The sequence below is a fragment of the Oncorhynchus tshawytscha genome, linkage group LG01, assembly GCF_018296145.1.
Source record: "Oncorhynchus tshawytscha isolate Ot180627B linkage group LG01, Otsh_v2.0, whole genome shotgun sequence".
Taxonomy (NCBI): Eukaryota; Metazoa; Chordata; class Actinopteri; order Salmoniformes; family Salmonidae; genus Oncorhynchus; species Oncorhynchus tshawytscha.
This window is the reverse complement of record NC_056429.1, coordinates 36,745,294-36,799,420: the sequence shown is the minus strand read 5'-3', so window position 1 is coordinate 36,799,420 and position 54,127 is coordinate 36,745,294. Positions and strand designations below refer to the sequence as shown.

General features: G+C 42.8%; 1 protein-coding gene and 1 long non-coding RNA gene across 2 annotated transcripts; one reads left to right on the top strand and one right to left on the bottom strand.

Moving 5' to 3' along the window:
* Positions 1–12,172: 12,172 nt before the first annotated feature.
* Positions 12,173–14,452, top strand: LOC112250098 (forkhead box C1-A). The gene has a single exon (XM_024419963.2). It carries the CDS (start codon positions 12,432–12,434, stop codon positions 13,845–13,847), a length of 1,416 nt encoding a protein of 471 aa, XP_024275731.1. The 5' UTR covers positions 12,173–12,431; the 3' UTR covers positions 13,848–14,452.
* Positions 14,453–21,122: 6,670 nt separating this feature from the next.
* LOC112248202 lies at positions 21,123–50,738 on the bottom strand. The gene is made up of 3 exons (XR_002953204.2): positions 50,589–50,738; positions 24,940–25,000; positions 21,123–22,381 (listed from the first exon to the last, which is right to left on the bottom strand). It is a non-coding gene; the product is annotated as an uncharacterized LOC112248202 (long non-coding RNA).
* Positions 50,739–54,127: the final 3,389 nt, after the last annotated feature.

The window sequence follows — 54,127 nt, the reverse complement described above, 5'->3', positions numbered from 1 at the left end:
ATACATCATTTAGTCATTATTCATAAAATCCCATAACATTTTTTCGTAACCACATTTGAGGACTTTGCATTGTGGTCCTTGTCTTCAAAAATGTTTCCTAGTCTTGCACAAAGCAAAATTTGCATGACAGGGCTGAATTATATATAAAAGGCTTTGAAAAGAAATGCTTGGTATATGCTCAGTGAGCCATTGACATTTCACAGAGAAAAGCTTGTTTTTGTGATAAGTCTTCAAAAAAGAAAAGGAATTTTGAATGAATATGAAAAGTGTACACTAAAATGTAAGAATTATACATGTCATAACTCCAAACCGATATCCATCTTACCTCTATATTGTTTTATGTCCTGCGGATTTGAGAAGAAAGATGTCGAGTTCAATGATAAAGTGAGCCTTTCATGTAGGCAGTAGCCTTAATTCTTGCACACCGCTCTGTAGGCTACTGACCAATATACAGTGGGGCAAAAATATATTTAGTCAGCCACCAATTGTGCAAGTTCTCCCACTTAAAAAGATGAGAGAGGCCTGAAATCATTACAGGCACACTTCAACTATGACAGACAAAATGTGAAAAAAAATCCAGAAAATGACATTGTAGGATTTTTTATGAATTTATTTGCAAATTATGGTGGAAAATAAGTATTTGGTCAATAACAAAAGTTTATCTCAATACTTTGTTATATACCCTTTGTTGGCAATGACAGAGGTCAAACATTTTCTGTAAGTCTTCACAAGGTTTTCACACACTGTTGTTGGTATTTTGGCCCATTCCTCCATGCAGATCTCCTCTACAGTGATGTTTTGGGGCTGTTGCTGGGCAACACGGACTTTCAAATCCCTCCAAAGATGTTCTATGGGGTTGAGATCTGGAGACTGGCTAGGCCACTCCAGGACCTTGAAATGCTTCTTACAAAGCCACTCCTTCGTTGCCCGGGCAGTGTGTTTGGGATCATTGTCATGCTGAAAGACCCAGCCACATTTCATCTTCAATGCCCTTTTTAATCTTTTTAACTTTATTTTATTAGGCAAGTCAGTTAAGAACAAATTCTTATTTTCAATGACGGCCTAGGAACAGTAGGTCAACTGCCTGTTCAAGGGCAGAACGACAGATATGTACCTTGTCAGCTCGGGGATTCGAACTTGCAACCTTTCGGTGCTAGTCCAACGCTCTAACCACTAGGCTACCCTTGCTGATGGAAGGAGGTTTTCACTCAAAATCTCACGATACATGGCCCCATTCATTCGTTCCTTTACACGGATCAGTCGTCCTGGTACCTTTGCAGAAAAACAGCCCCAAAGCATGATGTTTCCACCCCCATGCTTCACAGTAGGTATGGTGTTCTTTGGATGCAACTCAACATTCTTTGTCCTCCAAACACGACGAGTTGAGGTTTTACCAAAAAGTTCTATTTTGGTTTCATCTGATCATCATCCATATGACATTCTCCCAATCTTCTTTCGGATCATCCAAATGCTCTCTAGCAAACTTCAGATGGGCCTGGACATGTACTGGCTTAAGCAGGGGGACACGTCTGGCACTGCAGGATTTGAGTCCCTGGCGGCGTAGTGTGTTACTGATGGTAGGCTTTGTTACTTTGGTCCCAGCTCTCTGCAGGTCATTCACTAGGTCCCCCCGTGTGGTTGTGGGATTTTTGCTCACCGTTCTTGTGATCATTTTGATCATTTTGACCCCACGTGGTGAGATCTTGCGTGGAGCCCCAGATCGAAGGAGATTATCAGTGGTCTTGTATGTCTTCCATTACCTAATAATTGCTCTCACAGTTGATTTCTTCAAACCAAGCTGCTTACCTATTGCAGATTCAGTCTTCCCAGCCTGGTGCAGGTCTACAATTTTGTTGGTGTCCTTTGACAGCTCTTTGGTCTTGGCCATAGTGAAATTTGGAGTGTGACTGTTTGAGGTTGTGGACAGGTGTATTTTAAACTGATAACAAATTCAAACAGGTGCCATTAATGTGGAGGACAGAGGAGCCTCTTAAAGAAGAAGTTACAGGTCTGTGAGAGCCAGAAATCTTGCTTGTTTGTAGGTGACCAAATACTTATTTTCCACCATAATTTGCAAATAAATTCATAAAAAATCCTACAATGTGATTTTCTGGATTTTTGTTTTAGATTCCGTCTCTCACAGTTGAAGTGTACCTATGATAAAAATTACAGACCTCTACGTGCTTTGTAAGTAGGAAAACCTGCAAAATCGGCAGTGTATCAAATACTTGTTCTCCCCACTGTATATACTCTCCAGTATAAGACAGGAGTTCCCTGACATGTTTGAAGAATACACTGGTCCCCCCCACCCTTAGATCTCAAAACTATAATCCATTAAGGTTGACACGTAAAGGACCACCTAAAGAGTAACTATGTGAATAAATTATTTTTTACCAAAATGTCAGATAGAACCTTATAGTCCCAAGGATGAACATGGCAGCGTATATCAGCTCAAAGCCTGGATACAGCCCTTAGCAGGTGTATATTGACCATATATCACAAACCCCCGTATCATAAACCCCATATAAGCCTTATTGTTATTAAACACTGGTTACCAACGTAATTAGAGCAGTAAAAAAATACCACAAATAGGACAAGGCATTTCTTTTTACTGCTCTATTTACGTTGGTAACTAGTTTATAATAACAATAAGGCACCTCTGGGTTTGTGGTACATAGCCAATATACCACGGCTAAGGGCTGTATCCAGGCACTACGCTTTGCATCGTGCATAAGAACAGCTCTTAGCTATGGTACTGTAGCGACCCGCACAGACTAATGTGTGTTATGTGTTATTCTATTAGTTGGTTGTGTTGTACTTACCAGTACCCAGTGTCCCTGGGGTCCGGCATGCCACTCAACCTGCTATCTGCCAATCACGGGAATGCCTGGGATGCCTGGTAAGACCATGTTTAGCCATTGTTCTCTCTCTTACGCCTTGTCTTCACAAGATAATGTCAAGATAACCGTAAATTCATAAACTCAAACCTCTGTCTGTACAATTGTTCCTTTATGATCTAGCTAGGTCATTACATTGGTGTCAGAAGTAAAAACAAAGATAAAAGTTAGCCAACTAGTTAGCTGACAACCGGGGCTAGCTAACGTACGCGAGAACGAGGGTTTAAAATGCTTAGCGGAAGTCCGAAAGTGAAGGTAGGGGTAGGGGACGATTATGGAGGTGCATGTGCATGGACATCGGAGGATCTGGCTGTGGAGATTGCCAGGGCATCGGAGCGCTGAGGCGGCTTGAAGGAGACCGCTAGAATGATGAAAGCTGAAGCGGGCATGGGTGCTTCGTCAACTGTGCTTCGCACGGATTCTGTTGGGCTTACCGAAGGGGTGACTTCGACGCTACGAGACAAGGAATCTGGGGCTCAGGATGTAAACAAACATGGTGGCACCCAGTTCCCGGTTGCGTCGTATCTGTTAAGACCCCAAAGTACTCCAGTAAGGTGGATTGGGAAGCTTTTCATGCTCAGTTTGAACTGTTAGCTGATTTTAGGGGGTGGTCGGATGAAGAAAGAGCACTGCAGTTGGCTTTATGCCTCACGGATGATGCTCTGTCCTGTTTGATATTGATTAGACGTGATTATGGGGATTTAGTGGAAGCACTGAGGAAGCGCTTGGACAGTGTGTACAGTCCTGGCTGCTGCGCTCTGAACTGAGTAATATACGCAGGAAGCCTGGAGTGCCACTACGGGTGTTAGCTAATGACATTGAGAGCCTCTCTCGGCGGGCATATGCTCACATGCCCCCCTCCGTGCAGAGCGAGCTAACACGGGACCAGTTCATACAGGTGCTCTCTCCTACAGAGCTGTGCATAAGACACAGCTGGCTCATCCTGAGTCATTGCAGATAGCCTTGGAGATGGCTTTGGAGAGGGAGCTTGTGTGGGCTGGGGTTTCAGCTAGGGCTTCGGTGGGGGTGCAGGGAGACAAACCCACTGTGCAGGCTGGGGGTCAGAGCAGCCCAGAGTCAGAAAAGCCAGCCTGGGTGACTGACATGGCTGAACTCATTCTTGCTGTGTCGTTACAGGTGGCACGAAACACACGCCCTGGTCTCAGTGTCTGCTAGGGGTGTGGCCAGCCAGACCATCTGCACCGGGATTGCCCCATATCCCCCAGATCTCAGGGAAACGGCTCGAGGTCCGCATAGATGGGGCAGTGCGGACCCCTGGCTCTATTTCCCAACCACTACCATCTTCAGAAGGAGCCCACCAACATGGACAGGGGAGCAAGACTCCACATCCCCCAGAAGAAGACGAGGGCGAGCGGATGGAGCCTGTTGTTGTGATGGGCCGGACCTGTGTTGGGGACTTTTGTCATGTCCCTGTCACTGTGGAGCGGGTGCCCTGCTCTGGCCTGGTGGACACTGGGTCCACAGTAACCCTGGTGAGGCCGGATATCATGCCAGGTTGAACTCAGTTTGAGCCCACAACTGTGCAGCTCCGCACAGTCACAGGTGAGCTGGCACCCATGAAAGGGAAGGGAATAATGACTCTGACAGTAGGGGCAGGTCTGTGCGTCCTCCTGTGTGGGTGGTGGCTGAGCAGGACCCTTGTATCCTGGGGTTGGACTTTCTTAGGAGCACAGGCTGCCAAGTTAGACCTAAATAGGGGCACACTGAGCTTCCAGGGAGGGCTCATCTGGTGCAGCATGAGATCGATACAGGTGATGCTCGGCCCATCAAGACGCGTCCCAGCCATATACCGCTGGCACACCAGGAGGCGGCAGTCAAGGCTGTGTTAGAGATGCAGCGGGCAGACTTCATTAATGCCTTCAGACATCCCCTGTGTGGTGCCAGTCATCATGGTTCCTAAGAAGGGGGGCAAGCTAAGTTTCTGTGCGGACTACAGGCGGCTGAATGAGGTAACTAGGAAGGACTCATACCCCATACCATGTATCGATGAGTCGCTGGACCTGGTTAGGGGGTCCTGTGTCTGTGTGTGTGTGTGTGTGTGTGTGTGTGTGTGTGTGTGTGTGTGTGTGTGTGTGTGTGTGTGTGTGTGTGTGTGTGTGTGTGTGTGTGTGTGTGTGTGTGCATGCGCGTGCGTGCGTGTGTAACGTTACAGGGTGCCAAAGTGCTGAGAGAGTTTTACAGGGTGACCTGTGAAGTTTTTATAGAATGCAATACGATAATTAAAACACATGGGGGCAGTGACGACTCACAGGTTGCAGTAAGCCAGTCATCCAGACCTTATGAGATACTGTACTTAACTGGGTCTCTCTTGAAGAGGAGGGCTTCATGTAGTTGTGTGACCGAGCTGAATGAGGTAACCAGGAAGGACTCATATCCCATACCACGTATCGATGAGTCGCTGGACCTGGTTAGGGGGTCCTCCTGGTTATCCTCACTAGATCTCTGCAGTGGCTACTGGCAGGTGCCCCTCTCCCGAGAAGCCAGAGCCAAAACAGCGTTCTCCACTAACATAGGACACTGGCAGTTCAAGGTCCTGTGCTTTGGCCTGTGCAATGGTCCAGCTACTTTTGAGCGTTTGATGGACAGGGTGCTGGATGGCATCCCCCGACAGCAGGGTCTAGTATACCTTGATGACATCCTGCCCCATGGCAGCTCCTTCCAGTCAGCCCTGGGGGCACTATGGAATGTGCTGGAGAGGGTGGCTGCCGCAGGCCTAAAGCTCCCCCCCGAGAAGTGCCACTTCATGAGGAGAGAGGTGTCCTTCTTGGGCCACTGAGTGGGGAAGGAGGGGATCAGCACCATGGAGGACAAGGTGGGGGCTGTCCGAGACTGGCCCACCCACCAAACAGCATCAGCTGAAGAGCTTCCTGGGCCTAGCCTAATACTACAGGAGGTTTGTATGGGGCTTCTCAAGTATTACTGCTCCCCTGAACTGCCTGCTACCGAAGAACAAGGCCTTCACTTGGACAGTGGAGTGTGAGGAGGCCAACACTCAAACGTGCATTGATCGAGGCCCCATTGCTCCCCCCTGACCTCACCTTGCTCTTTATCCTGGACACAGACGCAAGCAATGTGGGCATGGGTGGGGTGCTGGCCCGGGTGGGGCCAGAGGGGGAGAGAGTGGTGTTCTACTTCAGTAAAACATTTGACAAACATGAGTGCTGTTACTGTGTCACCGGGCGGGAGCTCCTTGCTGTTGTGGCTTCCATCAAACACTTCAAGTACTACCTGGGTGGCCTGCGCTTTACTGTAAGGACTGACCACTCTGCTCTCCAGTGGCTCATATCTTTCAGAGCCAGAGGGGCAGGTTGCACGCTGGTTGGAGGAACTTCAGCCGTACGACTTCACAGTGGTGCACAGGGCAGCGGCACGCCACTCCAACGCCAACGCCATGTCCCGTCGGCCCTGTACTGCAGATGGGTGCCCCCACTGTGAGCGGAGAAAGGGACCTGAGAGAGCTGTGTGCACATGAGGTGGTCTGTGCCACAGTGTGTCGGGCGAGCGGGCCTGTCTGCTGTGAGCTGCAGACTGTTAATGTGCCCGAATGGGGGCAGCAGCAGGGACGGGACACAGACCTACAGTGGGTAGAGGCGCAGCTGAGGCCACCGTGGGAAGAGGTTGCAGCGCTCTCACTTGCGACCAAAGGGTTGTGGTCAAAGTTTGAGAGACTGCGGCTGGCTGATGGCATGCTACAGCGGGCATGGAAGGAGTCAGCTACGGGAGAGGAGAGGTGGCAGGTGGTGGTCCCAAAAGCATTGCGGGAGGCTGTGCTCCAGAGCACTCTTGGGTGGGTGGAGACTGGACACTTTGTGTGTGTGTGTGTGTGTGTGTGTGCGTGCGCGCGTGCGTGCGTGTGTGTGTAACGTTACAGGGTGCCAAAGTGCTGAGACAGTTTTACAGGGTGACCTGTGAAGTTTTTATAGAATGCAATACGATAATTAAAACACATGGGGGCAGTGACGACTCACAGGTTGCAGTAAGCCAGTCATCCAGACCTTATGAGATACTGTACTTAACTGGGTCTCTCTTGAAGAGGAGGGCTTCATGTAGTTGTGTGACTGAGGTGAATGTAGTAGTAGTAGTGGTGCCTGGGTAAAATCCCCGGGGAAGCCAAGCCATTAGAAAAACGCCATAGTACAACCTATGTGTTGTGATAATTGCGTTGTTTGCTCTTTAACCTGTGACATATAAACCTAAGGCCGAGACAAGAAAACACAGTGGCAGAATAAATTCCACCACACCTTTGTTTCATCACAAAACCGAATAGCAACATCTGTCCTGTGAAGTCCACTAAAAATATTGCATGTTACAAACAGTTACATGCTGTAGGTCATGTAACTGTTTGTAACATGCAATATGTTTATTATGTCAAGAAAGTAATTTTTTGAGGATGTGTTAGCGGGTAGCTGCGCCTCTACCCACTCTAGCAATTAGTCAAGGATGTGTTAGTTCCTGGAGGATGTGCCACCAGGAATTAACAAGTGTAGCAAATTCGGGAGGCATTTTCTACCAAGATCGAACATACTCGAGCCTGTGTCGAATCCCGACACGGCTGATGAATTTAGCCTCGAATCGTTGTTTTTTATGCTTTCTTTTCCTTACCATTAAAATCTGAGAGTAGAAAAGCATCGACCTTCTGACAATCCTAGTTCCTTTTACCCCGTAAATCTGTCATCATCATCATCATCCATAGGCGGAAATCCCAGGGGGGGCGAGGGGGGACGACCCCCATCCTGGGAAAAATATGATTTGTTCCCCCCCCGCCCCAATATATCACTGTAAACATAACTATGTCATTTCAATAATATTAATAATACGCAATAAGAGCACTTGTGCTTATTATAGACACTTAATAGCGCGTTTTTAAGTTTCAAAAGATTGCGACCCCCCGCCCTTTGCCTCAAAATGGTTTGATCCACTGCCAGTTCTTTAGCTGGCAAGGTAATAGAGGGTTCGTATCTACTGTCCGAAAGGCTCTCAATGCACGTAACTGACGTGAGGTTAATCCAGTCAATCGCGCCATATCAATGTTTTTTTTTTATGTTGGCAGGGTTCACACACTAGCTGAATTTGCAGAGCTAGCGCGCAAACTAAAGCAAACATTGACTATCAAGATAGCTAGTACCTATTCCATTTATGTGGCGTCGTCAAAGATGGAATATTTGCTATCGTCAGTTTATTCCAAGAGCAGCATGCCGCTGTAGTGCTTCAAAGTCCCTTTGATAAGGTTAGCGATAAACTGAACAGAACTACACCCTCTTCTACCATTGTCTAAAATATATTTAATGGTCTTGTTGCAAAAGCTAAATTGTCGCCAGGGAACTTTATTTTATTTCACCTTTATTTAACCAGGTACACACTGGACTGATAAGGAACAGTGTTATAACTATTATTATTAGTAGTATTATAATGATTTAAACATTTGAACAAGTTGGGACAACCCTTCAGTTAAATATTGTACCTATCAATTATCCAGTAGTAGTAATTATGGTTCTTCAATATACATTTAACATATTACAATGTACGCTATGTGACACAGCACTACTTTTGGTGTCCCCCTCAGGAATTGCTCTTGAGAAAATTTCATGTAATTGTCCCCTCCAAAGTTGATATCAGATTTTCGCGCCTGTCATCATCCATAACTTTTTTATTATGAAAACCCGTCTCTTTTTGTCAAACCGTTCACCCTCTTCAGGATTCGAATTTATAGAAGGGTAGCGTACATGTGTTAAGCCTAGACACGACAGTAGCTAAATCTTGTTTATCTCAAATAAGAGAAATGGCCTAACCTATACATGTAATATTAAGTTCACATCGAAAACGTAATGTTAACCATGTAAACTACAGCACCCCTGGCCTTGATCGACCATCACTGACATGCAAGCCAATGGCATTCCATGTCTGTAGGGGGCGCTGCATACCCACGAACCACTGGTCCCTGTAGCAGGTGGCTGAGCTAGCGGCTTGTGTTGAACAGTTTCCTCCAAGTCGTATTGCTCTGTCTATGGTCTTATGACTCCCTCAGTATTTATGAAAGAATCCCGACGAGGTCAAAAGCCTAGACTGCGTCGCGTTGGTATTTTTTTTCTTCATATTTCTCTCTTACACTGTTTGCCCTCTTTGGCTATTCTAGACCAGCATACCACGTCTATTTATTTGAGCTTTTACTGTTTCGTTCTGGGAACACCTCCCCCGTTTAGTCCTAAAATGTGAGAAGGGAACAGGCTCGTAAAATGTGATATATCACTACAATTATAATGCCGAGACCAGAGCAGTCAGTGAGTGGAAAGTTCCATTGATTTTTAAGTTCCAAAAAACTGTCCATAGACTTCAAGATTTGAAAAACGATCAGTTCTACGCCAATGGCTAATCTGAATTTAAATCTTTCTTATCATAAAACATTAACACATTTAGCACATTAGCTTACTTTTACATAAAAATATGGATGTGGTGTATGCTTTCTCGGCCACATTCTATTTCTGATATGTGGATCCCCAAACTAATATAACGGAGAAAATACTGTCGACGCCATCGAAATATTACAATTTACACCAATACACAATCGTCTGAATTGTAAGTAAAGGAAATTATTGATAATATCTTGCCAAATTGTTTAAGGGAATTCAAAATAAGTCACCTTGATTCTACACAGAAAATACAATGTTTTGCAGCCATAACTTTATTTTTTATTGAATCTAATATTAAATGCGCCATACAGTTTTTGAATACTAAACTAATTCAAATAAAGGCCATGCAAATAATGCATAGCCCCCCAAACATTGCTATTAATAACAACATGTTAACCTTCGAATATAATTTTTATTCTAAATGAATACAGAACTATTCATTTATTTGAATGATTGCGTTGCTGCTCAGATGTAATTTGACCCTAGCTTTGTATGTTATAGGAAACAATAATGTACTGTAAGGCTATCTATTTCTTGCCGAGGCCTATTATTTATGACATATCGAACCAAATATCAATTAATTGAGAAATGAACATTGATTTACCAAGTTTATATAATTCAGCAAGTAATTTATTTTAATCAACAGTTATAATATTAGACCTAATATCACGGTATTTTTCTCGGGAACACTGTGGCAGTGTGTTTATTAACTAGGCGGGCAGTCCCATTAAAAGTAAAGTAAAGTCAGTGAATTAGGTAAACACTCTGTAAGCCCCAAACCTAGGATGTCTCTCTCTCTCTCTCTCTCTCTCTCTCTCTCTCTCTCTCTCTCTCTCTCTCTCTCTCTCTCTCTCTCAATTCAATTCAAATGGCTTTATTGACATGGGAAACATGTTTACAATGCCAAAGCAAGTGAAACGGATAGTAAACAAAGGTGAAATGAACAATTAGAAATGAACAGTAAACCTTACACTCACAGACGTTTAGAGAAATTTCACCGGGCGTATCTCGCCTCTACTTCCCACCATCAAGATCCAACACTAGAATGACACAGATGTGACAGTTATGTAGATGGTCTATTACAGACAGTTTTGTTTATTTTATTTGGCTAATGATACTAATAGGCCTACTAATAAAAAATATTGAGACGTCTAAAATGCAGTTGCAATAATATCCCCCAAACATGGCCTACACTGAGTAATAGTAACCCAGGCCTACATTAGAACAAAAGTTAATTTGGCTGAGATAGTTATATCAAAATTCACGTACGCCTACAACAATTATTATTTGTTAACAAAATATTGTAATACTCATATAGGCAATAGGTAGTCTAATACCTATTGAACAGTGATGTCGTTGTTAGCACCTTTTGACACTAAATCCGTGCTTGTATTGAAATATTTAGATCATGGCGTATGTTGATGAACTCAGCATCTCGGACCCAAACAGCAGAGGAGAGCACTGATATCATATCAGCATGTTGCTGTCGCTTAAATCTAGTGTGCCTTTTGATATCGGTAGGCTAATATGTGGTTGGCCTGTGGTAAGACCCTATGCATTCTTCATTATAGGCTATAGGAAGAATACAGGCCGAGTTTAAGAATGCTCATCAAAGCCTGTTAAAAGCGTTTGAAGCAGTGACAGTAATAAGGTAATAAAATAGGCATCCATCCCTCCTCCAGGTTAGTCATTTACATCATGTGGAATCTCTGACACCTCTCACTTTGTTGTGCTGTGCCCATCAGAAAAGATTACAGGGCAGTGATTACATGTGATTTTATTTAACCTCTATTTAACTACTAAAAATACCCCGGTCAAACCCGGAATACGCTGGTCCAATTGTGCGCTGCCCTGTGGGACTCCCGATCACGGCCGGTTGTGATACAGCCCGGGATCGAACAAGGTTCTGTAGTGGTGCAGCTAGAACTGAGATGCAGGGCCTAGACCGCTGCACCACTTGGGAGCCTAAAATGCCCCTGGTCTTTTAGCCAACATTTGATTTTGTGCTTTAAATAACATACATTCAAGTTAGTTGTGTAGTTGAATTAGCATTGCTGTTATTGATTATATAATGTTTTATAGATTAATTTCATTTGTAACCCATGAGATTGGCAGGAAAAATTATAGTAAAATTATACTGTCATCCATAAAGAGAAAACTAAATTAAAATTAACTTTCTGGTTTTATATTCAATATAGACTTATAGCAAGGTAATACAAAAAAAATATATAGAAAACGTTTTTAAATGTATAAACAAGTAATTCATTTCAAATTAGGTGAAATGATTGAAGACTTCGTGTAATTGTACATTTTGCCCTACACGCTTTCATTTTACACACTAGGTTACACATTGTAACAAAAATATACGGTATGTGAATATGTATGAAAAACAGATAATATGAATATTAAGCCATATACTTTAAATAGGCCTATGTTAATGGTTCAATATTGCACAAACCGTTGGCAAATTGAGCAATACTATAGCGTTGTCCCTCAAATCATCTTACGTGAGCTGGGAGTTCCCCACACCTCTCTTTGTTTAATTCCTGTGTGTGTGTGTGTGTGTGTGTGTGTGTGTGTGTGTGTGTGTGTGTGTGTGTGTGTGTGTGTGTGTGTGTGTGTGTGTGTGTGTGTGTGTGTGTGTGTGTGTGTGTGTGTGTGTGTGTGTGTGTGTGTGTGTGTGTGTGTGTGTGTGTGTGTGTGTGTCTAACACAGCTTGGAAGGATCTCTGACTGCTGCAACTTTGCTTTTCCTCGTGCACGTTCGAATCGAGCTCCCATCGGATTGGATGTTGGAACGCATTCGGGGAGGAGCAGCCACAGGCCAAAATGTGAACAGAGTAAAACAAGTTTCTCTGTCGTGACGGATGCTTGAGCTGTAGTTTTCTCAATGTTCACCTCAGTAGACTGTGCGCAGCCTTCACTCCAGTCACCCTGGCAAGCCGTGGCGTAGGCTAAACATATTTCCACAAACTCCCTTCGCAACAAACAGAAAATAAAGCAAAGGAGACTGCGAAGGAAACCGGAGCTACCCATCCCCGTCCGGCTGAAACTTTTGGGAGAGTTCTTCATTCTTTCAAACTTTACGGGAAGGCGAGGAGGAGAGAATGCAGGCGCGCTACTCCGTCTCCAGTCCTAACTCCCTTGGCGTCGTGCCTTACATTAGCAGTGACCAGAGCTACTACCGGGCCGCGACCGGTGGAGGATACACCGGTATGTCTGCTCCCATGAGTATGTACTCTCACCCGGCCCAAGACCAGTACCAGGCCAGCATGGCGCGTGCGTACGGACCGTACACCCCGCAGCACCAGCCCAAGGACATGGTCAAACCTCCGTACAGCTACATCGCCCTCATCACCATGGCGATACAGAACTCACCAGACAAGAAGGTGACACTGAATGGGATTTATCAATTTATCATGGAGAGGTTTCCGTTCTACCGAGATAACAAGCAGGGCTGGCAGAACAGCATCCGGCACAACCTGTCCCTCAACGAGTGCTTCGTCAAAGTGGCCCGGGACGATAAGAAGCCGGGTAAAGGCAGCTACTGGACTCTGGATCCGGACTCCTATAACATGTTCGAGAACGGCAGCTTCCTGAGGCGTCGCAGACGGTTCAAGAAGAGTAATGTTCAGAAGGACAAGGATGACAGGCAAGGCAAGGACTCGTCAAGGAGAGGAGCCCCTGACCTGGAGAACGAGCAGCCCGTGCAAGGCTCCCAGCCCGTGCGCATCCAGGATATAAAGACGGAGAACGGGACTTCTACTCCTCCACAGGCCGAGTCCCCAGGCTTACCTGTGCCCAAAACAGAGAGTCCTGGCAGCAGCAGTAGTATGTCCACCGGCAGCCCTCACAGTGTGCCCTCCGCCCGGTCCCTCTCAATGGAGGGCCCCGAGCATCACCACCACATCCAGGCGGCGGCGCAGGGCTTCAGCGTGGACAACATCATGACCTCACTTCGGGGGTCGCCCCAGGGCACCACGGAGCTCACGTCCCCTCTTATCGCATCCTCTAGGACAGGTATAACCCCCTCTCTATCGCTCAACTATTCCCCCAACCAGACGTCTGCTTACAACTCACCAAACTGCAACCAGAACTCCATCTCCACGAACTCTAACGCTACATACCATTGCAACATGCAAGCCATGAGCTTGTACGCCGGAGACCGAGGCGGCCACCTCGCGCCCTCCACCACGGTGGACGAGACACTGTCCGATTACTCCATCACCACGACGACCACATCCCCGCTCGGGCATGGCAACCTGAGCGTGGGACAGGATGGTGGTCACCATGCGCACCAGGGCCGGCTCGCGTCCTGGTACGGGGACCTGGGACATCTGGGCACGAGCTACCCGGCACAGCAACAGAACTTCCACTCGGTGCGAGAGATGTTCGAGTCTCAACGGATCGGTTTGAATAGCTCCCCGGTTAACGGGAATAATAGCTGTCAAATGGCTTTCCCCTCCGGTCAATCCATCTACCGTACTTCCGGAGCTTTCGTTTATGACTGCAGCAAGTTCTAAAAACAACAAAACCATGTTTTTTTTTTAAACGAATAACTTTAATATATATATTTTCATCTTTTTGTACTTAAACCTTCCTCATACCGGTCCATTATTCCTCACAGAATGGACTAAACATATTGAGAGAGATGAGATTTGTTCTGGTGTGTATGTCAGACAGAGGGGTGTGTTACAACACCAAAAAACACGTAAGTTTTTTTCTCTCTCACTTCGGGAACTTTGTTTTTAAAGATTGTTGTTTTAACATCCACCATTTTATAAGCGTGTTATTGATTGTAAATTGCATATAGTAATTTATTATTAGAAAGTAAGGGATTCTAGTTGGATGTTCTGGACTAAGTTCCCAAATTCAGCTGCCTAAAATTGTCCTAGGAATTGTTATTTTATAAAAAAGGAGGGGAACTTGTATACCGACCTATTCTATTAAATGTTTTGTCTTATTTGTTAGAAGTATTCTGAAGGCATTGCATTGTTTGTCTAATAAATTGCCAATCTATTTGATTTAAATCTGACGTGTTTATTAGCTCGCCATAGAGGCCTATATTGTCCTGGCTTTAGAATAAGGGACGCAATGTAAAATAAAAGTTTGGCCTATTATTGCAAAATTAGGTGTCATGTTGCATTTTCTGTTCGTACATAGACGTCATTTGTATATAGGCCTATGGTTCAAATCATGTGTCATTTTAAAAGACTGAGGTATGCCTAAACATAAACAAACTGCAGGGGACGTTTGTCTTCTGTATTTCGAATTAATTATATAAAACAAAAACGAAGGTACAAATCACCTCACACAGTGTGACTACATTTACGGCGGCTATTTAGAGTAATTAAGGCGTTCTGTTTCTTGTCTTGATGTACTGTGATGGCCTTATGGCCCTGCTACAATAATGAGGCCTATTGGGGTACATCAGCACGCAGTTTTGTTCTGCTAGCAAACGTTGCAGTCTGTAGTGAGTTGCATTGGTTTATTTTCTTGAGAAATCCCTGTAAAAACACAAACAGTTTCAACGAGGTGACAATCTTATGAGTCCCAGTATTATTACAACGTAAAGCAATACTACACACACACAAGGCTACAGCCACTAATCCGATTGTTCTGATGTATTACATGTACTGTAATCCGAAAGGATGTAATATAGGCTATATGTTTGTTCCTGGGCTTGTAATGTATTATGCAAGTACCCAGGGTTTGTGATATATCTCCGTGTAATTGTTACTTATTCCTGTGAAAGGATAGGCTATTGTTATGGTAACATAACAAATGTTTCAACATACCTCTCCGTAAGCTATGGGGATGTGCTAGAGGGGGAAAGACGATTGGTGTGTCCAAAACATCCAATCAAAATAATGATGAGCAAAATGCTAGTTTTGTTTCTACATTTAGGACTATCTTGAATGCAGGGTTTGCAATATTTGGGCATTTTTGCTTTGTTATAAAAAGCTAAAATAAGATGTAGGCTACTGGGCCTACTCCTCTGCCTTGGCCTATATTTGTGTAGTCAGCAGAAATTAAATGTTCCACAGAACTACAGCACACAATCTGAGATAGAGAGACAGAGGAGAGGGATAGAGATGAGAGAGAGAGAGAGAGATACATAACTACACAAACAAATGTTGTGTTTGTGCAATTAAGATACCGTAGTAATTTATATTCTAAAATCATAAGGCTATATTGAGGAGGGATGTGGAGTCAATTTGGTGACAACATATGTAAGCTTGGCTTGGCTTTTTTTCCCCCTGAGATGAGATACTCTGTCATCATCTTGACCTCCAGGCCTCCTTTAGTTTAACGGGTCCTTGGTGCATGGTGAGCCAGGAGCCAAACGTTGTAACACGGCTATTGATGGAGGGCTAGGTCGCTGTTTAGGCTACTAGCTCCCCGGTGCCAGGGTATCCGGCTGTTGTTTGGAGTGGCCACGTGTGTTTACGGACGCTCAGTTATACCACGCATACCTGAAATATTATCTTTGCCAGATGTTTGGTTGCTGCAGCAACTTGTTAAAGATTACATAAAACATTGCCAACAACACACACACACACACACACACACACACAGAGAGAGAGAGAGAGAGAGACAGATACTTTGAATTCATTTAAATTAGGAATTAAAAGTATAATTGTTCATCTAGATATTGTTAAAAAAATATGTATGTCGGTTTCAAGAAAATGTATTGATAATGCTATAGGACAAGATCTGGTGAAAATGTGTTATCTTCTTTTGCTTTACTATATCGTTATTATTATTATTATTTCCTTTAATTAAATACACACCAATTTGTACCATTTAAGATGTTTTAAAATAATCACTGCTAAGATATTACTGTAGCTTGACTGTTTGAATTGCAGATACAACAAATTTGCAGTTAATACAAATTCACAACAAAATTGTAGTGGTTTCCTTTAAAAAAAAACGAACATGTTTGTGCAGCAGACCACCAGTCAAGCTACTTCATCGTTCCAATAGAGTAACAATTGGTAGTCACTACAGCTTGGGCAATTTGCTCGTTAATTGAGTGTACAGGGATGTCAGAAAGCATCTGCTTGCTTACTGTGTCAAAGACAATATTCTCCCTCCCTCCCTAATCCGCGGCCTCTAAGCATGTGGCCCTGGGTCTGACTATTACACGGAGTAACTGACTGGGGGCCCTCCCAAATGACACCCTATTCCCTAGTGCCAGGGCGTCAAACGTAGAGCACTATATATGGGAATAGGGTACCATTTGGGACACAGCCTGGGGCTCAGTCAAACATATGAGAATAATGAATTTAGCCTATATGCATTATATCACATACCTCCGCGCTGAGCCAGAACCAGCAGCCAGTCGGCCCCGGGCTCTGTGGATTAAAGAACAGTGGAGGAGAGGAGATAGTTTTACTCTCTGACACCAGCGCTTTGCTGAAGCCCAAATGTAATGCAGGTGTGTCTGTAGGGCAAGTAGGGGAGGCAGGACTGGGTCGGAGATTGACTTCTCTCTGGTTGTCAGTGAAAATGTGTCATTGTTGTGATTGCTTGCATTTGTGAAACTATTGGATCGAGAATGGAGCAAGTGAACAGGCAACACTACACCGCAGCACAAATGCTCCACTCAATCTAGGCTGCTTGACAGCCCAAACCAAAATCTTTCCAGTCCGTCGACCTGTTCCAGGCTGTTAGTCTGTAGTAATAAACACTGCTAATGTTGCTTATTAACCTGGATGGTTTTATCCACATTTTATTATGGCGCATAAACTATTGGTGTATCAGTAGCCTAATAAAAACAACTTCCTTGTAGTCTACTGGTTAGAGGTTGTACCGTTTTTATCACGACAACACAAAAGAAACAACTATACATGTAGATCTATGCATTGGCATAGGCTGTATCACAACAATACACATATAATTAGATTGAAATATAATAGTGGCCGAGCAATATTTCAATAGGCAGATAGTTCAAATGTTGATCGTCTCTCATATATGCCTAGCCATAATCTCGCTAATAAAATTCATCAGATTCTTTCCGAAGTAATAAACGAACTTCAAGTCGGCGCACGAAGATGGATGGCGCTGTCACGAACGGGCCAGGTCAGGAAGGAATAAAATTCAATCAGCGAGCGGAATCATTTTTCATGGGACGGAAAAGGCAGAGCGAGAGGTAGAGGTCAATGGGGAGGATGTCAACAATGCTTCATAAAAAGGCGAAGCGACGTGCTGCCACTATATGAGCACCGGTTGCTTTCTGAAGCTGCCTAATGCCTATAGGCCTACCACTTCTGGCCTAAAACACTCTCCCACGCTGTTTACACAAACCTCAGAATACATAATGGATTATTACTGTTGACAAGACAGAGATGACTAATCGATTAGGTTACTTGGCCACCCTCCTCCACACGCACAACTACATACATGCACAGCACTAGCTAATAGGCTACACTATAGCCTAGGCGTTTACACAAAAATAATGTATTATTTTACAACACTTGAACCTTCTTTAAAGATATGCCTGTCTCCACATAGTTATTTTGTGGAGACAGGCATATCTTTAAAGAAGGTTCAAGTGTTGTAAAATAATACATTCTGTAGGCCTACTATTGATTTGAACTTTATTTAGGTTGACAGATAGTGAGGGGAGTGCTTGCCTTTATGACAAAAATAATGCATGTGATCAGTTTTTCAGATAAAATAAGGCGTTATGCAAATGAACACGTTATTAATATTGAGGTTAAGATTAAGTTATTACACGTTAATTAAATATGGGTTGCTAAATACTCATTTTATGGACACAGATAATATTTAATCAAGGCGTGGAGTTCTGCTGCAATAACGATAACCTGACTTGTTTTAACTCTTGATTTAATACTAGAAAAATAATTTTGTCAAGAAATAAAGGAATTTGGACAGATATGAAATAAAGGAATTGAACTTTCAAGCTATGCATTATGCACTATAGTTATGAAAGAATTAGGTTAAAACAAACAGCCTAGTATAGGAAAAGATTGCTGACCTCGCAGGCAATATTCTAACAATAGCCTTGATTAAAGTAGCCTAAGTATGACCACAACAACACAATTTCCCCATGACTATTAAACTGTATTTGACTATGTGTTAGGTGTTGCACATTCCACAATGAGCTAAACACGTAATTAAAAACGTAATGAGTGAACGTGAGAATGTCTGTTGGAATGTCATGACCATTCGCTCAATGCGCACACAGACTGACATGGGCCGTATGAGCGTCAGGGGCAAGAGTTTATCAAATCAATTTGCCAGGCAACAGCAATATCACACAACACACACACACACACACACACACACACACACACACACACACACACACACACACACACACACACACAGAGAGAGAGGATGTGTAACGCTTTGCTGAGACCCTCCCCTCGCCTTTCAATTAAGTTGTTAAGGCCTACAAACCCAACACTTCTGGCCGCCTTCAAGATAAAGCTGTAGGCTACGCCACTCAATAACACGTCAATGCATGAATATGTCCAAAAAAATAATCTACGGTCATTCAATCTCCGCTCTGTCTAACACGTCTGATACATTAAGACATAATTTACTAAGCACTGTTTAAGGTCGTGGTGGGGATAAATCTAACCACAGGAGTGTCACGTCTGTCTCATGGCCCAGGCCGGTCCTATGCGGGCAGGCCTCGGTGCAAAATCCGGGGGAGCCAAGGAGCTGGGGAGATCAAAACGCTTGAAGGCGCGCCATTTTCCAAACCAATCGGAAAAATCAGAAGTGACGGTGAAGATTGCCACTGCTTCGTGGGGACGTTTAGTGGTTCTAAGACACGATAGGTTCTATTACAATAGTGTAATTGAGCAAGGCTTATACCTATCAACTGTCGTAAACCGATATGCCAAACACCAATTCAAGGATTATGATTATGAGTCAATATGTTGGCAAGAAAAGGAGAACATGAAACAGTAATTATCACTATGTAAACAGCGAACAGTAAACTATGAATTTAGGCTACTCGATACAGTATTGCTATAAACTAGACATATAGGCTATACAAGTGACAAGAGAATGAACAATTAAAGGCTTTTGTACGGGTTCTCAGGTAATCGAGACGATCTCATGCTTCTCTATTCGCTCATCAGTTGGTGACAGTCAGCCTTTAGAAATAGCACACAAATAATCTTAAAGGAAAAAGACAAACAAACAACATTTTAGATTAATGTTCATACCGCATCAGTATTTGGGGCCCTTTCTGATGGTAATCTCAATCTGCTATGTTTTATTAGAGATAAATCCAATTACAGAGTTCCACTTACCAAACAATTTCCCCTTTACTTGTTTATTTATCGAGGCAGTGGAGAATGTCAGAAATGCTAAGCACTAATAGGGTTCAGATGACTTAAGGACGCCATTTCCGCTGGAGTTTTTCTATATTCACGCTCTCTTTTCACTCTCACTTTTGATTTATTTAAAGAGTATATAGCCTATAGCCTACTAGGCTATAGACGTGGTGTATTTTCATTAATTCTCTGTTGCTTTATGAAGAACAGGTGATAGCTGATTTTAAACGGTGACCTATGACACGAAAAACAAAAACACATTGAGAATGCATTCCAAACTGGTAAGGCAATGATTTGTCTCGGGCCTGTATATATTACATTTGGATCATATTTATGAAACCAAACATTTTAATGAGACCTTATATTCAAATTGAGGCAAATATATTAGCAATACAACGCTATACCCTCCATTTCACACATTAGGAATAGCCTAAGGGCAATGAACAGAGAGCGATAAAAACGTTTTTTTTAAAGACCACCATTTCAGGAGATTGTTAGAGTATTTAATTTTATTTTGCTCTACTCTTTTACTGTCGAAATTATTATTTGAGTTTTTCATAACCAAGTTCTTCTGAAAAATATGGTGATGGCACATACTCCTCTCGCGTTCTTTTCTAGTAAGTCCAGCCTGGAACACGGTCGCCTGCCTTCAGTTCCCGTGCGTTCTGAAAGACGAGCCTCGACCGGCACAGTGCTGCTGCAGTTAGTGGTGGCGCGCGGCTGGGCCCGTGCACCTGTGTGGGGCCGGTAGGGCGCGAGGAGGAGACTCGGCACAGTGGAAACTGGTGTGTTTTCGCTCGCAGCCGGGTTCTGCTGGGCTCCAGGGCCAACCTCAAAGCGCCATCTGTTACCAATTACAGGTCCACACAGATGCAGCGCTGTCTCCAATGGTCAAACTGTGTTTAAATGTTCGAGGTGATGTCTTTAAGAAAAAAAAGAGAGAGGCAGGCAGGCAAATCTATACAAATCACTTCGTTCCCTCTTTGCAAACTTACTTTGAAACCTTACATTTTCAATTTAAGAAAAAAATGTCAAAGGGTTCCCGACGTTATATGGAATCGTTTTAAGAAGGTCATAACAAGGATAATTTATCTACTTGATATTAAGACCCCTTGAAGTATCCAAAAAATATATAACATATTTTATTTATGAAAAGTTATGTTGGGTCTTACTGCTATTAACCCAAACAAACGCATTGAATTCACATATTCACTAGATGGAACAACACATAGTCCCAAAAACATATCAAAGTGAAGTTTGTTCTGAAGTGTCTCTCCTATATCTAAGGGATATAAGAAATGTCAGGAAACATATAAATACATGCATATATATATATATATATACATAAATATGTGTATGTGTGTATCTAACCCCATATTTTTGGCATTAAACAGTCTCCATATATACTTTCATTTTTTTTAAACGGGTATGGGACCTTCAGACTGGTCTTGTGAGGCCTGTGGGTTTCCTAGAGCAAAACAACTGACATGCACATGCTCGTGAGAGTCTCATCTTTCAATCTCTTCGTAATAGCTTGAAGGTCAAACCATTCGGAAGCTACAGACGCTTTTGTAAGAAGACCGATTTTTGGAATGTCTCATGGTCTGACAAACACTGCTCCAGCTCTGTCACCTTTCACCGCAAATGCAGAAGTGCAACATAGGCGGATGCAGTAGATTGAGACTCACCCAATGCAATAAAAAAAGATATCTCTGTCTTAAACTGATAGATTTTATTGGGATTTTTTATTATTATGCTAATTAGATTTCCGCAGGGGCGCGGACATCGACTTTAGCGGGATTGATCAAGCGGTTAATTTTCCACATATTCCAGCAGGAGTCAACGACGAAACGACAGAGGTCATTATGTAGAGTAGAAGCAGCCTCTCGGGAGCGCTGTGCTTGGACCGGGCACACAGAACGTCTAGATTGAGACACATTCTGCAGGAGTGGGATCCAGGGCCAGGCCTCGAGGAAGCGCATTTCCTGAGGAATTAATAGGGGCAGTGTGCTCACGGGGCAAACCGAGGAACGCCGAGTGCGAGAAGGGAAATGACAGGAGAAGGGAAATGACAGGGGCTGGGACTCGATCGACCTCTGAGCAACCTGGGCGCGAGACTCTCTCAGACAACATTACTCCAATATTCTGACTCGCCTCAAGCTTGAGGTTTTACCTCTAAAATAACCTTACAAGATTTAACCAAAGACATAACATCTCTCCCCTATTTATCAGGCACACATTTGTACACGTGTCCTCTGGTCGATCCACATATTTGTGGAATAACGTTGAAGAGCGAAATATCATCCAAATCATAAACACTTAGGATAATTACAATTTGAAGGTGAAAGTGCTGAAGCGTTTGGGTATCAACAGTCAAGAAAATATTCACAAAGTATAGGGCCAACTAATATGTCAAATAACAGGTTTTATTGTATTTATATTCTTAAATACATATGTCAAATGATTGCACAAACGTTGAATGAAATCTATAAAATATTTTTGGGTCATTTTACAAATGACAGACGGATAGACTTAATTTGGGACAGAAAAGTGACGAAACAATTATTTCCAGAGGAGTTGTAATATTCCTTCTAACGTACAGTAGCGACTGTAGAGCACTGTGTGGTCTGGAGTGCTCAGCTGATTCCCTAGGTTTGCATTGATTTACAGGACGTGGTTTTATGTGTTTGTAGAATTCTTCATGAGTTGGATGTCAGCATCAACTTTTTCACCAGCTCCTAAAGAGTACAATAGTGGTTTAGTTTAGAAACAAATATTATGTACTCTTAACCTACATAGTCGCCTAAATATGAATTTACAAACACTGACAACCAAACAGTTTATAGATTCTGGGAAAAAAAGGTTGAAATACAAAAGCCCTAAGACAAAAATAAGGGAAATAATGGAGACATAATTTGTATGCATCAAATCTGTTCAGATAACGGCTTTCTCTTTATTTAGTCATGTTGATGTCATTTACTCTGTTGGTAAGTGGGAGATTTGTCCAAATTGGTTGGTTTAATCAGAGTTTAGCTACTTCTTATTGCTCTATTAGGCTCATAACCAGGTATAAAGCATTAGTTTTTCTACTTAAAAGCTGCTTAATTTCCCCAGTTTAAGTTGTGTTTAAAAAAGTGGACTGACAACACAAGAGGCTGGCTGGGAAGAATGTCATCAAAGAAGACCAGCATGCTGTGCATCTCCAGTCCACACACACACACACACACACACACACACACACACACACACACACACACACACACACACACACACACACACACACACACACACACACACACACACACACACACACACACACACACACACACACAATATGGGGGAAGGTTAGTGTTAGGTTAGGACATACAGTGTACAGTTCATACCCCTTGACTTATTCCACATTTTGTTGTGTTACAGCATTTCGCTGATAATTTTTTCTCTCTCACCAAGTATTATTGTAAATTAAATACAGAACAATCTAATTTACATAAGTATTCACACCCCTGAGTCAAAACTTTGTAGAAGCACCTTTGGCAGCAATTACAGCTGTGAGTCTTTCCGGGTAAGTCTCCAAGAGCTTTCCACCTGGATTTGTGCAACATTTGCCCATTTTTCTTAAAAATAAAATTCAAGCTCTGCCAAATTGGTTGTTGATCATTGCTAGACAACCATTTTCAGGTATTGCCAAAGATTTTCAAATAGATTTAAGTCAAAACTGTAACTCGGAATATTCACTATCTTCTTGGTAAACCTCTCCAATTTAAATTAGGGCTTGTGTTTTAAAGGTGAATTCATCTCCCAGTGTCTGATGGAAAGCAGACTGAACCAGACTTCCCTCTAGGATTTTGCCTGTGCTTAGCTCCATTCTGTTTCTTTTTTACTTTGAAACACTCCAGAGTCCTTAATTACTACTAGCATACCCTTAACATGATGCAGCCATCACTATGCTTGAAAATATGGAGAGTGGTACTCTGTAATGTGTTGTATTGGATTTGCCCCAAACATAACACTTTGTATTGAGGACAAAAAGTAAATTACTTTGCCACATTTCTTGCAGGATTACTTTAGTGCCAAAATTGCAAACAGAATGCATTTTTTTGAATATTTGGATTCTGTTCCGGCTTCCTTCTTTTCACTCTGTCAATTAGGTTAGTATTGTGGAGTAACTATAATGTTGTTGAGCCATCATCAGTTTTCTCCTTTCACAGACATTAAAATCTGTAACTGTTTTAATGTCATCATTGGCCTCATAGTGAAATCCTTGAGTGATTTCCTTCCTCTCTGGCAACTGAGTTAGGAAGGACACCTGTATATTTGTAGTGACTGGGGGTATTGAGACACCATACAAAGTGTAAATAATAACTTCACCTTGCTCAAAGGGATATTCAATGTCTACCAACAGGTGCCCTTCTTACAGATAATAATATATGTGGCAAAGAGGTGAGGTTGTAATGTAATGAAAAATTATAACGTTAAACACTATTATTGAACACAGAGTGAGTCCATGCAACATATTAAATTACTTGTTAAGCAAATGTTTACTCCTGAACATATTTAGGATTGCCATAACAAAGTTGTTGAATAATTGACTCAAGACATTTCAGCCTTTCATCTGTATTTCGATTGTTAAAAATAAAATAAAAAAACATAATTCCAGTTTGATATTATGGGGTATTGTGTGTGGACCAGTGACAATTCATTTTAAATTCAGGCTGTAACACAACAACATTTTGAAGCTGTCAAGTGGTGTGAATACTTTCAGAAGGCACTGTAGACAAACACACTATTCAGGATAAACTTCCACACTCCATCCCTCAGGTGGCAGCAACCGGATCTAGGTACTGAGCCAAAGCTAGATAAGCAAATCAAGTGCTGTCAATTAAGATCGTCAGGGTCCCACTGTCCCTAGACCTGAGGTAAGGTTTCTGTCTCTTTCAGCCCATGTCTCTTTCAGCCCATAGGCGCGGCAGGGTAGCCTAGTGGTTAGAGTGTTGGACTAGCAACCGGAAGGTTGCAAGTTCAAACCCCCAAGCTGACAAGGTACAAATCTGTCGTTCTGCCCCTGAACAGGCAGTTAACCCACTGTTCATAGGCCGTCATTGAAAATAAGAATTTGTTCTTAACTGACTTGCCTAGTTGAATAAAGGTCAAATAAAACATATGCATCCAACTCCATCCTCAAATGCTGATTTCTCACATAAATGCACACATTAACTTAGGTTACAGAAACAGTGTTAAAAGTAGGCTGTCTAGTCAGTTCCAAACAGACACACACAGAGTAAAGTGCAACACCCACCTCAAAAGGGATCTTTGCTTTCCAGACTAACTTTGTCATTGCTGTCACCTTACAGGTATTCCTGGGGAGAGAGAGAAAGGAAGGAGAGAGAGAAACAAAAATATCTCAGTCATGTTTCATGGCCAGAGAATGGTGTTTAGAACAGAGTCATTTTACAGTCAGAGTTCAGTAGAGACTTCCTATTATAAAGACTTACGCTCCTCCACTATCTCTCAATATCAAACTCAACTCACTAGGATGTCTGTAGGATGTACACAGATAATCAGATCCTGTGTCTAACACTGATCCTGTGTCTAACAAATTCAGATCCTGCGTCTCACTCTCTCTCACAACACGCACACGCACACACACACACACACACACACACACACACGGCAGTATCCCCTCTCTCGGGGAAAGGGAGGTCACAAAGTCTCACTGGCCATCAATCCCAGACTCCCCCAATTCTCCCCCCTCCCTCTCATCCAGACGGCCCCTATCGGTGCCAGAGCATGATGAATTGTGGGACTTCAGTGGTGTAACCCCCTCCCTCCCTCATCCCCTACTTGCTCCCTCCTCTGTTTCCCTGTTGTGTTTTGCACTAGGTTCACAATCCACTGAGACACTGCCTGAGACCACCAAAGATACAACCTGGAAAAGACACCCTTCTCTCTCTCGTTTTCACTTGTTCTCTCTCTCTCTGTATCCCTTACCCTTTCTGTTTGTCTCCTGACTTTCTTTTCTCACTCATTCTTTTCTTATCTCACTCTCCCTCCTCATTTTAACAGTCTAAACATTTAAATCAAATCAAATCAAATTTGATTGGTCACATACACATGGTTAGCAGATGTTATTGCGAGTGTAGTGAAATACTTGTGCATCTAGTGCCAACAGTGCAGCAATATCAACAAGTAATCTAACAATTCCACAACAACTACCTAATACACACAAGTAACGGGATGGGATAAGAATATGTACATATAAATACATTAATGAGCAATGACCAAGAGGCCTATGCAAGATTAAATAAGTGGTATAAAATACAGTATATACATATGGGATGAGTAATGCAAGATATGTAAACATCATTATTAAAGTGGCATTAATAAAGTGACAAGTGATCCCTTTGTTAGAGTGGCCAATGATTTCAAGTCTGTATGTAGGCAGCAGCCTCTCTGTGTTATTGATGGCTGTTTAGCAGTCTGATGGCCTTGAGATTTAAACTATTTTTCAGTCTCTTGGTCCCAGCTTTGATGCACCTGTACTGACCTCGCCTTCTGGATGGTAGCGACAGTGGCTTGGGTGGTTGTTGTTCTTGATGATCTTTTGGCCTTCCTGTGACATCGGGTGCTGAAGGTGTCATGGAGGGCAGGTACAGTAGTTTGCCCCAGGTGATGCGTTGTGCTGACCGCACCACCCTCTGGAGAGCCCTGCGGTTGTGGACGGTGCAGTTGCCGTACTAGGCAGTAATATAGCCTGACAGGATGCTCTAAATTGTGCATCTGTATAAGTTTGTGAGGGTTTTAGGTGACAAGCCAAATTTCTTCAGCCTCCTGAGGTTGAAGAGGCACTTTTGTGCCTTCTTCACCACACTGTCTGTGTGGGTGGACTATTTCAGTTTGTCCGTGATGTGTATGCTGAGGAACTTAAACTTTTCCACCTCCTCCACTGCTGTCCCGTCGATGTGGACAGGGGGGTGCTCCCTCTGCTGTCTCCTTTGTTTTGTTGACGTTGAGTGAGAGGTTGTTTTCCTGACAACAAACTTCGAGTGCCCTTACCTCCTCCCTGTAAGCTGTCTCATGGTTGTTGGTGATCAAGCCTACTAATGTGTCGTCTGCAAACTTGATGATCGAGTTGGAGGTGTGCATGGCCACCCAGTCATGGGTGAACAGGGAGAACAGTTGAGGGCTGAGCACGCACCCTTGTAGGGCCCCAGTGTTGAGGATCAGTGAAGTTGAGATGTTGTTTCCTTGCCTGTTAGGAAGTCCAGGAACCAATTGCACAGGGCAGGGTTGAGACCCAGGGCCTCAAGCTTGATAATGAGCTTGGAGGGTATTGTGGTGTTGAATGCTGAGCTGTAGTTAATGAACAGCATTCTTACATAGGTATTCCTCTTGTCCAGATGGGATAGGGCAGTGTGCAGTTTAATGGCGATTGCATTGTATGTGGACCTATTGGGGCGATATGCAGATTGCAGTGGATCTAGTGTGACAGGTAAGGTGGAGGGGATATGATCCTTGACTAGTCTCTCAAAGCATGATGACAGAAGTCAGTGCTACCGGGCGATAGTCATTCAGTTCAGTTATCTTTGCCTTCTTGTGTACAGGAACAATGGTGACCATCTTGAAGCACATGGGGACAGCAGACTTGGATAAGGAGAGAGTAAATATGTCTGTAAACACACCAGCCAGCTGGTCTGCGTATGCTCTGAGGACACGGTTTGGGATGCCATCTGGGCCGGCAGCCTTGTGAGGGTTAACACGTTTAAATGTCTTACTCACGTCGAGCATGGAGAAAGAGAGCCCACAGTCCTTGGTAGCGGGCCGCATCGGTGGCACTTATTTATCCTCAAAGCAGGTTAAAGAATGTGTTTAGTTTGTCTGGAAGCAAAGACGTCGGTGTCCGTGACGTGGCTGATTTTATTTTTATAGTCGGTGATTGTCTGTAGACCCTGCCTCATACGTCTTGTGTCTGAGCCATTGAATTGCAACTCCACTTTGTCCTTATACTGAAATTTCGCTTGTTTGATTGCCTTGCCGAGGGAATAACTACACTGTTTGTATTCGGCCATATTCCTGGTAATCTTTCCATGGTTAAATGTGCTAGATCGTGCTTTCAGTTTTGAGCGAATGCCACCATCTATCCATGGTTTCTGGTTAGGGTAGGTTTTAATAGTCACAGTGGGTACAACGTCTCCTATGCACTTCCTTATAAACTCACTTGCCAAATCAGCAAATAAATCTATATTATTCTCTGAGGTTAACCGAAACATGTCCCAGTCCGCGTGATCAAAACAATCTTGAAGCATGGATTCCGATTGGTGTTACCAGCGTTGAATAGTCCTTGTCAGGGGTACATCCTGTTTCAGTTTCTGCCTATAGGAGGGGAGAAGCAAAATGGAGTCGTGGTCAGATTTGCCGGACGGAGGGCGGGGGAGGGCATTGTATGCATCACGGAAGTTAGAGTAGCAGTCATCCAGTGTTTTACCAGCCTGGGTACTACTATAAATATGCTGATAGAATTTAGGTAGCCTTGTTCTCAAATTTGCTTTGTTAAAAATCCCCAGCTGCAATAAATGCAGCCTCAGGGTTTATGGTTTCCAGTTTGCATAGAGTACAGTGGAGTTCCTTGAGGGCTGTCGTGGTATCGGCTTGAGGGGGGATATACACGGCTGTGACAATAACCGACGAGAATTCTCCTGGGAGATAATAAGGTTGTCATTTCATTGTGAGCAATTCTAGGTCAGGTGAAAAGAAGGACTTGATTTCCTGTATGTTGTTACAATTTCACCATGAGTCATTAATCATTCTTCTTCTTCCCTGAGAGATGTTTATTCCTGTTGGCACGACACACAAAGAATCCCGGTGGCTGTACCAACTCCGACAGCATGTCCCCTGAGAGCCATGTTTCCGTGAAACAGAGTATGTTACAATCCCAGATGTCTCTCTGGAAAGCAACTCTTGCTCTATTTCCGTCTACCTTGTTAACTAGAGACTGGACATTAGCGAGTAATATACTCGGAAGTGGTGGGTGTTGTGCGTGCCTTCGAAGTCTGACCAGAAGGCCGCTCTGTCTAAGTCTTCTGCTGCAAAGTTGTTTTGTGTCAGCCTCTGGAATCAGTTTGAATACCCTGGGTGGATCGAACAAAGGATCCGCTTCGGGAAAGTTGTTTTCTTGGTCGTAGTGCTGGTAAGTTGACATCACTCTGATATCGAATAGTTCTTCCCGGCTGAATGTAATGACACTTAACATTTTTTGGGCTAGCAATGTAAGAAATAATACATAAAAAACAAAATACTGCACAGTTTGTTAAGGACTGGAAGCCAGGATACCCTGTCTGTTGGTGCCATCTTGCTTAATTAGTTGTTATCCTAAAAATCTATGTGTATCTTTGAATCGTACACAAGTTTCTTGAACAACCCAGTTAAATTCTCACACTTATTGTTAAGATTTAGATTTACAGTTGATTATGTGGTTACATATTTATAGAAAGAGAGTATGTGTCAGTCCCAATATGCTCATGTCCATGGCTAAATAGAGAAGTGAACTTATAAAGGCAGAGCAGTCTTTTTTTTCTGACAATAAAACGCTTGAAAATGTCTGTTTCTGGGTGATCTTATTACAGAGGAACGCTACATCAGCCTTAGACTAGCCTGGTCCTACTCAGGGACACGCATACTTCAGCCTTTTATAGACCAGGGACCCACATCTCTGAGCTGCTCCACAGCCCTCAATCATCATGTCTAACAGTCTCAAACACACATGCAAATGCACACACTCGTATCACACGTGCACACACAAACTTTGTTGCAGTTGATTCATAAAATGTTTAGTTAGTTATTGAATTTTTTATTTGTATAACCTTTTTCAGTGATATTAGTCTTCACATCAGACATCTGATGAAAGCTATTGTCCTCTTTTAGTAGTCAGTTCACAAAGTCCATTTGCAGTCCTAGAGAGTTACACTACATTAATCACATTCAGTTGGGTTCCAGTGCTATAAACAGCCACATTTATAGACTTATTATTACAGCAATGAACATAATTTATCATTTAAGTATCATAATTATATAACGTTACATAATTATATGAATTATATAAGTTTTTAATGGAGTGACTCTATAATAACATTAATTATGTTCTATTTTAAAAGGAGAACATTTTGAACGTGAAATTAATATCAGCTGTATTTATCACGAATAACGAAGGGTTTCAAGGTGAGTCCACCCCAATTGATTTCAAACTTTAAAAAGCACTTGAAACCTCCTAAAACATTTTATAACCAGCCTGCTATCTGTTATAAAGCACAAACAAACATATGTCTAGAACAAACCTTTATGAATTAAAATAATAGGTGAGATACTACATTCTCAGATGAGACATATTGAAGTGAAATGGCATTATTCAAAATATCCTACAGCCATGTTGAGATCTGGGCAAAATAATGATGAATATAAACATTGTGAAGGGAAGGAGGGATAAATAGGGGAAAAACCTCCTTATATGGAATCCCAGCCACTCCAGGGACTGACTCACTATCATAGAATTAGGAATTAAAATACTTAATAATTTTCTAGGAGCTCTATGCTCACTATAATATCCCATGCAGTGTCATGATGTGGCCAGAGGTGGCGTTGCTGAGGGCTAGTATTAATACTGCATCATCATGCCCTACCTCAGCATGACAACCATGATAATCCACATCTGCCTGAGATTCTGACACATCTGCCTGAGATTCTGTACACTTCTGTTCCTGCATCTCTATGATTGGTCAGTGAGAAGAGAAGTTCATATTTTTGTTAGACCTTTGATACAGTATCTTTACACTGATAATGAGCTTTCAAATCAAACACTGAAGTCCACATTGAGAACACAAACTTTGGATTCAGTGCTCCTGCATTGCTCAGCATCTCTAGACATTTTCTAACTAGCGGAAATCACAGATGAGGGGTCATATGTCTATTACACAATTATAAACACACTTACACGCCTGCAGAAAAACTCTACCTTCTCAGAGATTTAAAACAAGAGCGTTCTGTGCGGCCGAGCCAGCTTACCCCTAACAGACAGAGCATACATGTACCGAATAATAACAAGAACTACTAACAGATGGGGAACAATATAATCTTCATATGGATCCGATTTGGAACAGAACCCAGGTTTGTGGTACATCCTGTTTAAAATAGTGCACATGTCTGGAAATATGCAACAGTGATAATAACAGAAATGCGTTCTAGGTTATGTGCTATGTTTAGACTGCTCTCTGAAGACATAGTGGGATTTGAGTAAATAGTACATTTGTAAGAACTTTAAAATGAATGTGATAAAGGTACAGTTCAGGGCAAATATATTGGCACCTTTGCACTTTTCTTAAGTAATTCCCGTTTTCTTTAAAAAAGTCAATAAAATAAAGAAATACTTGGTCACCACACCTTGTTATTGGATTTCTAACCTTGCAGAACCAATTCGATTTTTGTAAACTTAAATAAATGTCAACTTAAATCTACAATATTCATTTAGAAAATGAAGACAAATGGCATGGACAAAATGATTGGCACCCTTGCTGTCCCTTTCTACTGGACGTTTGACACACTTTTCAGTAGCAAACTGCTCAAATTCTTCTGTTTGAGGTGTGCCCTCCACCAACTTCTGTTTTCATCTCTCGCCATAGATTTGGCATGTTATTCAGATCTGGACTCTTCGCTGCATCACTCCAGAACAGTCTTTTTTTTTTTAACCATTCCTTGTTGTTTTTGATGTGTGTTTTGGGTCATTGCTCAGCTGGAAGACACACCACCTTCAATGGAGACCTAGTCTTTGGACACTGGGTTCAACATTGGACTCCAAAACACCTGATCAAGGCCCCCAGTACCATAGGCAGCAAAGCAACCCCACAACGTAATCAAACCTCCCCACGTTTGATTGTAGAGAGGGTGTTCTTTTCATTGAATGTTTAATTTGGTCGTCAGTAACGACAGCACTGATCTGTATTGCCAAAGAGATCAGATTTAGTTTAATTGATCGAAATAACATTTTCCCAGGATTTATGCTTGTTTAGGTTTGGTTTTTGAGAAGTTTAATCAGGCTTTCTTATGTCTCCTGCAGCAGAGGGATCCTCCTATTTTTTGTTTAACAATAACTAAATGAAGCATTCAAAGAAAACAATCGCACTACGTGCGAAATAACCTCATTGCCACAAACAGTTGCCGAACCATCATCAATATCATTGTCATCACCATGGTCACCATCATCGTCGTCGACACCTTTATCCCACTCCTCCTCCTCTTCACCCTCCTCACCATCATCTTCTCTACTATTAAAGGTGTAAACCACTCTCTGAACGTGATCGCGGTCGATATAGGCCACAGGTGATTAAAGCACTCTGAGTTAGCATGTAAAGCTAAGGCATTCCAGTGTCACTGAAAGGCCTGTTAATAAATCCCTGGCTGATTCACAGCAGTGGCTACACACTCACTATAGTCCCGAGGTGAAGTACACATGGGTTCATGGGCTACATACACTGGGAAGTTGTATTTCTCACATACACACCCAGACCCAGTCTCTCTGAGAGCTGGCAAAAGAGGTCTGGGTTACAGACCCGTTGTAGAGGAACATCAAACATCCTCAGAGAAGACACATACACAGGGGACAGGCTCTGAGGCTTTGATCTGGCTTGGAGAGGTCTGTAACAGTAGCTCTGGTATTTGTATGACTGTGGACATGAGGATGGATACAGAGACATCCAACAGAGAGACAGAGCAGTAGAGAACTCTGTGAGAGTTTGGACTCTGAGAGTCTGGAGTGAGTTTGTGTGTGTATATTTGTGTGTGTGTGTGTGTGTATTTATGTGTGTGTGTGTGTGCATGTGTGTGTGTGTGTGTGAGAGAGAGAGAATATCTGGAACCCACGGTCTCAGCTCCCAAGGTTAGACTCAGATGACCAGACCATAAGTTGAAAGGAAGTGTTTTGTGTGTTTGTTTGAGGATGTATAGTAGTTGGTTGTGTGAGAAAGTTCAGTTGTGAAATAGTTAATTAGCATTTTGGCCCAGGTGTAAGCAAGGGTTTGACGCTGTGAGAAAGAGAGTGAGAGAAAGAGGGAGAGAGAAAGCAAATGAAAGAGAGTTCAGGTATGCAGGTGTGGATAAGTGACAGCTCTTCATTCCTTTCCACTCTACCGATAAGTTACTCATCTTTCACTGTTCACTTCCATTCACCCATCCCTCCCTCCCTGTCGATTGAGTAAACCTATGAGTGTGACATCTTGATTAGCAAAGAAAGAGACCAGTCTCTCTCTCTCTCTCATACTCCCTCCCCCGCCCTGCCCTCCTTCCGTGATGATTGTTCTCCATCAGTGCTCATTAAAATTCCTGGGAAAGCTGTGTGATAAATATTTACGTGGTTGAGGACACACTCCACACACTCTAAACACCCTTGAGGAGCGGCGTGGAGGCTAGCAACAGATAACACTAAGTGCCCCAACGCCGCTGCTAACTATTCTGCCTGCCCCTCAGCTCCAAAGAGAGTTGTAAATGTGAAGTACTTACTGTCAAGATAACCAGCGCAGGAAGCGAGGGCCAGATTGATGGTGCAGCCAGACAACCATGTGTGTGTGTATGTTTATGTGTGCCGTGTATGAGATTTTAAAAAGTTTAGAAATGAAATGGGCTCCTGAGTTGCGCAGCGGTCTAAGACACTGCATCTCAGTGCAAGAGGCATCACTGCAGTACCTGGTTCAAATCCAGGCTGCAGTACATCTGGCTGTGATTTGGAGTCCCATAGCGTGGTGTGCAATTGGCCCAGCGTCGTCCGGGTTTGGCCGTCATTGTAAATATGAGTTTGTTCTTAACTGACTTGCCTAGTTAAATAAAAATAAATGCACGCATGGACACACACTATTTAGACCTGGACTACTGTTCCAAAGGGTCATAGTCTGTTACTGAGAGGGGGGTCACACAGAGAGGAGGATCTCTGCTCTGGTCCTGCATTCTACTAATCATGGGGATGGGAAACAGATCATAATTCCTAGTCAGCAGAATGCTCTGAGAGATGGAGAAAGAGATGAGGAAAGGGGGAAAGAAACACACAGAGAGAGAGAGAGGAGAAATTGAGAGAGAATAAAGGGAGGGTGAGGGAAAAATTTGGGTAGTCTACATGCTGAGAAGTCAGACACAATATCAAATCAAATCCAAGTTTATTGGTCGTGTACACAGATTTGCAGATGTTATCGCAGGTACTGTGAAATGCTTATGTTTCTAGCTCCAATAGTGCTGTAATATCTAGCAATACAACAAAATACACACATTTTATCGGACTCCCGAGTGGTGCAGCAGTCTAAGGCACTGCATCTCAGTGCTAGAGGCATCACTACAGACCCTGGTTCGATTCCAGGCTGTATCACAACCAGCCGTGATTGGGAGTCCCATATGGCAGTGCACAATTGGCCCAGCGTTGGCCGGGGTAGGCTGTCATTGTAAATAAGAATTTGTTCTTAACTGACTTGTCTAGTTAAATGAAGGTTAATAAATAAAATAAAATAAAACATCTGAAATATCAGAATGGAAGTCAAGACAGAACAAAATCTATTGATAAGACAGAGAGTAGTTTTGCCATACATCGAGTTACAGTCAACCATTACTTCCATGGTAATCGACCCAGTCATCTACAGTGGTGTGTTTTCATGAATGCCAAGGGAAGCCAGGCTTCTCCAAATAAGTGACCAATAAAAAAAATTATAAAAACAAAATAATGGATCTCACATCTCTCTGTGTTTCAGAATTTTCCTTCAATTTGCATGAGGCTGAATGTATCTCACAGGAAAAAAACATCAGCGCGAGCAAAAAAGCGCCCCTCTGTCCCTTTGTGTTGGCCGTTTATCTGATGCGGTCTGGTCAAAAAAAGAATGACATTGTTACCTTCATAGAATTGAATGCAACTGAAACCAGCAAGCATTTGGCTTCCATTGATTAAAAAAAGTATAATATAATAGCCAATCAGCGTTGAGCTAAACTGATTAAGCACAACTGTGAATGGTCCTGGTGCACCAAAAAAGTGTCAAAGGAAGCCAGTTTGGATTTGACTTCACTCCAATCATATCACATCGAGAACCGAACATCATTGAAAGAAACAACTTGACTTGTTGCATTTAATTGTGTTGTTGTCCGAGGGTGGCTGGCTAGCTAGCTAAAATCATCCTTTTCCTAAATTTGTCATTGATGGAGATAGGGATTTGGACATGTTGTTTTACTTAATTCTCTGTACTGTCCAATGATTATAAAGGTGATACTGATCCAACCATAAATCCATACATTGTGGACAATGTTCATGTGTCCAGAGGAGTCAAATTTCATTGCTATTGTACGTATTTTTCCCATCTTGAAAGTTAATCTGCTCAAAGTAAAGTTCTTTGTGTTATTTATGAGGAATAATGCGTAAATCCCCTTTTTTTGTTGTTGTAGAATTTGTCCACACAATTAAACTGACATTGAAAAACAGGATCATGCAAGAGAAGAATGATAGTCCTACATGTCTCATTGTAATTTCCTCTGTTTATTATCTCTTTTTTCCCAGAATGTCCATTTAAAATCCCTTTTGGGGGACAGCCTTGTAGAATCAACGATACAGTACAAATAAAAAGGGGATGAACTAATCTGGTTTAAAACTTAAAATAAGACTATAAGATACATTTTCATATAGAAATACATTTGGGAGATGTAGAAGTGGTTTTGTTTACTCAGGAATTGGATCATTGGGCAGGGGAGAGGAGAGTAGAGAGGGAACAATGGATATATGTGGATATTGTGTGTTTGGTATGTTGTGAAAATGTTGTCTCTATTTCCTCCTTTTTTTGTTTTGAATTATTATTAGCACAAGCTCTATTTAAATTACATTTTGTCAGCATTACATATTACAAATGTATTGTCATGTTTTGTATATTTTACTTCATTCTATGGTACTACAGGCAATTTGTTTACTCATCTTTATTTATGGTCAGTTGACAGAATAAATGTTCTAAATTTAACATAGTTTCATGGAATGTGAAGTCTATGGCACAAATAATTAATTACCTAAAGAAACCAAATGTGACATAGATTGTTGCAAGAAATTCAGTTAATGCAACAAGACATGGATACAATTTAAATAGATTGGGATGGAGAAATACACTATATATACAAAAGTATGTGGACACATCCTCAAATTAGTGGATTCAGCTATTTCAGCAACACCCATTGCTGACAGTTGTATAATATCGAGCACACAGCCATGCAATCTCCATAGACAAACATTGGCAGTGGAATGGCCTTATTGATGAGCTCAGTGGCATTCAACATGGCACTGTCATAGGGTGCCACATTTCCAACAAGTCAGTTCATCAAATTTCTGCCCTGCTAGAGCTGCCCCAGTCAACTGTAAGTGCTGCTATTGTGAAATGGAAACATCTAGTAGCGACAATGGCTCATCCAAAGTGGAAGGCCACATTAGCTCACAGAACGGGCCCGATGAGTGCTGAAGCACGTAACGTGTAAAGGTCGTCTGTCCTCGGGTACAACACTGAATACTGAGTTCCAAACTGCCTCTGTAAGCGACTTCAGCACTAGAACTGTACGTCGGGAACGTCATGAACTGGTTTTCCATGGCCGAGCAGGCGCTTATGGTACTTTATTATTAACTGAAACAAATTAACATTCTTTCATTTCTACCAACATTTGTATAAACCCAAAACTTCTGGTACCAAGAAAGACCTGAGTTTTATTTTGATTCCATTAAGTTACTAAAGTTGCACGATGAGTTCCAATTTGATGAACCAATCTCAAAACAGGAAATCCATGATGGCATTTTAGAGCTACCACAATTAAAGGCACTGGGAAGTGATGGATATACCTCAACATTTTATAAGAAGTTTGTAACTATAACATATTTTGGGATCATGGTATTGTGAATGGAACTACTGCTGAGGCAATTATCACACTCATTCCTAAAGGGGGAAAGACCTGTCTCAATGCTCCAACTACAGACCAATCGCTTTACTGTTGATTTTAAGATACTTAAAATATTATTAGCAAACCGACTTAGGAAAGTTACTCATCCATTGATTTCAACTGGCCAAAAAAATGATTCCAAAAATCACCTGGCATCTAGAATGTATGCATTCTTAAATGAAAAAACAAGGGGACTACACCTTCCCTTAAGAGAGAAATGGGGTAAAGATTTGAAGATGAATATACAAGAAATTGAATGGAAAAAATTGTGGAAAAACTGCTTGAAAATGTGCAGAGAGTCTAACACACAAACGGTTCAGAATAATAGATACTGAGCAAAAATATAAACGCAACCTGCAACAATTTATAACGACTTTACTGAGTTATAGTTCGATATAAGGAAATCAGGGAATTGAAATTAATAAATTAGGCCTTAATATATGGATTTCACATGACTGGGCAGAGGCCCAGCCATCGGTGGGCCTGGGAGGACATAGGCCCACCCACTTGGGAACCAGTGGGAACCACCATAGGCCCAGTTCCCACTTGGGAACCAACCATTGTGTAGCCAGGCCCAGCCAATCAGAATGAGTTTTTCCCCACAAAACAGAAAGTTTGGTCTCAGATGATCCTGCAGGTTAAGAAGTCGGATGTGGAGGTTTTGGACAGGCGTGGTTACACGTGGTCTGCGGTTGTGAGGCCGGTTGGACGTACTGACAAATTCTCTAAAACGACATTGGCGGCAACTTACAGTAGAGAAATTAACATTTGATTCTCTGGCAACAGCTTTGGTGGAGATTCCTGAAGTCAGCATGCCAATTGCATGTTCCCTCAACACTTGAGACATCTGTGGCATTGTGTTGTGTGACAAAACTGCACATTTTAGAGTGGCCTTGTATTGTCCCCAGCACAAGGTGCACCTGTTTAATTCTCATGCTGTTTAATCAGCTTCTTGATATGCCACACCTGTCAGGTGGATGGAATATCTTGGCAATGGAGAAATGCTCACTAACAGGGATGTAAACACCTTTTTGCACAACAGTTTAGAGAAATAAGCTTTTGTGCATATGAAACATTTTTAGGATATTTTATATCAGCTCATGAAACATGGTTCCAACATTTTACATGTTGCGTTTATATTTTTGTTCAGTATAATTTATATAACTTACTGGACTCCCTCTAAAATGTACAATCAAAATGTATAACCAATAACAAATGTTGGAGATGTATATCAGATGATGCTGGGCTTGTTCATATGTTGGTCAAGTATCCTAAATTGGAAACATATTGGAAAATAATACTCTCTCTATTTCAATGCAGCCTCTATGTTTCTGGGAATGAACCTCCCAGAAAATACACCAACTGCTTCCATGCCCCGGTCACTAACTCTCATAGCTAAAAGGGTAATTTTAAGGCATTAGAAAGAGGAGCAGTCACTTTTGCAGAATGGCTCAGACTGTCAATGAACACTGTCAAATTAAATAAATGATTGCCCAATGTAAATGGAAAGCTAAAGGAATATGAAAAAAAAATGACCAAGTTTGAAGTTGTCTTGGAGTGAACGAAAACGGTGGAAGATTTTCTTTATAATATGTCATTAATACTAATCATGGGTATTGATACAACATTGTTGATACAAAATCGATATATCAATCAAAAATATGTACATTTATAATAATGTACATAATCAGAAACTGCTGACATTGTAATCATGACTCTAACTTTACCATTTCATAATATGAATTACCTATTTATTTATTGTTCTTGAAATTTCATTGCAGCCCTACCATATAAACAACATTTGTGTTTACATTTTTTGTCAGGATGAAATTGTCATATACAAAGAAAAGGAAAGTATGGAAATGTGAGTCAAAATAGGAGGAGGAGAGGATAGGAGAGAGAACAACCTTGTCATGTGTTTACAGGTGGTGTTTTGTTTGTTGTCGTTTGGTTAGTGTGATATGTTGTATGTGTTGTATAGAAATGATTCATAAAAAGTCATAATACATTTCATACATTGTGCCCGTGTCCTGAGAGGATGGAAGTTCAATATGTAGCTAGATGTAGAAGGCTAACGTTAACACACACACACACACACACACACACACACACACACACACACACACACACACACACACACACACACACACACACACACACACACACACACACACACACACACACACACACACACACACACACACACACACACACACACACACACACACACACACACACACACACACACACTCCTCAGGAGGCTGAAGAAATTCGGCTTGTCACCAAAAGCACTCACAAACTTCTACAGATGCACAATCGAGAGCATCCTGGCGGGCTGTATCACTGCCTGGTACGGCAACTGCTCCGCCCACAACCGTAAGGCTCTCCAGAGGGTAGTGAGGTCTGCACAACGCATCACCGGGGGCAAACTACCTGCCCTCCAGGACACCTACACCACCCGATGTTACAGGAAGGCCATAAAGATCATCAAGGACATCAACCACCTGAGCCACTGCCTGTTCACCCCGCTATCATCCAGAAGGCGAGGTCAGTACAGCTGCATCAAAGCTGGGACCGAGAGACTGAAAAACAGCTTCTATCTCAAGGCCATCAGACTGTTAAACAGCCACCACTAACATTGAGTGGCTGCTGCCAACACACTGACACTGACACTGACTCAACTCCAGCCACTTTAATAATGGGAATTGATGGGAAATGATGTAAATATATCACTAGCCACTTTAAACAATGCTACCTTATATAATGTTACTTACCCTACATTATTCATCTCATATGCATACGTATATACTGTACTCTATATCATCGACTGCATCCTTATGTAATACATGTATCACTAGCCACTTTAACTATGCCACTTTGTTTACATACTCATCTCATATGTATATACTGTACTCGATACCATCTACTGTATCTTGCCTATGCTGCTCTGTACCATCACTCATTCATATATCCTTATGTACATATTCTTTATCCCCTTACACTGTGTATAAGACAGTAGTTTTGGAATTGTTAGTTAGATTACTTGTTGGTTATTACTGCATTGTCGGAACTAGAAGCACAAGCATTTCGCTACACTCGCATTAACATCTGCTAACCATGTGTATGTGACAAATAAAATTTGATTTGATTTGATTTGACACACACACACACACACACACACACACACACACACACACACACACACACACACACACACACACACACACACACACACACACACACACACACACACACACACACACACACACAAAAAAAAAAAAAATCAGAACCATGGAAAGCCACATCATATTTAGCTTACATTGATTGGACTAAATCATTTTTGGTATATTTTAGTTATCAGTGTATTAGACTAAGCATAGGTGATTTGATGATGTTGAAATGGTGTTGGAAGACTGGTGCTGGAAGAGTGGAGGCAGCCCCTCTTTTCTATGCGACTTGCGGTAACTGCGGATCTAAATCAATAGTTGTTTAGTAGTCCGAAAATGTCAGAAACTTGAACTTGCTTGAGTATGCTGTAGGTTATGTAACTGTTTGTTACATGCAACATGTTTTGTGGACTTCACATGACAGATGTTGCTCTCCGGTTTTGTGATAAAACAAAGGTGTGGTTGAATTTATTCTGCCACTGTCTTCTTATTGTCTCGGCCTTTATAGGTCTATATATCATGGTCAAAATGCATATGAACTAACAGGTTATAGAGCAAACAACACAATTATCACAACACATAGTGTAACGGGATTCTTCCTGGGAAGGAGAGGCGGAACAAATGCAATGTGGTTGAAGTTCATGTTTTTTAATAAGAAAACTAAACATGAACATAATACAAAACAATAAACGTGGAAAAACCGAAACAGCCCTATCTGGTGCAACAAACACAAAGACAGGAAACAACCACCCACAAAACGCAACACAAAACAGGCTACCTAAATATGGTTCCCAATCAGAGACAATGACTAACACCTGCCTCTGATTGAGAACCATATCAGGCCAAACATAGAAATAGACAAACTAGACACACAACATTGAATGCCCACTCAGATCACACGCTGACCAAACAAAACATAGAAACATACAATGCAAACTATGGTCAGGGTGTGACACATAGATTGTAATATGGCTTTTTTTTTAAATCTGGCTTGGCTTCCCCAGTGATTTTATTCACGCGCTGCTACTCCTTGTCTAATGGTTAACAAGCTTCTCAGTAATGATCAATTAGCGGATATTGCAACTATTGAATTAGGTGAATTACTATCAGAACCAAAATGAATCAACCAAAGAGTCTCCTGTTTCTATAAAGAATTGTACATCTCTGATTGCAAATCCACACCAAGCCAGGTTGAGTCATTTAAAAAAGATATAAGAACTCCTCTTCTCAACTGAGGAAACCAGCTTGCTGGGAGCCCATATCTCTCTCCATGAACTTAAAAAGGGCATTGGATAACATTAATAAAGGCAAATCACCTGGTTATGTCTATTGGAACCACTGCTACTTGAAATTATTAACAGAGCCGTTTACAAAGGTTCATTTGGAAGGGATGTAAACACAGCACTAATTTTGCTTTTACAAAGGTGATATGATCCTTGACTAGCCTCTCAAAGCACTTCATGATGACAGAAGTGAGTGCTAAGGTGGCGATAGTCATTTAGTTCAGTTACCTTTGCCTTCTTGGGTACAGGGACAATGGCGGCCATCTTGAAGCATGTGGGGACAGCACAATGGGATAGGGAGAGATTGAATATGTCCATAAACACTTCATTTTGCTTGTCGCCCTCTCACTTTGATAAACACAGATATTAAACTAGTTTAAAAAATTGTCGCTCAATCTTGAAACTTACTTATCCAAATTGGTAGATCTGGACCAAAGCGGGTTTTAAAAAAAAACAATTATCCTCACATAACCTCCGTCATCTATTACATACCTTACACTAAAAAAGTATGTGGACACCTGCTCGTCAAACATCTCATTCCAAAATCATTAATATGGAGTTGGTCCACCTTTTGCTGCTAGGAAGAGTGGAGATGTTGGAAGGTAGCTGCGGGGACTTGCTTCCATTCAGTCACAAGAGCATTAATGTGGTTGGGCATGGATATTGGGCGATTACGCCTGGTTGCAGTCGGCATTCCATTTCATCCGAAGGTGTTTGATGGGGTTGAGATCAGGGCTCTGTGCAGACCAGTCAAGTTCGACAAACCATTTCTGTATGGACCTCGCTTTGTGCACGGGGGAACTGTCATGTTGAAATAGGAAAATGCCTTCCCCAAACTGTTGCCACAAAGTTGGAAGCACAGAATCCTCTAGAACGTCATTGTATGCTGTAGCGTTAAGGTTTCCATTCACTGGAACTAAGGGGCCTAGACTGAAAAACAGCCCAGACACTTATTTCTCCTGCACTAAACTTTACAGTTGGCACTATGCATTGGGGCAGGTAGCGCTCTCCTGGCATTCGCCATACCCAGATTAGTCCATCAGACTGCCAGATGAAGAAACGTTATTCATCAGTCCAGAGAACGTGTTTCCACTATGTCAGAGGCCAATGGCGGGGAGCTTTACACAACTCTAGCCGATCCTTGGCATTGTGCATGGTGATCTTAGGCTTGTGTGGCTGCTCGGCCATAGAAACCCATTTCATGGAGCTCCCGACAAACAGTTCTTGTGCTGACGTTGCTGCCAGAGGCAGTTTGGAACTTGGTAATGTTAGTTGCAACCGAGGACAGATGATGTTTATAGGCTACGTAGTTCAGCACGCTGCGGTTCTGTTCTCTGATGTGAGCTTGTGTGGCCTACCACTTCGGGGTTGAGCCATTGTTGCTCCGAAACGTTTCTACTTCACAATAACAACACTTACAGTTGACCAGGGCAGCTCTAGCAGGTCAGAAATGAGACGAACTGACTCAAGATGACGCCGACAGAGAGGGCTGCCTAGCTTCTAGTCCTTAGGAAACCTTGCAGTACTTCGTCTTTTTATGTGTCATTTCTTACATTGTTAGCCCAGAAAATCTTAAGTGTTATTACATACAGCCAGGAAGAACTATTGGATATCAGACTAACGCCAATTTACCAGCACTACGACAAGGAATATAACTTTCCCGAAGCAGATCCTTTGTCCAAACCATTCATGGCATTTGAACTGATTCCAGAGGCTGACCCAAAACAACGTCGCCAGAGAAGAGGTAGACAGAGCGGTCTTCTGGTCAGACTTCAGAGGCGCACACACCACCCACCGATTCCGAGTATATTGCTTGCTGACATCCAGGCTCTAGTTAACAAGGTAGATGAAATTGGGGCAAGGGTTCATTTCCAGAGAGACATCAGGGATTGTAACATACTCTGTTTCACGGAAACATAGCTCTCTCGGGATGTGCTGTCGGAGTTGGTACAGCCACCTAGATTATTTGTTCATTGTAGAGACAGGAATAAACATCTCTGAGAAGAAGAAGGGCGTGGGTGTATGTTTCATTATTAACGACTCATGGTGTAATTGTAACATACAGGAACTCAAGTCCTTCTTTTCACAAGACCTAGAATTGCTCACAATCAAATGCCGACCGTATTATCTCCCAAGGGAATTCTCCTCTGTTATTGTCACAGCCGTGTATATCGCCCCTCAAGCCGATACCACGACGGCCCTCAAGGAACTTCACTGGACTTTATGCAAACTGGAAACCATATAACCTGAGGCTGCATTTATTGCAACTGGGGATTTTAACAAAGCAAATTTGAGAACAAGGCTACCTACATTTGATAAGCATATTGACTGTAGCACTCGTGCTGGTAAAACACTGGATCACTGCTACTCTAACTCCGCAAAGAATACAAGGCCCTCCCCCACCCACCTTTCAGCAAATCTGACCACGACTCAATTTTTCTCCTCCCTTCCTATAGGCAGAAACTCAAACAGGATGTATGCGTGCAAAGGACTATCCAACGCTGGTCTGACCAATCGGATTCCACTCTTCAAGATTGTTTTGATCACGCGGACTGGAAAATGTTCCGGGTAGCCTCAGAGAATAATGTTGACGTAATGTTTGCGCTGATTCTGTGAGTGAGTTTATAAGGAAGTTATAGGAGATGTTGTACACACTGTGACTAGTAAAACCTACCCTAACCAGAAACCGCGTATAGATGGCGGCATTCTCACAAAACTGAAAGAGCTAACCATCGCATTTAACCATGGAAAGTTGACTGGGAATATTGCCGTATACAAACAGTGTAATTATTCCCTCCGCAAGGCACTCAAACGAACGAAATGACAGTAAAGATACAGAGTGGAGTCGCTATTCAATGGCTCAGACACAAGACGTATGTGGCAGGGTCTACAGACAATCAAGGATTTGCAAAAGGAAAACCAGCCAAGTCACGGACACGGACACCTTGCTTCCATCAAACTAAACCCTTCTTTGCCTGCTTTGAGGATAATACACCGCCACCGACGCGGCCTTCTACCAAGGACTGTGAGCTCTCCTTCTCCATGGCCGACGTGAGTAACACATTTCAACGTGTTAACCCTCGCAAGGCTTCCGGCCCAGACGGCATCCCTAGCGGCGTCCTCAGATCATGTGCAGACCAGCCTGGCTGGTGTGTTTACGGACATATTCAATCTCTTCCTATCCCAGTCTGCTGTACCCACATGCTTCAAGATGGCCACCGTTGTTCCTGTAACCAAGAAGGAAAAGATAACTAAATGATTATCACCCAATAGCACTCACTACTGTAATCATGAAGTGCTTTGAGAGGCTAGTCCAGGATCAACCTCTCACTCAAAGTCAACAAAAAAAAAAGGAGATGATTGTGTACTTCAGGAAACAGCACCCCCCCTATCCTCACTGAATGGACCGAAGTAGAGAAGGTGGAAAGCTTTTTAAGTTCTTTGGCGTACACATCACGGACAAACTGAAATAGTCCACCCACACAAACAATGTGATGAAGAAAGCACCTCTTCAACATCCTGTCGGCCTGTCGGGCTGCTTCACTGCCTGGTTCGGCAACTGCACCGCCCACAACCGCAAGGCTTTCCAGAGGGTGGTGCGGTCTGCTCAAGGCATCACCTGGGGCAAACTACTGTACCTGCCCTCCAGGACATCTACGTCACCCGATGTCACAGGAAGGCCAAAAATATAATCGAGACCCGAGCCATTGCCTGTTCACCCCGTTACCATCCAGAAGGCGAGGTCAGTACAAGTGCATCAAAGCTGGGACCGAGAGACTGAAAAATATTTTCTATCTCAAGGCCATCAGACTGTTAAATAGCCATCAGTAATACAGAGAGGCTGCTACCTACATACAGACTTAAAATTATTGGCCACTCGGTTCACTAGTCACTTTAATCATGCTTACATATCTTGCATTACTCATCTCGTATGTCTATATTGTGTTTTATACCATCTATTGCATCTTGCCTGTGCCGCTCTGCCATTGCTCACCGATATATTTACAGTTGAAGTCGGAAGTTAACATACACATTAGCTAAATATATTTGAATCAGAGTAAATATACCCTGTCTTAGGTCAGGTAGGATCACCACTTTATTTTAAGAATGTGAAATTTCAGAATAATATTAGAATGCATCTCCTTCCTGAGCGGTATAACGGCTGTGTGGTCCCATGGTGTTTATACTTGCGTACTATTGTTTGTACAGATGAACGTGGTACCTTCAGGAGTTTGGAAATTGCTCCCAAGGATGAACCAGACTTGTGGAGGTTTACCATTTTTTCTGAGGTCTTGGCTGATTTCTTTTGATTTTTCCATGATGTCAAGCAGAGAGGCACTGAGTTTGAAGGTAGGCTTTGAAATACATCCACAGGTACACCTCCAATTGACTCAAATTATGTCTATTAGCCTATCAGAAGCTTCTAAAGCCATGGCATAATTTTCTGGAATTTTCCAAGCTGTTTAAAGGCACAGTCAACTTAGTGTATCTAAACTTCTGACCCACTGGAATTGTGATACAGTGAATTATAAGTGAAATAATCTGTCTGTAAACAATTGTTGGAAAAATGACTTGTGCCTTGCACAAAGTAGATGTCCTAACTGACTTGCCAAATCAACTGTATGTATATATTATTTTTCCATTCCTTTACTTTGATTTGTGTATTAGATATTGCTGCACTGTCATAACTTTAAGCACATACATTTCCCTTCTCTCGCAATAACATCTGCTAACCCTGTGTATGTGACCAATAAAATTTGATGTGATTTGATTTGAAAGTTGGCCTTTGACTGTGTCACGCTGAAAGTCACGAATCTCTTCAATTCAGGCCATTCTACTGTCAATGTTTGTCTATGGAGATTGCATGGCTGTGTGCTTGATTTTTTTTTATACCTGTCAGCAATGGGTGTGGCTGAAATAGTCAAATGCACTAATTTGAAGGGATGTTCACATACATTTGGCCATGTAGTGTACATTCTTCGTCAGAAACTAAAACCTATTTGGCAGTTATATCTCTCGGTGCAGAAAAAGCTTTTGATAGACTAGAATTGTCATATATTGGGTCGGTTTTGGAACTTATGGGTCTTGGCTCCAATTTCATTAATATAATTAAAACACTATTTGCCAATCCCTCAGCCATAGTAATAACAGGCAGTACCTGCTCTGTTCCGTTCAGAATAATTAGAAGTAGCGGGCAAGGTGACCCCATTTCACCTATGCTATTTTTATTGTCTTTTGAGCACCTCGCCCAGGCATTTCGACTATCGAAGAAAACTACACCACTGTCTCTCAATTCTACTGACCACATCATTTCATCATTTCATTTCAACATAAACACTGTTGATATCTTACTTTAACGAGACAATGTATCTCAATTCCTCCCAAAAACTCTGAAGATCATAGACAAATTCATTTCTATCTCATGTTAAAAAATGAAATCTAACCAAATCTGCCCAACTGCCTCTCAAGACCCCGATGGTGTCACACCCTGATAATTTTCACCTGACCTTGTGCTTGTCTCCCCCCTACAGGTGTAGCCCATCTTCCCCATGATCCCCTGAGTACCTATACTTGTGTTCTATGTTTGTCGGTTTCTAGTTCGTCTTGTTTGTCAAGTCAACCAGCGGTTTCTCTCAGCTCCTGGTTTTCCCAGGCTCTCTTTTTCTCACCCTCCTGGTTTGACCCTTGCCTGTTCTGACTCTGAGCCCGCCTTCCTGACCACTCTGCCTGCCCCTGACCCTGAGCCTGCCTGCCGTCCTGGCCCTGTTGCTGTAATAAACATTGTTACTTCAACACAGTCTGCATTTGGTTCTTACCTGAAACCTGATAGATGGAGGTCTCCATCTCCACTTTTTTGAAACGCTATTCGCGCGCACCACTAACTAGCTAGCCATTTCACACCAGTTACATCAGCATGAAGGGGAATGTAAACAGCTGTAACAATAACAGCCTTAAATTATTTCGTAGATAACGGGGTCTGCATTTGATGGTGAGGTATTCCAGATCAGGAAAACAAAAGGACTTGATTTCCTGTATGTTGCGACCATCACACCATGAGCTATTACTCATGAAACATACCCCTCTGCTTTTATTGTCCCCAGGTAGTTCATTCTTCCTGTCTACACGATGGACAGAGAACCCGGTGGTTTGGATGGATGGAGATAAAATCGAGGAAGAAGGCCACGTTTCCGTAAAACAGATTAGGTTGCAGTCCCTTATGTCTCTATGAAAGACATCAGCCGGCTTTCCTTCCTCTCCTCCGCACGAGAACATTGTGTGTGAATAAAGATTTGATGTGTTTCTATCACGACAACATGCATGTTTGTCTGATACTGTGCTGCCTTGCCTAGGTGTGTGTGTGTGTGTGTGTGTGTGTGTGTGTGTGTGTGTGTGTGTGTGGACAAAGTCCTCAGAAGTCCCCACAGGAATAGTAAACAAACAAAAATTGGACCAACGGGGAACATTTTCAAGGTCAAATGCTATTTGTAGGGGGTTTTGGGTAAAGGTTAAAATTTGTGTTTGGTTTAGGAGCAAGGGTTAGTTTTAGGGTTAGGTTCAGGATTAAGGCTAAAGGCTAGGTTTTCAGGTTAAAGTTAGGGTTAGGGTTAAGGTTATGTGAAGGGTTAGGGATAGGGAAAATAGGATTTTGAATGAGACTGAATTGCGCTTCCCCACAAGGGTAGTTATAAAAAACTGTGTGTGTGTGTGTGTGTGTGTGTGTGTGTGTGTGTGTGTGTGTGTGTGTGTGTGTGTGTGTGCGCGCGAGTGCATGCGCAATATGTCTATCAGCCTCAGGGCATTTCGTATTTTCATTGTGACATCAAAGAAGACATGATTTCCCCAATTTAAACAACATTCTTCTGAACCACACTACAGCAAACTTGAAAGATCAAAAGGAGGGAGTAAAAGAGAGGAAGAGAGAGAAATAAACGATGAGAGAGAGGGAGAAAGAATCATTTAGCTCTTTTCTTAGTTGATGTTTCATTTTGGTAAAGCTCCTGCATTGAGGAACCACAGCCTGGGTCTGCTTTTGACACTTGGACCTCTATGTTCAGATTGAATTCTGATACGGTTCTTCTAATGGTATTTTGACGGTGCTCTGATTGGATTCTGATAGCATCTCAAATCAAATCAAATCAAATCAAATTGTATTTGTCACAAGCGCTGAATACAACAGGTGTAGGTAGGTAGACTAGGTGTAGGTAGACCTTACAGTGAAGAACCTACCTTTACCACCGGGTAAGGGTAGGTAATCAGGAAGTCTAGGATCCAGTTGCAGAGGGAGGTGTTTAGTCCCAGGGTCCTTAGCTTAGTGATGAGCTTTGAGGGCACTACGGTGCTGAACGCTGAGCTGTAGTCAATGAATAGCATTCTCACACAGTTGTTCCTTTTGTCTAAGTGTGATAGGGCAGTGTGGAGTGCAATAGAGATCGCGTCATCTGTGGATCTGTTGGTGCGGTATGCGAATTGGAGTGGGTCTAGAGTTTCTGGGATAATGGTGATGATGTGAGCCATAACCAGCCTTTCAAAGCGTTTCAGGGCTTCAGATGTGAGTGCTACGGGTCTGTAGTCATGTAGGCAGGTAACCTTAGTGTTCTTGGGCACATGGACTACGGTGGTCTGCTTGAAACATGTTGGTATTACAGACGCAAACAGGGAGAAGTTGAAAAAGTTAGTCAAGACAATTGCCAGTTGGTCAGCGCATGCTTGGAATACACGTCCTGGTAATCCGTCTGACCCTCCGGCCTTGTGAATGTTGACCTGTTTGAAGGTCTTACTCACATCGGCCTCGGAGAGCGTGATCACAGCTGGTACTCTCACACGTTTCAGTGTTACTTGCCTCAAAGCGAGCGTATATATTTAGCTGCTCTGGTAGGCTCGAGTCACTGGGCAGCTATCGGCTGTGCTTCCCTTTGTAGTCTGTAATAGTTTGCAAGGCCTGCCACATCCGACAAGCGTCAGAGCCGGTGTAGTACGATTTGATTTTAGACTGAGTCACTGATGCTTCCTGTTTAAATTTTAGCTTAAGGTCAGATTTGCAAAATGGAGGGCGAGGGATAGCTTTGTATGCGTCTCTGTGTGTGGAGTAAAAGTGGTCTAGAATTTTTCCCCCTCTGGTTGCACATTTAACATGCTGATATAAATGAGGTAAAACTGATTTAAGTTTCCCTGCATTTAAGTCCCCGGCCACCCAGAGCACTACCTCTGGATGAGCATTTTCCTGTTTGCTGGCTGTATACAGCTCAATGAGCACGGTTTTAGTGTCAGCATCGGTCTGTGGTGGTTTGCAGACAGCTACGAAAAATACAGATGAAAGCTCTCTTGGTAGTCAGTGTGGTCTACAGCTTATTATGAGATACTCTACCTCAGGCGAGCAAAACCTTAAGACTTCCTTAAATATTATGCCCCAGCAAAGGCCCCCGCCCCGTGTCTTACCAGAGGCTGCTGTTCTGTCCTGCCGATGGAGTGCATAACCTGCCAGCTGCATGTTCTTAGTGTCGTCGTTCAGTCACGACTCTGTGAAACATAAGATATTACAGTTTTTAATGTCCCGTTGCTAGGATATACGTGCTTTCAGATCGTCCCATTTATTTTCCAGCGATTGAACATTTGCTAGCAGGACGGAAGGCAAGGGCAGATTAGCCACTCGTCGCCTGATCCTCGCAAGGCACCCTGATCTTTTTCCACAAAATCTCAGTTTCCTTCTCCAGCGAATCACGGGATCTGGGCTTGGTCGGGTGTCTGTAGTAGTATATCCCTCCCGTCCGACTTATTGAAGAAGAACTCTTTGTCCAGTTTGAGGTGAGCAATCGCAATTCTGATGTCCAGAAGCTGTTTTCGGACATAAGAGACTATAGCAGCAACATTATGTACAAAACAAGTTACAAACAACACGAAAAAAAACAAAAAACAGCATGATTGGTTTCGAGCCGAAATGACGGCAGCCCTCTACTCCGGCGCCATCGTTCAAATGTATTTAGATAGTGTTCTTAGAACACTAGTGCTAATGAACATTGCATTTCTGCCTAGAAACAAATAGAACAGATACATTATTTATAAAGTTTAGAGTGACATTAATGCTCTCAAGTTTCTCTGGATGTCTGGATCCTTCAGTTCTGAATATATTGTTCTATCCCCCCCCCTCATTTCTAAAGCATACATCATGCTTTCTGAGCTAAGTTAATTTATTTGTGTATGGGTGTAGTGTGAAAATGCCTTGTCTTGGCCCATGCTATCACTAATACAATAATACATACAATACAGGCTACATACCAACCACTATTCACAGACCTGCTTTGCCAAAGTTGTCACAGAGGAATGAGGGATAGGGCAGCTGAGAGGCAAGTGCCCTTACACCCATCTGTGTGTGTGTGTGTCACAAAGAGGAAGGTATAGGTCTTCACACGTGGGCAGACACACACACGCACGCACACACACACACACAAATCAAATCAAACTTGATTTGTCACATGCGCTGAATACAACAAGTGTACTGTAGACCTTACCGTGAAATGCTTACTTACTTTGATGGAGTACAGGCCATTGGGATACTGGGGGTGGTGTTTTTTCCTGCTAGCAGGGCTGAGTTGATGGTTAGGTGAGGTGGTTCCACTAGAGATCAAAACAAAGCCTTCTGCTGTAAAGAATAGAATACAGTAGAATAAAACTTTATTGTCCATTCAGGATGGACATTGTTCTTTGGCATCACCTTCCATTAAAAGGATCACACACACACTCACATCGTACACATTTAAACCAGTCAGTCAATCCTACTGCATACACGTAAAACATAAGAGGACATTGACACGTTCACTCACAACTGACCGCTCTCCCAACTGCATGCCCGTTCCTCCTGGGTCATTGCATCTTGAGCTGTCTCCCCTTCCCTCCTGCCTCACCCCCCTCCTCCCTCACCCCCCTCCTCTTCTACTGCCTTAGCCCCCCCCCACCCCACCCACCCGTAGTCCTGGGCCTATGGAAGGAGTGGGGGAAGGAGGGGTGAGGGAGGGGGAAAGGATGTTGGGGTAGGAGGGGAAAGGAGACAGGGAGTGGGATAAGAGAAGGGGACTGCACTGGGAAAAGGGAAAAAGGGTTTTCCAGTTTTACAAACTGCTCCAGAGAGCAGATCATGTTTGATTGAGAGGTGATTCCTCTCCTCTTCCAAATCAAATCAAAATCCATTTATTTTTGTCACATGCTTCGTAAACAACAGGTGTAGACTAACAGTGAAATGCTTACTAACGAACCCTTCCCAACATTGCAGAGAGAAGAACATAAATAATAGAAAAATATTAACATGAGGAATAAATACACAATGAGTAACGATAACTTGGCTATATACATGGGGTACCAGTACTGAGTCGACGTGCAGGGCTACGAGGTAACTGTCAAATTTCGAAGTTGTTGAAAACGTTACATTTCAAAGTGTTTAATGTTAAGCTTAGGCATTAACTCCGAATGGTTAAGACAAGGTTAAGACTTGGGATAGGCTTTAAACAAAAACCTCAATAAACAACATGTAACAGCGCTCACTGTTGCCCCTAGTGGCCGGTTTCAACATCATCTCCCGGCGTCCTCAGACATGGATGGACGTCGAACACCGACTTGTATCACGGGTGACTTGGCTGTAGCACCTTGCGGTCGGATGCCAAGCATTTGTCACACCAAGCGATGACGCAGATCGTTGTTTTTAGGGTCTGAGGACCCATGCCAAATCTTTTAAGCCTCCTGAGGGGGAAGAGGCGTTGCCGTGCCTTCTTCACAACTGTGTTGGTGTGTGTGGACCATGGTAGTTCCTCAATGGTGTGGACACGAGGAACATGAAGCTCTCGACCCGCTCCACCACAGCAACATTCCTTATCTTATCAGCCCCATCAGCCAGCCTAGCGCTCATCATGCCCAAACAGGGAGAGCCACAACCAGGGTGTGTGTGCGTGATAGAGAAAGGTAGCGAGCAAGAGAAAGCAGAGAGAACAAGAAAGACAGAGAGAAAAGGCACAGAGGGGACTCCGCTACCTACTTCTGTCATTGTCTCTCGGGTGGTGATAAGAAATGGCGTGGCGGAGACAGTGAACTGTCTGGTCTGCAGAGGAAATGCCCAATCAGAGAGAAGAACCTACTGGGCATGCTCAGAACAACAACAAAAAAACAGTCTATGGAGAGAAAGAGAGGGTGAGGGGAGAGCGAGGGAGTCGTTGTGGTAGGGGAAAGAGGGAGGGGAAGAGTGAGGGGGAGGCTTGCATGACAGACAAGTTGGGAGAAAGATTGAGTGAGAAAAATAAATAAATGGAGCAAGAGAGAGAGGGAGGATAGGGGAGAGTGTGGCAGGCAGTGAGGGATTGAATAAGAGGAAAAGCAGTGTGATGGAGCAGCCTTAGGGCTGGAGGAATGTGGGGGTTCCTAAGTTCAAGAGGGTTTGATGGTGTGTGTGTGTGTGTTCAGGAGTTAGGAGAGGCGCCCCAGAATTAATTACCCAATCAAGATAACGAGCCAGGGAAAGACATTAGAGAGGTCACACCACAATTAACCCCTGCCCATACACTCTGAACACACACACACACACACACACACACACACACACACACACACACACACACACACACACACACACACACACACACACACACACACACACACACACACACACACACACACACACACACACACACACACACACACACACACACATGCACCTCTTTGTCATGTGTGTGTGTGTCCCATGTCTGAGAGAGAGAGAGAGAGAGAGAGAGAGAGAGAGAGAGAGAGAGAGGGTGGGTGGGTGGGAGAAAACCCAGTAAGCTACACAGACTCGTTAGAGGAAATCACAATACAAGATGACTGACCAACACCCAGTCATAATTAACACACTAACAGAGTTGAAGAGAGTGTATGTGCGTGTGTGTCATCTAATAGTGTATGGTAAAGTAACAGCTGTTTACTGTATAATACATTCCTCCAGACACTCAGATTACACAGCAGGAAGCATGAGCCTCATCAACAGACAGACAGAGGGCCTGCTCTTCTCACATACTGTACAAAAACACACACAGACACGTGAGCGCGAGCGTGCGCAAACACAAACACACCCATTCGCAAGTGTCGGTTTGCTACAGAATGAGATTTACACTACAAAGATAGACATAATATAACATGGTGGGTTACTGTGTGTGTTGCGTGTCTACATTTAAACAGGTACCAATTACTGGCACAGCACTACACACAAACGGCACTATAAAACTGACTCACACAGTGCCAATGCTACACCTCTCTCGCTTCCCTGCTTTCCTTGCCTTCCGTCCTTCCTTCCTTCCTCCTTTTCCTGTCTTTCTCTGAGTCTGACTCTCACTCTCTTTTTCCACTCCACCCCTCTCTCTAGAAAAAGCATGAGGACAAAGACAGGAGAGGAGCATAATTTGTGTGACACCATTAAAAATGGACCCACAGCATCCTGAACATGACAGGTCAGGAAGACAGGACTGGCTGGAAGTCAGACTAAGGCTCTAGAACACCATAGGAATATATTTCTATGTGAAAAAAACACTAAAACCGTATAAATCTTCAGCTATAAGCCACCTGTCAACTTCTAACATATTGATGAGTCAGCAAATCTTTCTTGAACTATAAACTTGTCTAGAATATGAAACCCAACCCCAAAGGGGGAAGTCGGCCAAGGTGGTAGCCTGGGGCTGGAGTTTGGAGTGTACCCAAATCCTCTGCACCTTTCATGGGGTAGCTCTGAGAATCTGACAGCCCAGTGGCACAGAGCTCAACAGACAGACAACAGCTTGCCTAGATAATCAGTCCCAGCTGTGACTGGGGGGCAGAGACACAGGACTGACATACAGTACACCCCATTCCAACCCTTGTCAACAGGGAGCCTGGAAGAAGAGATGGGGTAGAGAGAGAGAGAAAGAAAGCGAGAGAGAGGGACAGAGTAAGAGAGTGATAAAGAGAGAGACAGAGTAAAACAGAGAGAGAAAGAGAGACAGATAGAGACAGAAGGAGGGACAGAGTAAGGGAGAGAGAGATAGAGAGAGATAAAGAGAAATAAAAAGAGAGAAAG

Bases quoted from the DNA above. Each gene is read 5' to 3' on its own strand.
- LOC112250098 (XM_024419963.2), top strand. From the start codon at position 12,432: ATGCAGGCGCGCTACTCCGTCTCCAGTCCTAACTCCCTTGGCGTCGTG.